A 72,089-nucleotide genomic window follows, 5' to 3' on the forward strand; every position below is an offset into this window, starting at 1 on the left:
TCGTATTGATGATCTATTTGACCAGCTTCAGGGGGCTTCTGTGTTTTTCAAGATTGATTTGTGGTCTGATTATCACCAGTTGAATATATGAGCCGAAGATATTCCTAAGATAGCCTTTCAGACTCGGTATGGGTACTATAAGTTTCTTGTCATGTCATTTAGGCTTACCAATGCCCCAACTTATTTCATGGACTTGATGAATGTCATTTTCAAGCCATATTTGGATTCCTTTATGATTTTGTTCATAGATGATATATTGGTCTACTCGAGGGTTAGGGAGGATAATGAGAAACACTTAAGGATTATTCTTGGTTTGTTGAAAGACAGGAAGTTGTATGCCAAGTTCTCCAAGTGTGAGTTTTGGCTTGAGTCTATATCTTTCTTAGGTCATGTGGTATCAAAGGATGGGATTATGGTTGATCCTAAGAAGATTGAGGCCATGAGAGATTGGGTTAAGCCCACTTCAGTGACACAGATTCATAGCTACGTGGGTCTGGCTAGTTACTACCGTCGGTTCGTGAAGGGATTTACATCTATTACTTTGCATTTGACCCGTTTGACTCAGAAAGAAGTACCCTTTTAGTGGAGCGACAAGTAAGAGGAGAGCTTTCAAAAGCTCAAGACTTTATTGGCTTTAACTCTGATTCTAGCATTGCCCTTGGAGGGCAAGGATTTTGTAGTATATTCTGATGCTTCTTGTTCTGGGTTAGGTGCCGTGTTGATGTAGGAAAAGAAAGTTATTGCTTATGCTTCGAGACAACTGAAGATTCATGATAGGAACTACCTTACTCACAATTTAGAGTTGGTCGTAGTGGTATTTGCTTTGAAGATTTAGAGACACTATCTCTATGGTGTTCATTGTGAGGTATTCACTGACCATCGCAGCCCTTAGCATGTGTTTACTAAAAGGGATCTCAATTCTAGGCAGCGGAGATGGATGGAGTTGCTTAAGGATTATGACATTACTATCTTATATCATCCGGGCAAGGCAAACGTGGTAGCGGATGCCTTGAGTAGGAAGTTAGTAAGTATGGGCAGTTTGGCTCGATTGATCGCTTCAGAGTGTCCTTTAGCCATGGAGGTTCAGACTCTGGCTAATAGTTTTATGAGGCTTGACATTTCAGATTAGAGTAGAGTGTTGGCTTGTGTTCAGGCGAGATCCTCGCTTCTGGATTAGATTAAAGCAAAGCAATTTGAGGATGCAAGGTTGTGCAAGATTCATGATTAGGTCTTGAGTGGTGAGGCCAAGGTGGCCATGATTGATAGTGAGGGAGTCTTGAGGATCAAGGGACGTTTTTTTGTTCCTCGTGTTGAGGATTTGATTAGGATGATTTTGGAGGAGTCCTATAGTTCTAGATACTCTATTCATCCTGGTGCTACCAAGAGGTATCATGATTTTAGACAGCACTACTGGTGGGGGGTCGTATGAAGAGAGATATTACCGATTTTGTTGCTAAGTGTTAGAATTGTCAGCAAGTAAATTGTGAACACCAACGAACTGGTGGTGTGCTTCAGAGGATGTCCATTCCTGAGTGGAAGTGGGAGAGGATTGCATGGATTTCGTTGTGGGTCTTCCGAAGACCCTAGGCAAGTTTGATTCAGTTTGGGTTATTGTTGATCGGTTGACTAAGTCTACTCATTTCATCCCCGTTCGGGTTACCTACACTGCAGAGAAGTTGGCCCAGATCTATATCCGCGAGGTTGTTCATTTGCATGAGGTCTCTATTTTCATCATCTTTGATAGAGGCCCTCATTTACCTCCCGTTTCTGAAGGATTTTACAGGCCGAGTTGGGTACTCGATTGGATCTCAGTATAGCTTTTCACCCTCAGATAGATAGTTAGTCTGAGCGGACTATTCAAGTCCTCAAGGATATGCTCTGAGCGTGTGTGATTGACTTTGGTGGTCATTGGGACCAGTTCTTGCCTTTGGTAGAGTTTTCCTACAACAACAGTTACCATTCGAGCATTGATATGGCTCCATTTAGGGATCTTTATGGGAGGAGATGCTAAACTCCTATTGGTTATTTTGATGCCTTTAAGGTGAGATAGTGGGGTATCGATCTTTTGAGAGAGTCATTGGATAAGGTTAGGGTGATTCAAGATAATATTTTAGTGGCTCAGAGTAGATAGAATGAGTATGCGGACCAAAAGATCTGAGATCTTGAGTTCATGGTTGGGGAGTAGGTTCTGTCGAAGGTCTCACCTATGAAGTGTGATGAGGTTTGGGAAGAAGGGCAAGCTCAGTCCTAGGTTCATTGGTCCATTTGAGATTTTTGACCGTGTGAGGGAGGTATCCTATGAGTTAGCTCTACCTCCAGGTTTGTCGGGTGTTCGCCCGTGTGATTTATGTGTCTATCCTGAAGAAATATCATTCCACATGGTTCTTACATCATTCGTTGGGATTCAGTCTTGCTTGATGAGAACTTGTATTATGAGGAACAACCTATTTCCATTTTAGATAGAGAGGTTCAGAAGTTGAGGTCAAAGGAAATAGCTTCAGTGAAGGTCCGGTGGAAGCATCGCCCAGTCGAGGAGGCTACTTGAGAGATGAGTCTGATATGCGTTGTAGATATCCCCAGCTTTTCACTCAGTCAGGTACCCTCCCTCTTGTTTCCTTCCTTGTCCGTTCGAGGAGGAACGATTGTTTAATTGGTATTTGATGTAACGACTTATTTTATGTGTCTTTTGACCATTTTACCCCTGTTAACCAATTCCTGAGGCTATAAAGCGGTTCTAGTGAAAACTGAAGGATTTTGAATCCTTAAATAAAAGTATTTGACCAATTGTTGACTTTTGGGTAAACGGAGCTTTTTCAGATTTATGTTGGGATTTCGAAAAAGGCTTGTGAAAATCTAGATTTTGTGCGTTCTGGTGTGACTGCCACAACAGACATAATGCCGCCATAGCGGGGTTTTGACTGCCATAGCGGTGGCACAGACTTTCTTGATTCCGCCATGGCGGGTGGTTTGACCGCCATAGTGAGGCTGCTATGGCACAGACTTGGCTGCCACGACGGGGGATGGCCTTCAATGAGTTTCGCTATAGCGGAAGGCCTGACCCCTACGGCGGGATCGCCATAGCGATCCTGGTGACAGCTGCAGCAGATCGACGGGACCAGAAACCCCTCTTTATATTCCTAAGTTCGAACCATTAGTCCAACACTTCTAAAACCTAATTCTAAGATCTTGGGGAGACGAATATTGAAGTGACTTGGTGGAATCATCTCTGAGGGTAAGTTCTAAACCTTTATCTTGCTTGTCTCCCTTCCTTCGTTGAGTATCCATGGTGGTTTAAGGTCCTAAAGTGTTGGGTTCTAAGGCTTAGACACCCAATCATGAAACCCTTAGCATAAGTTGGTTATTGTTGATTAACTTATTGTTTTTGTCACCTAGAAGTATAGATTAACACATTCTAGGATGAATTTGCTCTATAGTTCAAGAACCTATTTATGAGACCTAGGGTTTCACCCATTTTTTTTTTTTACTAATTTATGAAATTGAAGGGTTTAAAGTGATTAGAAACCCATGAATTTGAGGATTATGATTGTTGGGACTAAGGGTAAGGTAATTTCACCCTTAATTTCCGGTTTTACCCATATGATTTGTTAGGGGTATTTTGAGTATTCTTCCCCAAATCGATTCTTCTTCCAATTAGATGGTCTATTACTTGCTTAACGTTGCTATTGCTAGACTTTGAGCGTTCCGAGCCACATCGTAAAGGGAAAGCTCGGGTGGAGTAGCTTGCGTTCCAGTTGTGCATTCGAGGTTTGTTACAGCTTACTTGAGTTAGACTTTAATTAGTCGATTGTATATATAGTAGAATTGACGGGAGAAAACATGATTAGGCTTTCGGGAATGAAGTTTGTTGGATACAGTTACACCTTGGAAAATTCCCCGTTAGCGTACAGTGAATAGGCTAGCAAAAAGCACGATGTATGCGATGTTTCGATAAGTAAGAGATAGCGTTTGATGATCCTAATCGAGATTCAAAGACATTAGACGTAAAGAAAGAAGTTTGACAAAGGAAGAAAAAGATATGTTGTGCGTCGGGTAAGAATTAGGAGCAACGAATTAATGATGACGTAAAGACGTCTTAGAGAAGAGTGATAACGTCCCTTAGATTGGTATTGAGGTGCTAAACAGGTGCTAAGAAGGTTCCCTATGGATTGGAGATCAAACGAAGTGACAAGGAAAAGATCAGTGAAAAGATGGGTTATACGGTCGATTATACGGACCGTATAATGTTATACGGCCCGTATACCGTCGGATTGTCACAAAATGAAGTGGTTGAGGTGGTGATTTCACGGTCACTTATACGGACCGTATAAAATTATATGGCACGTATAATGTGCCGTCAAATTGACACAGAGGGGGATGGTCACTGGAGCAGTTTTACGGTCAATTATACGGACCGTATAAATTTATACGGACTGTATAATTGTCCGTATAATGACGTCGGGACAGATTTCACGTTTTAAATAAGAGACCCAATCACATTTATTTCATTTCATTTTTCTTCTCCATAACTTAAGAATTCTCTAGAACTTTCCAAACCCTCCATAAAAATGAATCCAAGTGAAATTGAAGATCAACTTCATCAAATCAACAAAACCAAGTGTGGGAAAAACATTAAAGTTCATCTAAGCCAAGAAATCTCATGGAAGGTGGAACTAGGGTTTTGTTCAAGTGAAGTATTTCAACTCAAGGCTTATTCCTACACATCTAAGGTAAGTTTTATGGTATTTATATGATGTTTAAAGTATTGAGAAGTTGAAACACTTGGATAGTAGAAGGATATAGAAAGTGGGTCATAAATATGGGGATAGTGCTGTTGTTGAGTAGTAGTTTGGAATGAATCATGAATATGGATATGTTGTGATTGTAAGTCGGTTATGAATGACATTTAGTGTCACGACCCAACTCTGTAGGCCGCGACTAGTGTCCGTGCTGGACACTCAAACGTACCCAATAACCCAAATTAGCAAACGACAGAATATTTTCAAATATAGAAGTCGCTTGGTGTTAATAATAACCATAAATGAACCGACACCGTACATGGAAGCCGATGAGGCTGTCACAGATCATATCATACCCAAACATATACAGAACCCACACAAGTATGTCTACACACCTCTACAGATCATAACAAAATCATAAGACGGGACAGGGCCCCGTCATACCCCTGAATCGCATACATATATATATAATATAGCGGCAGACTGTACCAATATACAGGCTCTGAACAAAAGAGCGCTCCCAATATAGCAGAATAGATGTCCTAGGCAGGCGATCAGCAAATCTGTCTTCTGTACCTGCGCGGCATGAAAACGCAGCCCCCGAAGAAAGGGGTCAGTACGAAATATGTACTGAGTATGTAAAGCACGGAACGTAGTAAACAAAGTCATAATCAAAGTAGAAGGTACAGAAAATGGACAAAATGTACAGATTAGCAAAATGCTGATCATAAAGTATAAATAGTATTTGTTGAAAACATATGTCGTACCTGGTCCCAATACGGAACAAGATCATAACCGAAACAGAACTTACAGAGAAGTGAGTGTGACATCCGAAGTATCAAATGCATATTTTCAAAACATGAGAAGTGTGTTCAGAAACATATACCATATCATGTCCGGCCCCTGCCAAGGGCTCGGCGAAACAGAACGTGGCCACCCCCCGACGCTGGTGCCACCATACATAAGGAACAGATTAGGGGATAACCCCGTAACATAACATATCATATCATATCAGATGGCCATATCAGATCATATCATATCATATCATATCAGAATGTGTGTACATGGCACAGCATACTCCAAAACCCATGTACATATATACCTGCCCCCTCACATCGAGGCACGGCGAACAATGCATTGGAATACGCTTGACAACATATCCTGGCCCGGGCTCAGTGTGGGAAACATTGGGGCATCCACGAATGGAGTAGTGAGAGACTAAATGCAACCAAAAAATATCACAGATTTCCAGAGACTCAATGAGGCATATCGAAATGACAAATCAAATCAATGAAGTCGGACATAATCATAGTAGGTGTATGTCGTATGTCATAATGAGTTACGGAAGAATAATCCTTCTGGGGTCATTCTCATATTCCAAAATAGTTTACCAGACTCGAGGAAATCATTAAAACAATTTTCCTTAGTAGTTAAAAGGATAGTTAAAACGTTTCATTTTATATTGTTCGAAAATAAGGCAATAGTACAATAAGAGAGCAAAGCGGGAATAGTGGAACTAAATGCAATACAAAATATCGTACCTTTACAGAGACTCAATATAGTACCCCGAATAAGCACCATTAGTAGTTGGAAAAGTAGATAAGACGTTTCCTTAAAAATTGCTTGACATCAAGTTACAAAGGACCATAAGGGTAAAATCGGAAATAGCGGGCCCACCTCGGGACAACCAAAGCGGCGGGCTCAAATTACGTGTATTAAGCTTATGGGGTCACCTACAGAGGTCCTAGGGCATTCCATAACTTCCTAAGTGATTTGGAGAAATTTTGCATAATTTTTCATTAAAGCATACTAAAAGGGTTCAATTCTATTGATCGAAAATGTGACAATTTCAGACGCGGATTCCGATGAGCAGAATATGCTCCGAGGCGTGAATCCGATCCTAGGACATCTAGGACATGCCAAAAGAAGAATCGGGGTGGCTTTACATACCTTTTACACACTTTACGCCTTTCCAAGTTCACTTCCCGTTTCGTCCAAAATCTGCAAATGGTCACATTTACCAAATGTTAACCATAAGGCTTTAGGCTTAAATCTAAAGTTAACACTTTTCTACAGAAATTTGGGCAGCATCTCCCCTATACATATAGCATCCCCGAGAATTCAACTCGGCCAAAACAATCAACAACAACCCAACAACAACAACAATCACTATAAAACACTCAATATGGCACAACTAGTTCCCTTTCCAACATAGTGCAATATCTTCCATTTCAACTTCAAATTTCCAAACCAAGCTCGATGGTTTCACATTCATCATTAATCTAGATCATCACAATATAATTTGGAAGCATTTCATATCATTTCCACAAAATATTCACAAGATATACAAAATATACAAACTTCTACATTCCATTACAATGCAAACTTATATCATTTTACCTTCATTTACATTGCAAGGATCACCACAACACAACTAACATATTAAACAAAATTAATTCATTCCCATTCCAATTTCAATATACCACTCGGCCAATACATATAATTCCAACTTCAACCGAATTCAATCAACTTTCATTTCCAATATGAATTTCACCATAACCACAACTAGAATACAACATAAAATTAACTCATCTTTGACTACACAACCACACATGTACACGGCTACATTCATACATATATATATTCATGCAACTTCCATATTTTCATGAATTTTAACCCTTTCTACTTCCCACAACATAAACCAAACCTTCATAATACATAAAAAGGAATTAAATCTTACCCTTTCTCTTCAACTTCTTCACTTGGCCAAAGTGCGGAAACAATGAAACGGATGACTTATCTTCCGAAACAATTATACTATGTTGTAGAGGACCCTTGAATTAGTGGAAATACTACAAGAAAATAATTTTGGAACAAAATTTAAAGCACCTAATTTCCATGGTCTTGGCCGAAATGGCCCCTTTCTCTTGCTCTTCATCTTTTGTCTTCTCCTTATCTAATTTTTCTTGAAGCTTCAAAAGGATAAAGACCCCTTTTTAATATAATTGTCACATGACTAATCACATGACAATTTCATATTGTGGGTTTGGGCCAAGGCTTGGCCGGCCTCCCTTCAAACTTGGGCCTAAATTTGTTTCTTTTCATTTTTTTTTTGGGCCAATTCGGTTGGTCCCGAGTTGGGCCTAGCCCACTGACCTTTCGACCTTAAAACATCCATATCTCCTTGTACCAACGTCACCTAGGAACCCACGACCTATGGTTGGAAAGCTAATTCAATTATCTATAACTTCTATCTCTTGGTATGTTTCCAAATTCCAAACTTATAATACCGTTTTTGCCCCTCCAAGTCAGGTCACCCGGAAACGTTTTCTTAAAAATATTCGTTTGGAGGGCTTCCACTTTGATTTGGCCCAAGGGTCCTTCATGAGTTGTGTTTAACTTTACATATGTGATTCATATAGCTTGTCACATGTTCCAAAAAAAAATCTTGATGTGTGGGCCCCACTTATGCTTTCAAATAATCCGACGTTCAAAAATACGGGATATAACATCCTCCCCCCTTTAGAACATTCGTCCTCGAATGTTAGATTAGTCTTATAGGGTCTGTAAGTACTTCGGGGGAGTTTCTTTTTATGGTCGGCTCTTATGATACACATTCATTATTGACTATAACCAAGTAAGGATATTTCTTCTTCATTTCCTCTTCAGTTTCCCTGGTCATCTCTTCCCTGTTATCGTTCTGCCATAGCACCTTAACGGAAGCTACATCTTTATTCCGCAATCTCCTTACCTGGAAATCCAGAATGGCTACAGGCTGCTCTTCGTACGATAGTTCCTCCGCCACCCGAATATTATTTGATGGAAATATTCTAGGAGGACCACCGACACATTCGCGGAGCATAGATACATGAAATGCCGGATGTACCGCTTCCAAATCAGATGGTAAATCTAACTCGTAGGCGACATTCCCAATCTTTCAAATAATCTGATAGGGTCCGATATATTGCGGAATGAGCTTACTCTTTTTGCCGAATCGCATTACGCCTCTCATAGGCGATACTTTCAAAAATACCCAATCCCCGACCTGGAACTCTAAGGGTCGACGCCGTTTGTCAGCATACGATCTCTGTCGACTCTGGGCTACTAATTGTCTTTCTCGGATGAGTTTCACCTTATCAACGGCCTGCTGGATCATATCGGGACCGATTAACTCTGTTTCGCCAATATCGAACCAGCCGATCGGTGACCTGCATTTTCTGCCATACAAAGCCTCGTATTAAGCTAGAATCGTAGCTGTCATTATAAGCAAACTTGATCAACGGTAGATGATCATCCCGGCTACCTCTGAATTCAATAATACAGGCCCGTAACATATCTTCTAGTGTCTGTATAGTGTACTCGGCCTGTCCGTCGCTCTGAAGATGGAATACTGTGCTCAGACTTACCTGAGCCCCTAATCCTTCCTGAAAACAAATCTCCAGAATTTAGTCATAAACTGAGTACCTCTGTCAGTGACAATAGATATAGGAACTCCGTGGAGTCTCACTATTCCTTTAATACATATAGTCTGGCATAATCCTCAGCTGAATAAGTGTTTCTGACGGGAAGAAAGTGGACTGATTTTTGTTAGCCTTTCCACAATAATCCATATGGAATCATACTTCCGTGGAGTGCGAGACAATCCTGTAATGGAATCCATATTAATTATCTCCCACTTCCAAATCAGAAATTCCATTCCCTGGAATAGTCCATCAGGCTTCTGGTGTTCAATTTTTAATCTGCTGGTAATTCGGGCACTGGGCAACTGCCTTGCGATGTCGGGCACACATAATCTACCTCGGTATAACAATACTCATCCGGTACAACTTTGAGCTGAATCTCTTCCTTATCAAAGGTCGTCTCCCTACCATACCAGAATAGACTCCTCAAACTGACGCTGTTTTACCTCTTCCATAATCGATGATTCTGCAGCTTCTCGGACAAAAATTTCAATATCTTCAGAATCGACCAAACGGACTCCAAGACTAGCTGACTGATGAGTTTTACAGACCAATTCTTTGTTTCTGACTGTACGCCGGTCAAGCCGTCCATAGATTCACGACTAAGTGCGTCTGCCACAACGTTAGCTTTTCTAGGGTGGCACAAATTATTAACATCATAATTTTTCAATAATTCGAACCATCTTCTCTGCCACGAATTCAACTCCTATGGCTTAGAATATACTGGAGGCTCTTATGGTCCGTATAAATATAAACGTGGACCCCATGTAAGTGATGCCGCCATATCTTTAAAACATGAATCTCTGTGGCTAATTCCAGATCATGAGCGGAATAATTTCCCTCGTGCGGTCTGAGCTGCCGGGGAAACATAGGCTATAATCCGACCATTCTCAGAGAACTACGTATTTCAGTCGATGTCGAAGGCCTAGGTCAATTCTTTATCGCTTCAATCTTCTATGTGCCAATTGTTTCTACTTATACTTACTTTACTTTACTTTCATTCACTCCCCCTCTTTGGGGTTATACTTATACCATATCCATATCTTTTCTTTCTAACTTACTGTCACGACCCAGCCCCGTGGGCCGCGACTGGCACCCTACCTGGGTACCCAGACCAAATCGCATATTCATTTTCGAACCCAAACTTATTTCAGAAATTTCACAAGTTATATCAGACATAATTTATATCGAAAATCTGTCTTAAGCGGTCATATCAAATCAAACTCAAACAAAGCGGCGGAATAGACATTGCCGGTCAAAATACAAATATATACAGAAGGGCCATTTGGGGCCATAATATCAAACGGACCGCTTTAAGACCCGAAAGCAAAATCAGACAACATACACATAGGACCCTCGCCCCACAAAGATGACTACAGGCCTCTACGAATTCAAAACATAACATATGGCGAGACAGGGCCCCGCCGTACCCAAACTGTCAAATATACAAAATATATACAGAGTAGAGGAGTCTGTACCAAAAGTGGACTCCGGACCAAGTAAGAGTACTCCGAAAAGCAAGAAGTGAAGCCTACTGCGGAGGATCACCGATGTCTGCACCTGCGGGCATAAAACGCAGCCCCCGAAGAGAGGGGGTCAGTACGAAATATGTACTGAGCATGTAAAACACGGAGTACGGAATTATGGATCAAAACCGAAAGCAAATCAAATGTCAAAGTGGGGTACAAACTGGTATGTCAAAATCTGTATCGAAATCATATACGTATATACTATGCAAATGAAATCATGCAAACGCTTAGGAACGTGGTCGCCACTCCGACGCTGACGCCACACACAGCATAACACCAGAAGGTTTCAAATCTCCGTACATCCCCAAACATAATCATAATCATCGGTGAGCGTATCGCATCCCGAGCCATATCACAGCATAACTCCAAACGGAACCGGGCCCTATGGCGAGGCCTCGGGAACCGTAACACAGCATACAGCCAAATTTATCATACAGCGCACGAATCAAAACTGGCTCGGGAACCGGTGAACGAAGTCATAATAAGGCACGAGCGGAGTCGTGAGCAAACAAATGCAAATCGTATTTCAAAATAGTGTTTCAAAACAAAGTAAACTCATAAATCATATCCTATTACAAAATAGTCGAATACTTAGTCGACATAAGGTTTCATTTTGCAAAACGATTCCAAAATGGTCTATATAGTTCAAGACATGGATTAGTGCATCGAATAGTCCAAACATACCCCGTGGAAGGATGTTCCAAAGATCAGAAGTGGTACGTTCAACTCTGTTCTCAAAGATGGCCCGAAGGGCAATTCGGGCATTTTGGGGGTAGCGGACCCACCTCGAGTCGAAGTGAGGTGGCGAACATATTTTTATGAGCAGTTATATGCCAAGGGTCATACATAATCATTTCTAGGTTACCCGACCACATTTCGATTGGTTTCGGACGAATAGTGGCATTCTAGCCAAAAGGGAGCCTTTAGGCTTCAATCGAATTGAATGAATAGTAACTTTTCTGTGGATCGGGTTCCGAGGAGCAGAAATGCTCCGGAAGGTCTCATATTCAACTAACACCCTAAGATATGCCAAATAAAGAATTGGGAAGCTTTACATACCTCACAGATGTCGTAAGCTCCTCCAAAAGTCCCGTCCCGTTTCGTCAAAAATCTGCAAATGGTCAAAGTTACCAAATGAGATCCTTAGGCTCAAAAATGCCTTTAACTCCATATTTGCCTACCGAAATTTCGGCAGCATTTCCCCTATAAATCTAACATCCCCGAGGCATAACTCGTCTCAAATTAACCAACCACAACAGCCCACACATCAACAACCAAACTAAACAACAATCAAACCATTCTAGCTTTAAAGTTCTACATGATTTCTAAAGTTGGCAACTTCCATTCAAACTTTCAAAATCCCAATTCTATATTCACATAATTGTATTCATTTACCCATCCGACACTAGTCAAACACATTCCAAATTCAATCTAAGCCATACACGAAATTGCATCAAAATCAATAAATTTCCATAGTTCTTCAAAATATCAAAATTTCACGACGAACATTCTAACTAACGTCGTTTCATTCCAAATTCACCCATATCATTAAAAAGTCATATCTAAAGTCTCTAGTACCCAAAATATACATTGATATACATAAAGATACCAAGGATATACACTTTCCGATAACATCCAAATTCGTTTTCCACCGCCAATTTAATTCAACAATCAACCAATTACGATCTAAGGGTCACAACAACACATTATGCCAACTTAAACAAGATCAATTCAAACCATTTCTTTCCTTCCATAACTCACGGCCAAACACACTACACACACACACCCACGACTTTCTATTTACGTTAAAATTACGGGATCTCCATCTACTTCCAATGCTTAACACATTCACATCAATTCTATAACATAAAAGAGTAAGAATTCTCACCTTTTCTTGAAACCCCGACTTGTCGAAAACGTCGTCCCCGTGCCAAACTAATTATACCACGTCGGAGAGCGTCTTGAGTACTTCACAAATATGTGGAAACCAAGATTTTTGAATCACCACACAAGCTTGGAATTTTTTTTTTCTCTCTTTCTCCTTAGTCACGGCCGAACCTCTCTATGGGGTGGTTCTTGAAATTTTGATCTCTTTTCTTGATAATCCTTAGTTATATCTCATATATATCCACTTAGGGGTCATGTGCATAGCACATGACCCTTTAAAAGTGGGCTTGGGCCACTTACTATGGCCGGCCCCCTTCTATCTTTTTGGGCTTCAATTGAGTTGTAATTTCTTTGGCCCAATTCTTGAAATGCCCCTTTTTGTAATTCCCGAAACTAATTTCCGAAATTCCAAATTTATCCTCGGCCTTCCCCGAGGTCTTAGCATTTAAAGATTTCACAACCAACATAGTCATATTCACAAAAATTAAATTAGGCCCTTCTAACACCCGAGTCATAATTATTTCTCGATTTCCAATTGTGCGAAAACACGGGGCCTAACATTCTCCCCCCCTTAAGAACATTCTTCCCCGAATGTTAAACAAATCTTATGAAGGCTCACAAGCATAACGGGAAAACCATTTTATATAAATAGCACACATGGTCCATCCGTTCATTGGTACAACAAATACAAAAGTCTAGATTACAGGAGGCGTAGGGAATAAATGGGGGAATCTCTTCTTCATCTCATCCTCCGCCTCCCAAGTCATCTCTTCCCGGTTGTTATTGCGCCACAGAACCTTGACCGAAGGCACCTCCTTAGTGCGCAATCTTCTCACCTGACGATCCAGAATAGATATCGGCTGCTCGTCATAAGATAGCCGCTCCGTCACCTGAAGATCGTCTACTGGGAATATCCTGGAAGGGTCACCAATACATTTCCGCAGCATAGACACATGAAACACCGGGTGCACGGACTCCAAATCGGATGGCAAGTCTAGCTCGTAGGCGACTGCGCCTATCCTCCGAACAATCTGGTAAGGCCCGATGTACCGCGGACTCAGCTTACCCTTCCTGCCAAATCTCATAACGCCCTTCATAGGCGACACCTTCAGGAATACCCAGTCGCCAACCTGGAACTCCAACGGTCGACGCCGTTTATCGGCATAAGCTTTCTGCCGACTCTGAGCAGCTAACAGTCGCTCCCGAATAAGCTTCACCTTATCTACAGCCTCCTGGATCACATCCGGCCCAATCAGCTTAGTCTCGCCCACGTCAAACCAGCCAATAGGAGATCTGCATCTCCTGCCATAAAGGGCCTCATACGGGGCCATCTGAATGCTGGAGTGATAACTGTTATTGTAGGCAAACTCTATAAGCGGCAAATGATCATCCAGCTGCCCCTGAAATCAATAGCGCAAGCCCGTAACATATCCTCGAGCGTCTGGATAGTGCGCTCGGCCTGCCCGTCGGTCTGAGGATGGAAAGCTGTACTGAGGGTCACCTGGGTCCCTAATCCCTCCTGAAATGACCTCCAGAAATTAGCTGTAAACTGAGCACCTCGGTCAGTAATAATAGATACAGGGACCCCGTGAAGTCTGACTATCTCTCTGATATATAATCTGGCATAGTCCTCAGCCGAATATGTAGTCCGGACCGGAAGGAAATGGGCTGATTTCGTCAGCCTGTCCACAATAACCCAAATAGAGTCGTACCTGCGTAGAGTACGCGGCAACCCAACAACGAAGTCCATATTAATCATCTCCCATTTCCAGGCTGGAATCTCCATCTCCTGTAACAAGCCACCGGGCTTCTGGTGCTCGATCTTGACTTGCTGGCAGTTTGGGCACTGACTAATAAACTCAGCAATGTCTTTCTTCATGCCGTCCCACCAATACAAACACCTGAGGTCCCGATACATCTTGGTGGAACCAGGATGGACGGAATACCGGGCACAATGTGCCTCGCCCATAATCTGCCGCCGTAAGCCCGCGACATCCGGTACACAGAACCTGCCGTTGTATAATAATACTCCTTCAGGCGAGATTTCGAACTGAGTCGTTGCTTTATTAAGGGCCACATCCCTGTACTGAATCAAAGTAGGATCCTCAAACTGGCGCTGCTTTACCTCCTGAATAATAGATGACTCAGCAACCGGGCGAACAGAAATCCCAGAATCTCCAGAATCGGCCAAACGAACTCCGAGGCTGGCCAGCTGATGAATATCACGAACCAAATCTCTCTTATCAGATGGGACGTCAGCCAGACTGCCAACGGACTTGCGGCTAAGCGCATCAGCTACCACGTTGGCTTTCCCTGGATGGTACAGGATATCAACGTCGTAATCCTTTAGTAGCTCCAGCCACCTCCGCTGCCGCAAGTTTAGCTCCTTCTGCTTAAAAATATACTGAAGGCTCTTATGATCCGTATAGATATCCACATGGACCCCATATAAATAATGCCGCCAAATCTTCAAAGCATGAATCACCGCGGCCAACTCAAGATCATGAGTGGGATAGTTCTTCTCGTGCGGTCTGAGCTGCCGGGAAGCATAGGCTATAACTCGACCGTGTTGCATCAATACACATCCGATCCCAATACCAGAGGCGTCACAATATACAACATACCCATCAGACCCCTCTGGAAGAGCCAAAACTGGCGCTGTAATCAATCTCTCCTTCAGCATCTGAAAGCTGCGCTCGCAGGCATCTGACCACTGGAATTTTGCTGCTTTCTGGGTAAGCCTCGTCAGTGGTGCTGCAATGGAAGAGAAGTCCTCCACAAACCTGCGGTAATACCCAGCCAATCCCAGAAAACTGCGCACCTCAGTCGGTGTAGTAGGCCTGGGCCAATTCTGCACAGCCTCAATCTTCTGCGTATCGACCCGAATACCGTCTGCGCCGACAATATGACCCAAGAATGCCACAGAAGTCAACCAGAACTCGCATTTAGAGAATTTAGCATATAACTTCTGCTGACGGAGAATACCAAGTACCGTCCGCAAGTGATCTGAATGCTCCTCGGCTGATCGCGAGTAAATCAGGATATCATCAATAAATACAATAACAAACATGTCCAGGAATGGCCGAAATACCCGGTTCATCAGATCCATAAATACTGCTGGAGCATTAGTCAGCCCGAAAGACATAACTCTGAACTCATAATGCCCGTACCGGGTCCTGAAAGCAGTCTTCGGGATATCAGACTCCCGTACTCGCACCTGGTGATAGCCTGAGCGCAGATCTATCTTGGAGAAGTGTCTAGCACCCTGCAGCTGATCAAACAAGTCATCAATCCGGGGAAGGGGATATTTATTCTTAATAGTCACCCTATTCAGCTGCCGGTAGTAAATACACATCCGCAACGACCCATCCTTCTTTCTGACAAACAATACCGGCGCTCCCCAGGGTGATGTGCTGGGCCTGATAAAACCCTTATCCAGCAAATCTTTCAGCTGCTCCTTCAACTCCTTCAACTCAGCTGGTGCCATCCTGTAGGGAGGAATAGATATAGGCTGCGTATCCGGCATCAACTCAATAGAAAAATCAATCTCCCGCTCCGGCGGAAGACCAGGAAGCTCGTCAGGAAAAACATCTGGAAACTCACTGACGACCGGGACAGACTGAAGGGTAGGTACCTCCGCGGCAGTATCATGCACACGAACCAAATGATAGATATAACCCTTCTGAATCATCTTCTTAGCCTTGAGGTATGAAATAAACTTACCCCTCGGCGATGCAGTAGATCCGAACCACTCTATGACTGGTTCCCCTGGAAACTGAAAACGGACTACCTTTTGCTGGCAGTCGACATTAGCATAACAGGAAGACAACCAGTCCATACCCATAATGACGTCAAACTCGAGCATGTCTAACTCTACCAAATCAGCCTTAGTGCTACGATCATAAATAGTCACAGAACAATCCCTATAGACCTGTCTCGCTATAATAAAATCCCCAACTGGCGTAGCTACCTCAAATGGCTCTATAGGCTCAGACACTATCCCAATCTTACTAGCAACGAGCGGGGAAATATATGATAAAGTAGAGCCAGGGTCAATCAATGCATATACAGATCTGGAGAAAACCAGTAATGTACCTGTGACGACATTTGGCGAAGCCTCCTGATCCTGGCGGCTGGCCAAAGCATATATGCGGTTCGAGGGACCGCTAGAACCTGAAGCGCCACCGCGGCCTCGACCGCACCCTGCCGGTGCTGGAATACCCCGCCCTCCAGGGCGTGCAACAGATGGAACAGAGGAAGAACCGGCGGCTGACCCTGTCTGCTGAGCTGCATTACCCGAACCACTGGCCAATGGGCAGTCTCTCATAAAGTGGCCCTGACCACCGCAAGAGAAGCAAGCTCCCGTCGCTCGGTAACACTCCCCGGGATGAGACTTCCCGCAATGTGGACAACGGGGTCTAGGTGGTCTGGCCTGACTGGGACCCCTGGATACCTGCGACCCTGCCGCTCTGGAGCTCTGACCGGCCCTAGACGACCCCGTACTGTTGAATCTCCGGCTACCTGACTGAGTACCCCGGCCGGAAGGAGGGAAATATCTATCAGACTGCTGCTGCTGCTGAGGCTGTCCGCCTCGAGAATCTCCTGAATAACCCGCGGATCTAGCCCTCTTGGGCGGCCTCCTGTCTCGATCTCTGCCGGCAGGATCAGATCTGCGACGGTCCTCCATACCCATCGCATAGGCCTGAAGCCGGGAAATATCCATGTCTGTCTGCAGTGACACGGCCATACAGCTGTCTACCAAATACCGGTCCAATCCCATAACATAGCGGTGCATCCGATCGGACATATCTGCTACCACGGCCGGTGCATATCGGGCCAGAGAATCAAACTCAAGGCTATACTCGCGAACAATCCGACCCCTCTGCTGCAGACGTAAAAACCGATCCGCTCGTGCCCGCCGTAACTCTGGTGGCAAAAAGTGGCGGGTGAATGCTGTCACAAACTGATCCCAAGTGGCTGGAGGGGCACCCTCTCCCCTAGACAGCTCCCAAGTCTCGTACCAATGGGTAGCCACATCTCGAAGCCTGTGCGACGCCAGCTCAACCGACTCGGTCTCAGAAGCCCTGACTAGGTCCAGTGAGCGTCGCATCCCCCGAATAAAGTCATGGGGGTCCTCGTCGGGCTTAGACCCGAAGAACTCTGGAGGCCCACATAGCAGAAACTCCCGAACTCGCAGGCTGTCCCGCCTGTCATCATCATCATCATCCCTCCGCCCGCGTCTGCGAGCCTGCCCTGCTACCAGCGTAGTCAGCAACTGCACAGCCTCTCTCAGGGTCCGATCCTCCGCCCCTGGCTGAGGAGCTGGAGTCTCAGGTGCGGGTACACGGACCTCTGGAGCTGCCGATGGTCCTGCTCCAGGCTGTACTAGTGGGGGTGTAGCAGACCCCTCAGACTGTGGCACATCCTCAGGCAAATCATAAACACGAGCCCGGGTAGCTCGCTGTGCCTGGCTAGTCTCCCCAATCCTCGCCTTGCCCTTCTGGGCTGCCGTTGCCTTCTTCGGAGGCATCCCTGCAAACGCGAAGGCGAGTCAGATCAAAATCATCCTAATAGCACAGCTCTATCGCACGATCTAAGATTTCAAAGAAAGTAACATCCTAAATGCCCTGTAGCCTCCTGCTTATAGACGTGGTGCACAACACATCGATAAACAAGACTCTACGAGACACGGCCTGTAGACATTCCGAGGACAAACCGCTCTGATACCACTTTTGTCACGACCCAGCCCCGTGGGCCGCGACTGGCACCCTACCTGGGTACCCAGACCAAATCGCATATTCATTTTCGAACCCAAACTTATTTCAGAAATTTCACAAGTTATATCAGACATAATTTATATCGAAAATCTGTCTTAAGCGGTCATATCAAATCAAACTCAAACAAAGCGGCGGAATAGACATCGCCGGTCAAAATACAAATATATACAGAAGGGCCATTTGGGGCCATAATATCAAACGGACCGCTTTAAGACCCGAAAGCAAAATCAGACAACATACACATAGGACCCTCGCCCCACAAAGATGACTACAGGCCTCTACGAATTCAAAACATAACATATGGCGAGACAGGGCCCCGCCGTACCCAAACTGTCAAATATACAAAATATATACAGAGTAGAGGAGTCTGTACCAAAAGTGGACTCCGGACCAAGTAAGAGTACTCCGAAAAGCAAGAAGTGAAGCCTACTGCGGAGGATCACCGATGTCTGCACCTGCGGGCATAAAACGCAGCCCCCGAAGAGAGGGGGTCAGTACGAAATATGTACTGAGCATGTAAAGCACGGAGTACGGAATTATGGATCAAAACCGAAAGCAAATCAAATGTCAAAGTGGGGTACAAACTGGTATGTCAAAATCTGTATCGAAATCATATACGTATATACTATGCAAATGAAATCATGCAAACGCTTAGGAACGTGGTCGCCACTCCGACGCTGACGCCACACACAACATAACACCAGAAGGTTTCAAATCTCCGTACATCCCCAAACATAATCATAATCATCGGTGAGCGTATCGCATCCCGAGCCATATCACAGCATAACTCCAAACGGAACCGGGCCCTATGGCGAGGCCTCGGGAACCGTAACACAGCATACAGCCGAATTTATCATACAGCGCACGAATCAAAACCGGCCCGGGAACCGGTGAACGAAGTCATAATAAGGCACGAGCGGAGTCGTGAGCAAACAAATGCAAATCGTATTTCAAAATAGTGTTTCAAAACAAAGTAAACTCATAAATCATATCCTATTACAAAATAGTCGAATACTTAGTCGACATAAGGTTTCATTTTGCAAAACGATTCCAAAATGGTCTATATAGATCAAGACATGGATTAGTGCATCGAATAGTCCAAACATACCCCGTGGAAGGATGTTCCAAAGATCAGAAGTGGTACGTTCAACTCTGTTCTCAAAGATGGCCCGAAGGGCAATTCGGGCATTTTGGGGGTAGCGGACCCACCTCGAGTCGAAGTGAGGTGGCGAACATATTTTTATGAGCAGTTATATGCCAAGGGTCATACATAATCATTTCTAGGTTACCCGACCACATTTCGATAGGTTTCGGACGAATAGTGGCATTCTAGCCAAAAGGGAGCCTTTAGGCTTCAATCGAATTGAATGAATAGTAACTTTTCTGTGGATCGGGTTCCGAGGAGCAGAAATGCTCCGGAAGGTCTCATATTCAACTAACACCCTAAGATATGCCAAATAAAGAATTGGGAAGCTTTACATACCTCACAGATGTCGTAAGCTCCTCCAAAAGTCCCGTCCCGTTTCGTCAAAAATCTGCAAATGGTCAAAGTTACCAAATGAGATCCTTAGGCTCAAAAATGCCTTTAACTCCATATTTGCCTACCGAAATTTCGGCAGCATTTCCCCTATAAATCTAACATCCCCGAGGCATAACTCGTCTCAAATTAACCAACCACAACAGCCCACACATCAACAACCAAACTAAACAACAATCAAACCATTCTAGCTTTAAAGTTCTACATGATTTCTAAAGTTGGCAACTTCCATTCAAACTTTCAAAATCCCAATTCTATATTCACATAATTGTATTCATTTACCCATCCGACACTAGTCAAACACATTCCAAATTCAATCTAAGCCATACACGAAATTGCATCAAAATCAATAAATTTCCATAGTTCTTCAAAATATCAAAATTTCACGACGAACATTCTAACTAACGTCGTTTCATTCCAAATTCACCCATATCATTAAAAAGTCATATCTAAAGTCTCTAGTACCCAAAATATACATTGATATACATAAAGATACCAAGGATATACACTTTCCGATAACATCCAAATTCGTTTTCCACCGCCAATTTAATTCAACAATCAACCAATTACGATCTAAGGGTCACAACAACACATTATGCCAACTTAAACAAGATCAATTCAAACCATTTCTTTCCTTCCATAACTCACGGCCAAACACACTACACACACACACCCACGACTTTCTATTTACGTTAAAATTACGGGATCTCCATCTACTTCCAATGCTTAACACATTCACATCAATTCTATAACATAAAAGAGTAAGAATTCTCACCTTTTCTTGAAACCCCGACTTGTCGAAAACGTCGTCCCCGTGCCAAACTAATTATACCACGTCGGAGAGCGTCTTGAGTACTTCACAAATATGTGGAAACCAAGATTTTTGAATCACCACACAAGCTTGGAATTTTTTTTTTCTCTCTTTCTCCTTAGTCACGGCCGAACCTCTCTATGGGGTGGTTCTTGAAATTTTGATCTCTTTTCTTGATAATCCTTAGTTATATCTCATATATATCCACTTAGGGGTCATGTGCATAGCACATGACCCTTTAAAAGTGGGCTTGGGCCACTTACTATGGCCGGCCCCCTTCTATCTTTTTGGGCTTCAATTGAGTTGTAATTTCTTTGGCCCAATTCTTGAAATGCCCCTTTTTGTAATTCCCGAAACTAATTTCCGAAATTCCAAATTTATCCTCGGCCTTCCCCGAGGTCTTAGCATTTAAAGATTTCACAACCAACATAGTCATATTCACAAAAATTAAATTAGGCCCTTCTAACACCCGAGTCATAATTATTTCTCGATTTCCAATTGTGCGAAAACACGGGGCCTAACACTTACAACTTGATTTTCTCTGTACGAGACCTTAACAGAATCACAATTATATAGTACACAATCTTATCCGATAGCTGGCACTCAAGTAATTTAATTAACGCAGCAGTTTATCCTTTAGTAACCACGTTCTTCCTCCATACCCATTCCTTATCTGTCGTTCTATTTTCTCGATAATCGAATTATTCGATATGCACATGATTCATCATTTCATGCCTTAAGTTTTCCTTTGCCCTGTACTATTCCATTTTTGTTTGCTTTCGCAATTGACTTCGTACTTTGCCCGTCGACTCTTTCAGAGGCTCCGCTTAATTACGTTTCTTACGGTTCATTATTTTTTTTGACATTTTGATCTCCTTACCTTCCACTCAATTATTCTCTTTTCTTTCCAAACATCGTTGTATTAGAATCTTCCAATCTCAACCAGTAGCAAAATCAATATCAGTCTACTTCGTAACATCTATACCATACCTTTCCCCTTTTCTCGTAAATTCTGTCCAGTCAATGTTTTCCCTATATTACAACACTGGCCATTAGGGTTCACCAATCAATCGACATAGTCATAAATGGGGGCCGTACACATACGTATATATATATCACTGCCATTTTCTTTTACAATACATCTTCAATCACTTGTTCAAATTTACTCTAGTTCCTGAGCTACGTTGCTTTTTCTTCCTTTTTGGCAATCTAATTCGTCTCAGCTCGTGTGACCCCTATAAAATTTCTAACCATTCCACATATCCTAATTCCCTTTAGGTTACCCCGAATTTCCTATTCGTCTCTTATACCTATGTTTGCAAAAATTTTTGCACATTTCCCAGGGGGTCACCCATCCCAGAATTGCTGTGGCCCTGGCACGCTTAACCTTACAACTTTAATGAATTTAGACACGTTAAGGCCGGTATAATTACACCAATTGCCCCGCACGTCTTTTGTCACGTAATTTAAGACAAGTCGGGGTCTTGATAGCTTTTCAGAACGTTCTCGTAGCGGGTCCCACCCCGACCTAGCGAGAATTCTTTTATTTTTCTGATTATATCGTCTTCAATACTTACCTCCATGTATATATATTATATATATATAAGTCGTGAGCGAACCACTCAATTCCCGACTGCTTGTCATACGTTTTGTATTCTTCCAATTAGAGGAAACTTGCTCGTCGGACATTTTTGCCCTTCGTCATATTTTGCCTTTCACATGGGCTATGCTAAAACAAAATGGGGTTAGAACATATTTCTGGTCCCTCCAAATAAATTGTGAATTCGCTACTCGTATATGCTTTCTCGAGATAAAATTTTCCATATGAGGATAACGCTTCTTACGAATGACATGAAGGGTATCTCTTAAACTTTTAACCCAACATAAGAGATTTACCCTATCAGTATCGACTTTCAAGACATATTAAGAATTTATATCTTATTTTCCTGTTTATATTTCTGGAAAAATTTGGGCAGAGGTTCCTCTGTATTTCTTACTATCCCAAAACCTGTACACAGGAAATACCAACCATGCCTCACAGGGCCAACACATATACATATATACATATCATATCATATCGCATCATAGCCACACGGGGCTAACAATTTCAAATAAAAGTATCAGAATTCCGAGGCTTACCTCACATGCCCAACTCGAACTGCACCTGCTACACTTTCCATGTTTGTTTCTCTTTTTAATGTTCGACTTTATGTTTTAATCGTACTTCAGGATACCTTACCCAGCATACATCTCTCATACCATTGCTTACCGGAGTACTGTGTATCTTCCAATATCAGCAGGCGCTGTCTTACGTCGATACCGTTCACCAGCTGCAATTAAGGGTTAGTAAAGAAAGGAATTCATTTCCTACAGCTGGCTCTATCGCACGATCTAAGAATCAAAGAAAGGTAACACCTAAATGTCCTGTAGCCTCCTGTTTATAGATGTGGTGCACAACACACCGATAAACAGGACTCTACTAGACACGGTCTGTAGACACTCCGAGTACGAACCGCTCTGATACCACTTTTGTCATGACCCAACTCTGTAGGCCGCGACTAGTGTCTGTGCTGGACACTCAAACGTACCCAATAACCCAAATTAGCAAACGACAGAATATTTTCAAATATAGAAGTCGCTTGGTGTTAATAATAACCATAAATGAACCGACACCGTACATGGAAGCCGATGAGGCTGTCACAGATCATATCATACCCAAACATATACAGAACCCACACAAGTATGTCTACAGACCTCTACAGATCATAACAAAATCATAAGACGGGACAGGGCCCCGTCATACCCCTGAATCGCATACATATATATAATATAGCGGCAGACTGTACCAATATACAGGCTCTGAACAAAAGAGCGCTCCCAATATAGCAGAATAGATGTCCTAGGCAGGCGATCAGCAAATCTGTCTTCTGTACCTGCGCGGCATGAAAACGCAGCCCCCGAAGAAAGGGGTCAGTACGAAATATGTACTGAGTATGTAAAGCACGGAACGTAGTAAACAAAGTCATAATCAAAGTAGAAGGTACAGAAAATGGACAAAATGTACAGATTAGCAAAATGCTGATCATAAAGTATAAATAGTATTTGTTGAAAACATATGTCGTACCTGTTCCCAATACGGAACAAGATCATAACCGAAACAGAACTTACAGAGAAGTGGGTGTGACATCCGAAGTATCAAATGCATATTTTCAAAACATGAGGAGTGTGTTCAGAAACATATACCATATCATGTCCGACCCCTGCCAAGGGCTCGGCGAAACAGAACGTGGCCACCCCCCGACGCTGGTGCCACCATACATAAGGAACAGAGTAGGGGATAACCCCGTAACATAACATATCATATCATATCAGATGGCCATATCAGATCATATCATATCAGAATGTGTGTACATGGCACATCATACTCCAAAACCCATGTACATATATACCTGCCCCCTCACATCGAGGCACGGCGAACAATGCATTGGAATACGCTTGACAACATATCCTGGCCCGGGCTCAGTGTGGGAAACATTGGGGCATCCACGAATGGAGTAGTGAGAGACTAAATGCAACCAAAACAAATCACAGATTTCCAGAGACTCAATGAGGCATATCGAAATGACAAATCAAATCAATGAAATCGGACATAATCATAATAGGTGTATGTCGTATGTCATAATGAGTTACGGAAGAATAATCCTTCTGGGGTCATTCTCATATTCCAAAATAGTTTACCAGACTCGAGGAAATCATTAAAACAATTTTCCTTAGTAGTTAAAAGGATAGTTAAAACGTTTCATTTTATATTGTTCGAAAATAAGGCAATAGTACAATAAGAGAGCAAAGCGGGAATAGTGGAACTAAATGCAATACAAAATATCGTACCTTTACAGAGACTCAATATAGTACCCCGAATAAGCATCATTAGTAGTTAGAAAAGTAGATAAGACGTTTCCTTAAAAATTGCTTGACATCAAGTTACAAAGGACCATAAGGGTAAAATCGAAAATAGCGGGCCCACCTCGGGACAACCAAAGCGGCGGGCTCAAATTACGTGTATTAAGATTATGGGGTCACCTACAGAGGTCCTAGGGCATTCCATAACTTCCTAAGTGATTTGGAGAAATTTTGCATAATGTTTCATTAAAGCATACTAAAAGGGTTCAATTCTATTGAACGAAAATGTGACAATTTCAGACGCGGATTCCGATGAGCAGAATATGCTCTGAGGCGTTAATCCGATCCTAGTACATCTACGACATGCCAAAAGAAGAATCGGGGTGGCTTTACATACCTTTTACGCACTTTACGCCTTTCCAAGTTCACTTCCCGTTTCGTCCAAAATCTGCAAATGGTCACATTTACCAAATGTTAACCATAAGGCTTTAGGCTTAAATCTAAAGTTAACACTTTTCTACAGAAATTTGGGCAGCATCTCCCCTATACATATAGCATCCCCGAGAATTCAACTCGGCCAAAACAATCAACAACAACCCAACAACAACAACAATCACTATAAAACACTCAATATGGCACAACTAGTTCCCTTTCCAACATAGTGCAATATCTTCCATTTCAACTTCAAATTTCCAAACCAAGCTCGATGGTTTCACATTCATCATTAATCTAGATCATCACAATATAATTTGGAAGCATTTCATATCATTTCCACAAAATATTCACAAGATATACAAAATATACAAACTTCTACATTCCATTACAATGCAAACTTATATCATTTTACCTTCATTTACATTGCAAGGATCACCACAACACAACTAACATATTAAACAAAATTAATTCATTCCCATTCCAATTTCAATATACCACTCGGCCAATACATATAATTCCAACTTCAACCGAATTCAATCAACTTTCATTTCCAATATGAATTTCACCATAATCACAACTAGAATACAACATAAAATTAACTCATCTTTGACTACACAACCACACATGTACACGACTACATTCATACATATATATATATATTCATGCAACTTCCATATTTTCATGAATTTTAACCCTTTCTACTTCCCACAACATAAACCAAACCTTCATAACACATAAAAAGGAATTAAATCTTACCCTTTCTCTTTAACTTCTTCACTTGGCCAAAGTGCGGAAACAATGAAACGGATGACTTATCTTCCGAAACAATTATACTATGTTGTAGAGGACCCTTGAATTAGTGGAAATACTACAAGAAAATAATTTTTGGAACAAAATTTAAAGCACCTAATTTCCATGGTCTTGGCCGAAATGGCCCCTTTCTCTTGCTCTTCATCTTTTGTCTTCTCCTTATCTAATTTTTCTTGAAGCTTCAAAAGGATAAAGACCCCTTTTTAATATAATTGTCACATGACTAATCACATGAAAACTTCATATTGTGGGTTTGGGCCAAGGCTTGGCCGGCCTCCCTTCAAACTTGGGCCTAAACTTTTTTCTTTTCATTTTTTTTTTGGGCCAATTCGGTTGGTCCCGAGTTGGGCCTAGCCCACTGACCGTTCGACCTTAAAACGTCCATATCTCCTTGTACCAATGTCGCCTACGAAATCACGACCTATGGTTGGAAAGCTAATTCAATTATCTATAACTGCTATCTCTTGGTATATTTCCAAATTCCAAACTTATAATACCGTTTTTGCCCCTCCAAGTCAGGTCACCCGGAAACGTTTTCTTAAAAATATTCGTTTGGAGGGCTTCCACTTTGATTTGGCCCAAGGGTCCTTCATGAGTTGTGTTTAACTTTACATATGTGATTCATATAGCTTGTCACATGTTCCAAAAAAAATCTTGATGTGTGGGCCCTACCTAAGCTTTCAAATAATCCGACGTTTAAAAATACGGGATATAACATTTAGAACATGGAATGAGTATGATATGTGAAAGAACGTAACAGTGAATTATGACCATGATTATGGGGAAATTGAAGGGAAATGGTGAATTGTGGTAAATGTAGATAAATGATGATTGTTGTTGCAATATTGTGAATGTTGTTATGAACGTTGGGAGTTGATATGGAAAATGGAGGAAGTCATATAAACAAAGGAAATGCTGCTCAATTTTCTCTAGCTTTAGTAAGCACGTTCTTATAATCGCTTAGGTAATGTTAATGTGAATTCTTTTGAAGGTAAAGACGTGATCATTAAAGGAGAATGAGCAAGCAATAGAGTAGTTAAACGACAAAGGTATGTGAGGCTAGTCCTTTCTTTCTATGGCATGAATCCGATGACATGATTTCTCTTTCTCCTCCATGAATTCTCTATATTCCGGAAAGTCAAGAGTCTATGATCATGAATAGCTAGATGAGATAAGAGATATGTTATGAGTTCAATAATGATGTTGTTTGTTCTACACACTTACCTTAGTTACTATTTCTTTCAAGGTGAGGCAGAATACTATTAAGTTAACGATGACAGTTATTGTATACACTCACCTTATGTACTATTTCCTTCAAGGTGAGGTAGAGTACTTATAGATGTCCATAATAGAATCGGGGGATCACGACCTTACGTCACCCCGATAAAGTATAGTTGTCCTTGAGTCTTTACGCATGTACTATGATGAGCACACTACGATGAGCATATTATGATGAGCATATTATGATGATGATATTGCACCGTACCTATATGGACGGGCAGACATACACACCACTATAGTGGGCAGCTTATACCCCGGACGCGGGAGGCCTGGACGCAGGTTATGCATTATCACACCGTACCTATATGCACGGGCAGCTTATACATTATTTCATACATGATATGATGGTGATTATGAGTAAGTCAGCATGTGTCATTTCTTCTATGATTAACAGTCAGATACAGGTGTTTCTTATTGATGCTCCTTTATTTCATTGGCGTATCATTATTGTTTATGCCTCTCATACTCAGTACAATGTTCGTACTGACGTCCGTTTTCTTTGGACGTTGTGTTCATGGCCACAGGTAGACAGGGAGGTGATCTTAATCCAGACTCATAGGGGCTAGCAGCTGATTCGCGAGCATTCCATTGTTCGGAGGTGCTTATGATTATTCTTTTGTGTACATGTATATTTTGGGCATGACGGGGTCTTGTCCCGTCGTTAAGTCTAGCACTCCCGTAGAGGCTTGTAGATACCCAGTGTGGGTTATATGGTCTCACAAGGGCACTACTATATATATATATATGTGTGTGTGTGTGTGTGTGTGTATATATGTGTATATATGTGTACATTATCATTTTGATAGCCGAAAGGCTTATGTATATCAAAGTATTTATGTTCCCAAATGAAATATGATTTGAGTATGAATTTGACAAAAGAGCGTCTAATGAGTATGACGAGTAGTAGAACGAGCGGTGCTCGGTGATTAGTCCGGGTGCCCGTCACGGCCCCTAGTCGGGTCGTGACAGAAGTGGTATCAGAGCAGTTCAGTCCTAGGAAGTGTCTATGAGCCGTGTCTAGTAGAGTCTTGTTTATGGTGTGTTGCGCGCCATGCTAATAAACAAGAGGCTATAGGGTATTTAGGAAAAATGACCATCTTTCATCTTAAGAGATCGTGCGATAGAGCTGTGTTATAAGATTTTCCCCTCTTAATAGTGTGTTATGATTTCAGAATGCCGCCAAAGGGAAAGGCTAAAGCCGCCCAGGAGGGCAAGACTACGATGAAAAAACGGGCAGAAAGAGAGCCGCCAATGAATGTAGATGAGGGTGAATCACATAATGAGGCTCTATCTAATGCTTCTTCTACTCCACCTATTACCGAGGAACAAAAAGGGGCTTTAGCTCCAGCTCCTATGCCTCTAGTTCCTCCACCGGCTACTTCGGGTCAACAAATGACCGAAGCTATTCACTTATTGAGACAGTTGGTTGCCGCCCAGGCACAACGGTAGAATGCGGGCCCAAGTGATCAGTTAGATAGTATTAGAGCCCGTGATTTTATGAGTCTAAATCCCCCGGATTTTTTCGGGTCAAAGCCAGATGAAGACCCGCAAGGTTTCATTGATGAGATGTTGAGGACATTGAAGATTATTCATGCCTCCGAGGCTGAATCTATGGAGTTGGTATCTTATAGACTCCGAGATGTGGCGGTATTATGGTACAATAATTGGTTAGCATCATGACATGAAAATGCGCCTCCTCCCGTATGGCAAGAATTTGTAGATGCTTTCATCCGTCACTATTTGCCACCCGAGGTCCGCCGAGCTAGGGCGGATAGATTTTTAAATCTAAGGCAAGGAAACATGAGTGCCCGGGAGTATAGTCTTCAATTTAATTCCTTGGCTAGGTATGCTCCAACCATGGTGGCTGAGATGGGAGATAGAGTGCATCGCTTTGTGAGTGGCTTAGGGCCACATTTATTTAAAGATTGCTTAACGGCTTCGTTGCAAGATGGGATAGATATCTCTCGAATACAAGCCCTTGCCCAGAATTTAGAAAGACAACAACCTTCGCAAAGGGGTGATCATGACATTGATGGAAGGCAAAGCAAGAGGGCCAGATCTATGGGGGTAGGTAGCGACTATAGAAGGGGATCGAGGCAGACTTATTCCCGACATTCTGGCCAGTCAGTGACTAGTGCACCTCCACGATTTACGGGTAGGAGATTTGATCGCTCCTTTCGCTCAGGACAGGGTCAGAGTTCGAGGGCCTCAGGTTCACAGTTTGGGGGAGATTATAGCCAGAGGAGACCTCCAGCACCGCAATGCAGCCAATACGGTAGATTACATTCCGGACAGTGTCGCCAGGGTTCGGATGCTTGCTATGCCTGTGGCCAGGTTAGGCACATGATGAGAGATTGCCCGTCGATGAGTGGTAGAGTGGGCATTCATCCCACAGGATCAGCGGTCGGTTCTTCTTCAGTGCGCCTAGTAGGGAAAACTTCTCAGATTCCAGCAGGCCGAGGTAGAGGCCGAGGGCTAGCATCTACTTCAGGTGCCACTCAGCCCCGCATTTATGCTTTAGCCGGACGACAGAATCTTGAATCCTCCCCAGATATAGTTACAGGTACATTGTCCGTGTTTTCTCATGATGTGTATGCATTGATAGATCCGGGTTCTACTTTCTCTTATATTACTCTGTATGTGGCTGGTTGTGTTGGGGTGAAACTCGAGCCAATTAAACCTTTTGAGGTATCTACTCCGGTTGGTGATCCCGTGATAGCCAGACAAGTGTAAGAAATTGTGTACTTGTGATATGGAATCGCCAGACCAAAGCTGATTTAATCGAGCTGGAAATATTAGATTTCGATGTGATTATGAGTATGGATTTGTTGGCTTCATGTTATCCTAATGTTGATTGCCGAATGAAAGTGGTTCGATTCTAATTTCCGGGAGAGCCCGTGCTTGAATGGAAGGGTAATACAGCATCTCCGAAAGGTAGGTTTATTTCCTACCTTAAGGCAAGGAAGATGATAGCCAAGGGCTATATTTATCATCTCGTCCGAGTTCATGACACCGAAGCAAAGTCACCCACTTTTCAATTCGTTCCGGTAGTGAATGAATTTTATGATGTATTTCCTGATGAGCGTCCAGGTCTTCCTCCACAAAGAGAAATTGACTTCGCCATTGATGTGTTGCCGGACACCAAGACTATTTCTATTCCTCCTTATCGAATGGCTCCGGCAGAATTGAAAGAGCTAAAGGCGCAGTTGAAAGATTTGCTTGAAAAGGGGTTTATTAGACCCAGTTCATCGCCGTGGGGAGCACCAGTCTTTTTCGTGAGAATGAAAGATGTTTCCCTACGAATGTGCATCGATTATAGGCAGTTGAACAAGGTGTCGATAAAGAACAAATATCCTCTCCCAAGGATTGATGATTTATTCGATCAATTGCAGGGTGCCAAGTGGTTTTCTAAAATAGACTTGAGGTCAGGGTATCATCAAGTGAGAGTTAGAGAAGAAGATATTCCCAAAATAGCCTTCAGATCGGGAATGCAAAAACCAATTTTTTACCCTATCATCCGGGTGGATTCCCAACTGCCAACAACCTGATTTAAGATCAAACATGTAAAAATATTTGGCTGTGGCAAGGTGAGAAAAAAGCATAAGCTTATTCGGGATGGGGAATTTGTCATCCAAAAGAAAGTGATTAAGAGGTTGGTAATTGATTACCAATCTCAAGTTACATCTCCATTGCTCGTATATTTTGTAGACATAGAACGCTTCACACGCCCACTTTGAATTTGGTGGCTCAATCTAACTGAACTCTACTAGCTCTTGAAATTCCTTTTTTGCAAGCAAAAGGTGTTCAGGATTCATACCTGAGTGGCTCGGCTTTGCGGGATTGCCACTCTCATTTTTCCTAAAAGGCAATTTAATAAAGAACAATTCATTTTTCCACAAAGGGTTATAGCATTTGGTCAAGAATTTAGTGTGAGATTCTGCGCAAGAATGTTGCATTATTTGCGACTCAATTTCCTTCACTTGATCTTCGTCACTGAGCTGGAAAAATTATGGGACAGTACAACAAGGCTTGAGTTGTTTTTTGAATGCTATCCCTTTGGCTCTGATCTAGAGTTTATCCTGCAATATTCTATAAATGTCAAAGCCAATAATTAAGTCCTTACCTAGAACATCTGAACCAATTAATTTGGTCCTGTGCTTATACTTTGTCTATTAGCCTCTTAAATGTCTTACACTGTAAGGATTTTATTTGTTGTATTTGTTTAAGTGTACAACTTGTACTATGTGTAGCATATAGGTGTAGTAAATGTACTAGTTTTCCACTCCTATAAATAGATGGGGCCTGGCTTTGATAGCACAGAGGGCGAGCGGGGTACCAGGACTCGCAGAGATGGTAAATGATCCAACAAAGATAGAACTAAAATACTATCAAAGGAAAAGTACCTTGGTAGAGAATTGAATTACGGTGCAAAAAGTACCTTCGTAGAGACTGAATTGCTCGCCCAAACTTACTTTGGTAGAGATCGAATTTCTTCGCACAAACGGTCTTCCTACAAAAGGGGTGATGTAGGCTCACAAAGGCATCCCTCACCACTAATTTTCATCGATAGCGAAACTCGGAAAACCCTTGCACTAAAAACACAATACAACAACCGAAATAATTACACTTACAATGCAGCAGAACTGCTAATGTATTTTGCACTCATAATGTAATGCAACTACTAAGATATGTTTCCTCTACTACAATAATTTTTCTCATCTACTAAAGTAATTTAGGACTCTACACTCAAATATAAAACCAGCCATATCCCCCACCATTTGAAGGAATAAGCTATAAGAGACTTAGCTGGAAGAAGACAACTTTTATTGCACAAAGTATTTTTACAAGAGTGTGAGCTAGATCTGAAATTGGATGTCCACCAATTTACTTCAGCAGTGAATTTCTCGAAATCTATAAAGAATTTGGAGATGATGTCTGATGAAAGTTGTAACCCTTTGAAAATAGTTTTTCGCAGTTCAAGTCGTTCGTGATTTCGACATCCGTGCAAGGACTTGTGACTATTTTAACACAGAGTGCTGTGCTGGTTTTTTTTGGACAACAGTTGATTTTTTTTTTTGAAAATGCCGATTTTTCCCCTATCTTCGTCCATATATTTTGACACTTTCTTCGGAAAATGAAAATATCATATCTCTCACAATTTAAGGCCATATTGGGTGATTCAAAAGGCTATGTTAGGTGTAATATCAGAAGGATCATGTTGAGCTTGTAAAAGGTTAGTTTTGTGAATAGCTTGCATCTTATTCGGGTCGGGACAACTACCACATTTTTCACTTTATTTTGGAATTTAGTCATTTTTTCCTCACAAGTTTGGGAGTTCGGATTGAGTCTATTTCAAAGGAATTTATCTCGTATTTGCTTGGAGGTGATAATACAAACCTTATTTCACTGTACTCCATTAAATTCTTGCATTATTTAGAGTCAATTTCATTGTTGGGTGTTGGAAATTGGGGTTTTGAACCCAAAAGTTGAGAAGTTGTAAATCATGGATTTGAGGATCAAAATGATGCTTTTTAATGGGCTTTTTGGATTTTTGCTAATTAAGCTATGGAGTAAACCAATTTTGAAATAAAATTTCTGTTTTGCCCTTGGGGGCTCGGGGTTACCTTTTTGGGTTTGTTCTTGGGTTCCAAATTAATGTATAGCAATATGGGTACCATTAGACTAGTTTAAATTCATAGAGTACTATTTTTACTATATTGAACCCGATTTTATAACAAAATTACAGTTTTGACCTCCAGGCCTCAGAATTGGCTTTTTGGGTGACTTTTTGGACCCGAATTATTATCTTAGCAATATGGGCATCTACGGACTTGTATACCAACGTAGATTAAGTATTTGAACTGTTTGAGATCGATCAGAGGATTTGAAAAATAGCAGTGTCGTGTGGTGATCGCTTGAGCTTCAGACTTCAAATCAGGCAAGTTGAGGCCTTTTGACCTTAATTAAAGCATTGTGGTTCGTTTAATTTGACTAATAAGAGGGTATAATGGGGTACTAAAAGGGGTCCTGATATTTGTGATGTGACGAGCACTTATATCGGGTACCGGTGTATATGATATGGTTATTTGGGTAATTTCAATTGTATAATCCGGTCTAATTGCCATGCTTTGGGCATTAGCTAATTTCGTAGATTTATTTGTGGATGTGATTCAGATATGGGGTCTCTTATTTATTGCTTCTATGCTTATAACTTGTCTTAGTTGTGATCGTATAATCTCATCACTCCTAAATACTCATTTAAAAATGGAAAAGAGCTAAGGATTGATTCTTTATTACTTAGCTTGATATGTTGTTGGTTGTGCATGTCATATTCATGCCTTATGTAGTATCTCATGTGATTTTGAGGATGCATTGTGATGTCCATGGGGAAATGGTTCCGGACGGAGTGATGATGGTATTTTGAGCCGGACTGGCTCAAGACAGGTAATTTGGGGATAAGAGCTGAGTATTGTACTTTGGAGCCTATGGGGCTGAATATTGTGATTTTATGCCAATTGTGGCTAGGAGCCCGACGTGATATGGGAGATCTGAAATTTCGGGTTGGTATATGTACCTTGCGAGTCCCCCATGAGTCACAATTCATTAATGTTTGAACGTGTGTGTACTGGGTGATGGAAAAGGCCTTGCATTGCATTGCATTTCCATATCATGAAATCTGATTGGTTCTTTGTTTTATGACTTACTTGAATTGTTGTTTGTTGCCTTTAAATGCTCATTTGGATACTTTACGGACTTGAGGATATAGAAGCTTTTACCTAGGCTTGTAACTTGAGATTATTGTATTCTTTATGATCATTATTATTGTGGACTAACAATGGTTAAGTGTGGAAGTATTACTCGATGACCAACCCTTGTCTCCGTTTTAGTTTAGGGTGGGTCGACGATGATGTTGAGTACACGTTGATTTTCTGTACCCACTCTACAATTGTAGCACATTTCTCTGGTGTGTAAAGTCTCTCGCTAGCACTAATGTGGATTGAGGATTCTTTGATCGTTGAGAAGCCTGTCTTGGAGGATTCGGGGTGAGCTGCTAGCTGATCAGTGGCACCAAATTCTTCTTATTCTTCTTCATTTACTTTTTCATGTCTCCTTGTTTCAGACAGTGTATTAGCTATTATCTCAGGCTTGTATCAGCTCTTAGTAGTTCTTGTACAAGTGACACTAGGTTTTGGTGGTTGTACCTATTCTGCATATTTATGATTACGAGACTTAGTTTATACTCTTAAATGGGATTATTTATTTCTTTCCACATAATATACTTGTTAAAATTGGCTTAAAAGGTTGTGGATGGTTCTCTTACCGGGTGGGGCTAGGTGGATTCCCAACTGCCAAAAACCTGATTTAAGATCAAACATGGAAAAATATTTGGCTGTGGCAAGGTGAGAAAAAAGCATAAGCTTATTCGGGATGGGGAATTTGTCATCCAAAAGAAAGTGATTAAGAGGTTGGTAATTGATTACCAATCTCAAGTTACATCTCCATTGCTCGTATATTTTGTAGACATAGAACGCTTCACACGCCCACTTTGAATTTGGTGGCTCAATCTAACTGAACTCTACTAGCTCTTGAAATTCCTTTTTGCAAGCAAAAGGTGTTCAGGATTCATACCTGAGTGGCTCGGCTTTGCGGGATTGCCACTCTCATTTTTCCTAAAAGGCAATTTAATAAAGAACAATTCATTTTTCCACAAAGGGTTATAGCATTTTGTCAAGAATTTAGTGTGAGATTCTGCGCAAGAATGTTGCATTATTTGCGACTCAATTTCCTTCACTTGATCTTCGTCACTGAGCTGGAAAATTTATGGGACAGCAAAATATGGCTTGAGTTGTTTTTTGACTGCTATCCCTTTGGCTCTAATCTAGTGTTTATCCTGTAATATTCTATAAATGTCAAAGCCAATAATTAAGTCCTTACCTAGAACATCTGAACCAATTAATTTGGTCCTGTGCTTATACTTTGTCTATTAGCCTCTTAAATGTCTTACACTGTAAGGATTTTATTTGTTGTATTTGTTTAAGTGTACAACTTGTACTATGTGTAGCATATAGGTGTAGTAAATGTACTAGTTTTCCACTCCTATAAATAGATGGGGCCTGGCTTTGATAGTACAGAGGGCGAGCGGGGTACCAGGACTCGCAGAGATGGTAAATGATCCAACAAAGATAGAACTAAAATACTATCAAAGGAAAAGTACCTTGGTAGAGAATTGAATTACGGTGCAAAAAGTACCTTCGTAGAGACTGAATTGCTCGCCCAAACTTACTTTGGTAGAGATCGAATTTCTTCGCACAAACGGTCTTCCTACAAAAGGGGTGATGTAGGCTCACAAAGGCATCCCTCACCACTAATTTTCATCGATAGCGAAACTCGGAAAACCATTGCACTAAAAACACAATACAACAACCGAAATAATTACACTTACAATGCAGCAGAACTGCTAATGTATTTTGCACTCATAATGTAATGCAACTACTAAGATATGTTTCCTCTACTACAATAAATTTTCTCATCTACTAATGTATTTTAGGACTCTACACTCAAATATAAAACCAGCCATATCCCCCACCATTTGAAGGAAGAAGCTATAAGAGACTTAGCTGGAAGAAGACAACTTTTATTGCACAAAGTATTTTTACAAGAGTGAGAGCTAGATCTGAAATTGGATGTCCACCAATTTACTTCAGCAGTGAATTTCTCGAAATCTATAAAGAATTTGGAGATGATGTCTGATGAAAGTTGTAACCCTTTGAAAATAGTTTTTCGCAGTTCAAGTCGTTCGTGATTTCGACATCCGTGCAAGGACTTGTGACTATTTTAACACAGAGTGCTGTGCTGGTTTTTTTTGGACAACAGTTGATTTTTTTTTTTTTGAAAATGCCGATTTTTCCCCTATCTTCGTCCATATATTTTGACACTTTCTTCAGAAAATGAAAATATCATATCTCTCTCAATTTAAGGCCATATTGGGTGATTCAAAAGGCTATGTTAGGTGTAATATCAGAAGGATCATGTTGAGCTTGTAAAAGGTTAGTTTTGTGAATAGCTTGCATCTTATTCGGGTCGGGACAACTACCACATTTTTCACTTTATTTTGGAATTTAGTCATTTTTTCCTCACAAGTTTGGGAGTTCGGATTGAGTCTATTTCAAAGGAATTTATCTCGTATTTGCTTGGAGGTGATAATACAAACCTTATTTCACTGAACTCCATTAAATTCTTGCATTATTTAGAGTCAATTTCATTGTTGGGTGTTGGAAATTGGGGTTTTGAACCCAAAAGTTGAGAAGTTGTAAATCATGGATTTGAGGATCAAAATGATGCTTTTTAATGGGATTTTTGGATTTTTGCTAATTAAGCTATGGAGTAAACCAATTTTGAAATAAAATTTCTGTTTTGCCCTTGGGGGCTCGGGGTTACCTTTTTGGGTTTGTTCTTGGGTTCCAAATTAATGTATAGCAATATGGGTACCATTAGACTAGTTTAAATTCATAGAGTACTATTTTTACTATATTGAACCCGATTTTATAACAAAATTACAGTTTTGACCTCCAGGCCTCAGAATTGGCTTTTTGGGTGACTTTTTGGACCCGAATTATTATCTTAGCAATATGGGCATCTACGGACTTGTATACCAACGTAGATTAAGTATTTGAACTGTTTGAGATCGATCAGAGGATTTGAAAAATAGCAGTGCCGTGTGGTGATCGCTTGAGCTTCAGACTTCAAATCAGACAGGTTGAGGCCTTTTCACCTTAATTAAAGCATTGTGGTTGGTTTAATTTGACTAATAAGAGGGTATAATGGGGTACTAAAAGGGGTCCTGATATTTGTGATGTGACGAGCACTTATATCGGGTACCGGTGTATATGATATGGTTATTTGGGTAATTTCAATTGTATAATCCGGTCTAATTGCCATGCTTTGGGCATTAGCTAATTTGGTAGATTTATTTGTGGATGTGATTCAGATATGAGGTCCCTTATTTATTGCTTCTATGCTTATAACTTGTCTTAGTTGTGATCGTATAATCTCATCACTCCTAAATACTCATTTAAAAATGGAAAAGAGCTAAGGATTGATTCTTTATTACTTAGCTTGATATGTTGTTGGTTGTGCATGTCATATTCATGCCTTATGTAGTATCTCATGTGATTTTGAGGATGCATTGTGATGTCCATGGGGAAATGGTTCCGGACGGAGTGATGATGGTATTTTGAGCCGGACTGGCTCAAGACAGGTAATTTGGGGATAAGGGCTGAGTATTGTAATTTGTTGCCTATGGGGCTGAATATTGTGATTTTATGCCAATTGTGGCTAGGAGCCCGACGTGATATGGGAGATCTGAAATTTCGGGTTGGTATATGTACCTTGCGAGTCCCCCATGAGTCACGATTCATTAATGTTTGAACGTGTGTGTACTGGGTGATGGAAAAGGCCTTGCATTGCATTGCATTTCCATATCATGAAATCTGATTGGTTCTTTGTTTTATGACTTACTTGAATTGTTGTTTGTTGCCTTTAAATGCTCATTTGGACACTTTACGGACTTGAGGATATAGAAGCTTTTACCTAGGCTTGTAACTTGAGATTATTGTATTCTTTATGATCATTATTATTGTGGACTAACAATGGTTAAGTGTGGAAGTATTACTCGATGACCAACCCTTGTCTCCGTTTTAGTTTAGGGTGGGTCGACGATGATGTTGAGTACACGTTGATTTTCTGTACCCACTCTACAATTGTAGCACATTTCTCTGGTGTGTAAAGTCTCTCGCTAGCACTAATGTGGATTGAGGATTCTTTGATCGTTGAGAAGCCTGTCTTGGAGGATTCGGGGTGAGCTGCTAGCTGATCAGTGGCACCAAATTCTTCTTATTCTTCTTCATTTACTTTTTCATGTCTCCTTGTTTCAGACAGTGTATTAGCTATTATCTCAGACTTGTATCAACTCTTAGTAGTTCTTGTACAAGTGACACTAGGTTTTGGTGGTTGTACCTATTCTGCATATTTATGATTACGAGACTTAGTTTATACTCTTAAATGGCATTATTTATTTCTTTCCACATAATATACTTGTTAAAATTGGCTTAAAAGGTTGTGGATGGTTCTCTTACCGGGTGGGGCTAGGTGGATTCCCAACTGCCAAAAACCTGATTTAAGATCAAACATGGAAAAATATTTGGCTGTGGCAAGGTGAGAAAAAAGCATAAGCTTATTCGGGATGGGGAATTTGTCATCCAAAAGAAAGTGATGAAGAGGTTGGTAATTGATTACCAATCTCAAGTTACATCTCCATTGCTCGTATATTTTGTAGACATAGAACGCTTCACACGCCCACTTTGAATTTGGTGGCTCAATCTAACTGAACTCTACTAGCTCTTGAAATTCCTTTTTTGCAAGCAAAAGGTGTTCAGGATTCATACCTGAGTGGCTCGGCTTTGCGGGATTGCCACTCTCATTTTTCCTAAAAGGCAATTTAATAAAGAACAATTCATTTTTCCACAAAGGGTTATAGCATTTGGTCAAGAATTTAGTGTGAGATTCTGCGCAAGAATGTTGCATTATTTGCGACTCAATTTCCTTCACTTGATCTTCGTCACTGAGCTGGAAAAATTATGGGATAGTACAACAAGGCTTGAGTTGTTTTTTGAATGCTATCCCTTTGGCTCTGATCTAGAGTTTATCCTGCAATATTCTATAAATGTCAAAGCCAATAATTAAATCCTTACCTAGAACATCTGAACCAATTAATTTGGTCCTGTGCTTATACTTTGTCTATTAGCCTCTTAAATGTCTTACACTGTAAGGATTTTATTTGTTGTATTTGTTTAAGTGTACAACTTGTACTATGTGTAGCATATAGGTGTAGTAAATGTACTAGTTTTCCACTCCTATAAATAGATGGGGCCTGGCTTTGATAGCACAGAGGGCGAGCGGGGTACCAGGACTCGCAGAGATGGTAAATGATCCAACAAAGATAGAACTAAAATACTATCAAAGGAAAAGTACCTTGGTAGAGAATTGAATTACGGTGCAAAAAGTACCTTCGTAGAGACTGAATTGCTCGCCCAAACTTACTTTGGTAGAGATCGAATTTCTTCGCACAAACGGTCTTCCTACAAAAGGGGTGATGTAGGCTCACAAAGGCATCCCTCACCACTAATTTTCATCGATAGCGAAACTCGGAAAACCCTTGCACTAAAAACACAATACAACAACCGAAATAATTACACTTACAATGCAGCAGAACTGCTAATGTATTTTGCACTCATAATGTAATGCAACTACTAAGATATGTTTCCTCTACTACAATAATTTTTCTCATCTACTAATGTATTTTAGGACTCTACACTCAAATATAAAACCAGCCATATCCCCCACCATTTGAAGGAAGAAGCTATAAGAGACTTAGCTGGAAGAAGACAACTTTTATTGCACAAAGTATTTTTACAAGAGTGAGAGCTAGATCTGAAATTGGATGTCCACCAATTTACTTCAGCAGTGAATTTCTCGAAATCTATAAAGAATTTGGAGATGATGTCTGATGAAAGTTGTAACCCTTTGAAAATAGTTTTTCGCAGTTCAAGTCGTTCGTGATTTCGACATCCGTGCAAGGACTTATGACTATTTTAACACAGAGTGCTGTGCTGGTTTTTTTTGGACAACAGTTGATTTTTTTTTTTGAAAATGCCGATTTTTCCCCTATCTTTGTCCATATATTTTGACACTTTCTTCAGAAAATGAAAATATCATATCTCTCACAATTTAAGGCCATATTGGGTGATTCAAAAGGCTATCTTAGGTGTAATATCAGAAGGATCATGTTGAGCTTGTAAAAGGTAAGTTTTGTGAATAGCTTGCATCTTATTCGGGTCGGGACAACTACCACATTTTTCACTTTATTTTGGAATTTAGTCATTTTTTCCTCACAAGTTTGGGAGTTCGGATTGAGTCTATTTCAAAGGAATTTATCTCGTATTTGCTTGGAGGTGATAATACAAACCTTATTTCACTGTACTCCATTAAATTCTTGCATTATTTAGAGTCAATTTCATTGTTGGGTGTTGGAAATTGGGGTTTTGAACCCAAAAGTTGAGAAGTTGTAAATCATGGATTTGAGGATCAAAATGATGCTTTTTAATGGGCTTTTTGGATTTTTGCTAATTAAGCTATGGAGTAAACCAATTTTGAAATAAAATTTCTGTTTTGCCCTTGGGGGCTCGGGGTTACCTTTTTGGGTTTGTTCTTGGGTTCCAAATTAATGTATAGCAATATGGGTACCATTAGACTAGTTTAAATTCATAGAGTACTATTTTTACTATATTGAACCCGATTTTATAACAAAATTACAGTTTTGACCTCCAGGCCTCAGAATTGGCTTTTTGGGTGACTTTTTGGACCCGAATTATTATCTTAGCAATATGGGCATCTACGGACTTGTATACCAACGTAGATTAAGTATTTGAACTGTTTGAGATCGATCAGAGGATTTGAAAAATAGCAGTGTCGTGTGGTGATCGCTTGAGCTTCAGACTTCAAATCAGGCAAGTTGAGGCCTTTTGACCTTAATTAAAGCATTGTGGTTCGTTTAATTTGACTAATAAGAGGGTATAATGGGGTACTAAAAGGGGTCCTGATATTTGTGATGTGACGAGCACTTATATCGGGTACCGGTGTATATGATATGGTTATTTGGGTAATTTCAATTGTATAATCCGGTCTAATTGCCATGCTTTGGGCATTAGCTAATTTCGTAGATTTATTTGTGGATGTGATTCAGATATGAGGTCTCTTATTTATTGCTTCTATGCTTATAACTTGTCTTAGTTGTGATCGTATAATCTCATCACTCCTAAATACTCATTTAAAAATGGAAAAGAGCTAAGGATTGATTCTTTATTACTTAGCTTGATATGTTGTTGGTTGTGCATGTCATATTCATGCCTTATGTAGTATCTCATGTGATTTTGAGGATGCATTGTGATGTCCATGGGGAAATGGTTCCGGACGGAGTGATGATGGTATTTTGAGCCGGACTGGCTCAAGACAGGTAATTTGGGGATAAGGGCTGAGTATTGTAATTTGGAGCCTATGGGGCTGAATATTGTGATTTTATGCCAATTGTGGCTAGGAGCCCGACGTGATATGGGAGATCTGAAATTTCGGGTTGGTATATGTACCTTGCGAGTCCCCCATGAGTCACGATTCATTAATGTTTGAATGTGTGTGTACTGGGTGATGGAAAAGGCCTTGCATTGCATTGCATTTCCATATCATGAAATCTGATTGGTTCTTTGTTTTATGACTTACTTGAATTGTTGTTTGTTGCCTTTAAATGCTCATTTGGATACTTTACGGACTTGAGGATATAGAAGCTTTTACCTAGGCTTGTAACTTGAGATTATTGTATTCTTTATGATCATTATTATTGTGGACTAACAATGGTTAAGTGTGGAAGTATTACTCGATGACCAACCCTTGTCTCCGTTTTAGTTTAGGGTGGGTCGACGATGATGTTGAGTACACGTTGATTTTCTGTACCCACTCTACAATTGTAGCACATTTCTCTGGTGTGTAAAGTCTCTCGCTAGCACTAATGTGGATTGAGGATTTTTTGATCGTTGAGAAGCCTGTCTTGGAGGATTCGGGGTGAGCTGCTAGTTGATCAGTGGCACCAAATTCTTCTTATTCTTCTTCATTTACTTTTTCATGTCTCCTTGTTTCAGACAGTGTATTAGCTATTATCTCAGACTTGTATCAGCTCTTAGTAGTTCTTGTACAAGTGACACTAGGTTTTGGTGGTTGTACCTATTCTGCATATTTATGATTACGAGACTTAGTTTATACTCTTAAATGGCATTATTTATTTCTTTCCGCATAATATACTTGTTAAAATTGGCTTAAAAGGTTTTGGATCGTTCTCTTACCGGGTGGGGCTAGGTGGATTCCCAACTGCCAAAAACCTGATTTAAGATCAAACATGGAAAAATATTTGGCTGTGGCAAGGTGAGAAAAAAGCATAAGCTTATTCGGGATGGGGAATTTGTCATCCAAAAGAAAGTGATTAAGAGGTTGGTAATTGATTACCAATCTCAAGTTACATCTCCATTGCTCGTATATTTTGTAGACATAGAACGCTTCACACGCCCACTTTGAATTTGGTGGCTCAATCTAACTGAACTCTACTAGCTCTTGAAATTCCTTTTTTGCAAGCAAAAGGTGTTCAGGATTCATACATGAGTGGCTCGGCTTTGCGGGATTGCCACTCTCATTTTTCCTAAAAGGCAATTTAATAAAGAACAATTCATTTTTCCACAAAGGGTTATAGCATTTTGTCAAGAATTTAGTGTGAGATTCTGCGCAAGAATGTTGCATTATTTGCGACTCAATTTCCTTCACTTGATCTTCGTCACTGAGCTGGAAAAATTATGGGACAGTACAACAAGGCTTGAGTTGTTTTTTGAATGCTATCCCTTTGGCTCTGATCTAGAGTTTATCCTGCAATATTCTATAAACGTCAAAGCCAATAATTAAGTCCTTACCTAGAACATCTGAACCAATTAATTTGGTCCTGTGCTTATACTTTGTCTATTAGCCTCTTAAATGTCTTACACTGTAAGGATTTTATTTGTTGTATTTGTTTAAGTGTACAACTTGTACTATGTGTAGCATATAGGTGTAGTAAATGTACTAGTTTTCCACTCCTATAAATAGATGGGGCCTGGCTTTGATAGCACAGAGGGCGAGCGGGGTACCAGGACTCGCAGAGATGGTAAATGATCCAACAAAGATAGAACTAAAATACTATCAAAGGAAAAGTACCTTGGTAGAGAATTGAATTACGGTGCAAAAAGTACCTTCGTAGAGACTGAATTGCTCGCCCAAACTTACTTTGGTAGAGATCGAATTTCTTCGCACAAACGGTCTTCCTACAAAAGGGGTGATGTAGGCTCACAAAGGCATCCCTCACCACTAATTTTCATCGATAGCGAAACTCGGAAAACCCTTGCACTAAAAACACAATACAACAACCGAAATAATTACACTTACAATGCAGCAGAACTGCTAATGTATTTTGCACTCATAATGTAATGCAACTACTAAGATATGTTTCCTCTATTACAATAATTTTTCTCATCTACTAAAGTATTTTAGGACTCTACACTCAAATATAAAACCAGCCATATCCCCCACCATTTGAAGGAAGAAGCTATAAGAGACTTAGCTGGAAGAAGACAACTTTTATTGCACAAAGTAATTTTACAAGAGTGAGAGCTAGATCTGAAATTGGATGTCCACCAATTTACTTCAGCAGTGAATTTCTCGAAATCTATAAAGAATTTGGAGATGATGTCTGATGAAAGTTGTAACCCTTTGAAAATAGTTTTCCGCAGTTCAAGTCGTTCGTGATTTCCACATCCGTGCAAGGACTTGTGACTATTTTAACACAGAGTGCTGTGCTGGTTTTTTTTGGACAACAGTTGATTTTTTTTTTTGAAAATGCCGATTTTTCCCCTATCTTCGTCCATATATTTTGACACTTTCTTTAGAAAATGAAAATATCATATCTCTCACAATTTAAGGCCATATTGGGTGATTCAAAAGGCTATCTTAGGTGTAATATCAGAAGGATCATGTTGAGCTTGTAAAAGGTTAGTTTTGTGAATATCTTGCATCTTATTCGGGTCGGGACAACTACCACATTTTTCACTTTATTTTGGAATTTAGTCATTTTTTCCTCACATGTTTGGGAGTTCGGATTGAGTTTATTTCAAAGGAATTTATCTCGTATTTGCTTGGAGGTGATAATACAAACCTTATTTCACGGTACTCCATTAAATTCTTGCATTATTTAGAGTCAATTTCATTGTTGGGTGTTGGAAATTGGGGTTTTGAACCCAAAAGTTGAGAAGTTGTAAATCATGGATTTGAGGATCAAAATGATGCTTTTTAATGGGCTTTCTGGATTTATGCTAATTAAGCTATGGAGTAAACCAATTTTGAAATAAAATTTCTGTTTTGCCCTTGGGGGCTCGGGGTTACCTTTTTGGGTTTGTTCTTGGGTTCCAAATTAATGTATAGCAATATGGGTACCATTAGACTAGTTTAAATTCATAGAGTACTATTCTTACTATATTGAACCCGATTTTATAACAAAATTACAGTTTTGACCTACAAGCCTCAAAATTTGCTTTTTGGGTGACTTTTTGGACCCGAATTATTATCTTAGTAATATGGGTATCTACGAAATTGTATACATACGTAGATTAAGTATTTGAACTGTTTGAGATCGATCAGAGGATTTGAAAAATAGAAGTGCCGTGTGGTGATCGCTTGAGCTTCAGACTTCAAATCAGGCAGGTTGAGGCCTTTTCACCTTAATTAAAGCATTGTGGTTGGTTTAATTTGACTAATAAGAGGGTATAATGGGGTACTAAAAGGGGTCCTGATATTTGTGATGTGACGAGCACTTATATCGGGTACCGGTGTATATGATATGGTTATTTGGGTAATTTCAATTGTATAATCCGGTCTAATTGCCATGTTTTGGGCATTAGCTAATATCGTAGATTTATTTGTGGATGTGATTCAGATATGAGGTCCCTTATTTATTGCTTCTATGCTTATAACTTGTCTTAGTTGTGATCGTATAATCTCATCACTCCTAAATACTCATTTAAAAATGGAAAAAAGCTAAGGATTGATTCTTTATTACTTAGCTTGATATGTTGTTGGTTGTGCATGTCATATTCATGCCTTATGTAGTATCTCATGTGATTTTGAGGATGCATTGTGATGTCCATGGGGAAATGGTTCCGGACGGAGTGATGATGGTATTTTGAGCCGGACTGGCTCAAGACAGGTAATTTGGGGATAAGGGCTGAGTGTTGTAATTTGTTGCCTATGGGGCTGAATATTGTGATTTTATGCCAATTGTGGCTAGGAGCCCGACGTGATATGGGAGATCTGAAATTTCGGGTTGGTATATGTACCTTGCGAGTCCCCCATGAGTCACGATTCATTAATGTTTGAACGTGTGTGTACTGGGTGATGGAAAAGGCCTTGCATTGCATTGCATTTCCATATCATGAAATCTGATTGGTTCTTTGTTTTATGACTTACTTGAATTGTTGTTTGTTGCCTTTAAATGCTCATTTAGATACTTTACGGACTTGAGGATATAGAAGCTTTTACCTAGGCTTGTAACTTGAGATTATTGTATTCTTTATGATCATTATTATTGTGGACTAACAATGGTTAAGTGTGGAAGTATTACTCGATGACCAACCCTTGTCTCCGTTTTAGTTTAGGGTGGGTCGACGATGATGTTGAGTACACGTTGATTTTCTGTACCCACTCTACAATTGTAGCACATTTCTCTGGTGTGTAAAGTCTCTCGCTAGCACTAATGTGGATTGAGGATTCTTTGATCGTTGAGAAGCCTGTCTTGGAGGATTCGGGGTGAGCTGCTAGCTGATCAGTGGCACCAAATTCTTCTTATTCTTCTTCATTTACTTTTTCATGTCTCCTTGTTTCAGACAGTGTATTAGCTATTATCTCAGACTTGTATCAGCTCTTAGTAGTTCTTGTACAAGTGACACTAGGTTTTGGTGGTTGTACCTATTCTGCATATTTATGATTACGAGACTTAGTTTATACTCTTAAATGGCATTATTTATTTCTTTCCACATAATATACTTGTTAAAATTGGCTTAAAAGGTTGTGGATGGTTCTCTTACCGGGTGGGGCTAGGTGGATTCCCAACTGCCAAAAACCTGATTTAAGATCAAACATGGAAAAACATTTGGCTGTGGCAAGGTGAGAAAAAAGCATAAGCTTATTCGGGATGGGGAATTTGTCATCCAAAAGAAAGTGATTAAGAGGTTGGTAATTGATTACCAATCTCAAGTTACATCTCCATTGCTCGTATATTTTGTAGACATAGAACGCTTCACACGCCCACTTTGAATTTGGTGGCTCAATCTAACTGAACTCTACTAGCTCTTGAAATTCCTTTTTTGCAAGCAAAAGGTGTTCAGGATTCATACCTGAGTGGCTCGGCTTTGCGGGATTGCCACTCTCATTTTTCCTAAAAGGCAATTTAATAAAGAACAATTCATTTTTCCACAAAGGGTTATAGCATTTGGTCAAGAATTTAGTGTGAGATTCTGCGCAAGAATGTTGCATTATTTGCGACTCAATTTCCTTCACTTGATCTTCGTCACTGAGCTGGAAAAATTATGGGACAGTACAACAAGGCTTGAGTTGTTTTTTGAATGCTATCCCTTTGGCTCTGATCTAGAGTTTATCCTGCAATATTCTATAAATGTCAAAGCCAATAATTAAGTCCTTACCTAGAACATCTGAACCAATTAATTTGGTCCTGTGCTTATACTTTGTCTATTAGCCTCTTAAATGTCTTACACTGTAAGGATTTTATTTGTTGTATTTGTTTAAGTGTACAACTTGTACTATGTGTAGCATATAGGTGTAGTAAATGTACTAGTTTTCCACTCCTATAAATAGATGGGGCCTGGCTTTGATAGCACAGAGGGCGAGCGGGGTACCAGGACTCGCAGAGATGGTAAATGATCCAACAAAGATAGAACTAAAATACTATCAAAGGAAAAGTACCTTGGTAGAGAATTGAATTACGGTGCAAAAAGTACCTTCGTAGAGACTGAATTGCTCGCCCAAACTTACTTTGGTAGAGATCGAATTTCTTCGCACAAACGGTCTTCCTACAAAAGGGGTGATGTAGGCTCACAAAGGCATCCCTCACCACTAATTTTCATCGATAGCGAAACTCGGAAAACCCTTGCACTAAAAACACAATACAACAACCGAAATAATTACACTTACAATGCAGCAGAACTGCTAATGTATTTTGCACTCATAATGTAATGCAACTACTAAGATATGTTTCCTCTATTACAATAATTTTTCTCATCTACTAAAGTATTTTAGGACTCTACACTCAAATATAAAACCAGCCATATCCCCCACCATTTGAAGGAAGAAGCTATAAGAGACTTAGCTGGAAGAAGACAACTTTTATTGCACAAAGTAATTTTACAAGAGTGAGAGCTAGATCTGAAATTGGATGTCCACCAATTTACTTCAGCAGTGAATTTCTCGAAATCTATAAAGAATTTGGAGATGATGTCTGATGAAAGTTGTAACCCTTTGAAAATAGTTTTCCGCAGTTCAAGTCGTTCGTGATTTCGACATCCGTGCAAGGACTTGTGACTATTTTAACACAGAGTGCTGTGCTGGTTTTTTTTGGACAACAGTTGATTTTTTTTTTTGAAAATGCCGATTTTTCCCCTATCTTCGTCCATATATTTTGACACTTTCTTCAGAAAATGAAAATATCATATCTCTCACAATTTAAGGCCATATTGGGTGATTCAAAAGGCTATCTTAGGTGTAATATCAGAAGGATCATGTTGAGCTTGTAAAAGGTTAGTTTTGTGAATATCTTGCATCTTATTCGGGTCGGGACAACTACCACATTTTTCACTTTATTTTGGAATTTAGTCATTTTTTCCTCACATGTTTGGGAGTTCGGATTGAGTTTATTTCAAAGGAATTTATCTCGTATTTGCTTGGAGGTGATAATACAAACCTTATTTCACGGTACTCCATTAAATTCTTGCATTATTTAGAGTCAATTTCATTGTTGGGTGTTGGAAATTGGGGTTTTGAACCCAAAAGTTGAGAAGTTGTAAATCATGGATTTGAGGATCAAAATGATGCTTTTTAATGGGCTTTCTGGATTTATGCTAATTAAGCTATGGAGTAAACCAATTTTGAAATAAAATTTCTGTTTTGCCCTTGGGGGCTCGGGGTTACCTTTTTGGGTTTGTTCTTGGGTTCCAAATTAATGTATAGCAATATGGGTACCATTAGACTAGTTTAAATTCATAGAGTACTATTTTTACTATATTGAACCCGATTTTATAACAAAATTACAGTTTTGACCTCCAAGCCTCAAAATTTGCTTTTTGGGTGACTTTTTGGACCCGAATTATTATCTTAGTAATATGGGTATCTACGAAATTGTATACATACGTAGATTAAGTATTTGAACTGTTTGAGATCGATCAGAGGATTTGAAAAATAGCAGCGCCGTGTGGTGATCGCTTGAGCTTCAGACTTCAAATCAGGCAGGTTGAGGCCTTTTCACCTTAATTAAAGCATTGTGGTTGGTTTAATTTGACTAATAAGAGGGTATAATGGGGTACTAAAAAGGGTCCTGATATTTGTGATGTGACGAGCACTTATATCGGGTACCGGTGTATATGATATGGTTATTTGGGTAATTTCATTTGTATAATCCGGTCTAATTGCCATGTTTTGGGCATTAGCTAATATCGTAGATTTATTTGTGGATGTGATTCAGATATGAGGTCCCTTATTTATTGCTTCTATGCTTATAACTTGTCTTAGTTGTGATCGTATAATCTCATCACTCCTAAATACTCATTTAAAAATGGAAAAGAGCTAAGGATTGATTCTTTATTACTTAGCTTGATATGTTGTTGGTTGTGCATGTCATATTCATGCCTTATGTAGTATCTCATGTGATTTTGAGGATGCATTGTGATGTCCATGGGGAAATGGTTCCGGACGGAGTGATGATGGTATTTTGAGCCGGACTGGCTCAAGACAGGTAATTTGGGGATAAGGGCTCAGTGTTGTAATTTGTTGCCTATGGGGCTGAATATTGTGATTTTATGCCAATTGTGGCTAGGAGCCCGACGTGATATGGGAGATCTGAAATTTCGGGTTGGTATATGTACCTTGCGAGTCCCCCATGAGTCACGATTCATTAATGTTTGAACGTGTGTGTACTGGGTGATGGAAAAGGCCTTGCATTGCATTGCATTTCCATATCATGAAATCTGATTGGTTCTTTGTTTTATGACTTACTTGAATTGTTGTTTGTTGCCTTTAAATGCTCATTTGGATACTTTACGGACTTGAGGATATAGAAGCTTTTACCTAGGCTTGTAACTTGAGATTATTGTATTCTTTATGATCATTATTATTGTGGACTAACAATGGTTAAGTGTGGAAGTATTACTCGATGACCAACCCTTGTCTCCGTTTTAGTTTAGGGTGGGTCGACGATGATGTTGAGTACACGTTGATTTTCTGTACCCACTCTACAATTGTAGCACATTTCTCTGGTGTGTAAAGTCTCTCGCTAGCACTAATGTGGATTGAGGATTCTTTGATCGTTGAGAAGCCTGTCTTGGAGGATTCGGGGTGAGCTGCTAGCTGATCAGTGGCACCAAATTCTTCTTATTCTTCTTCATTTACTTTTTCATGTCTCCTTGTTTCAGACAGTGTATTAGCTATTATCTCAGACTTGTATCAGCTCTTAGTAGTTCTTGTACAAGTGACACTAGGTTTTGGTGGTTGTACCTATTCTGCATATTTATGATTACGAGACTTAGTTTATACTCTTAAATGGCATTATTTATTTCTTTCCACATAATATACTTGTTAAAATTGGCTTAAAAGGTTGTGGATGGTTCTCTTACCGGGTGGGGCTAGGTGGATTCCCAACTGCCAAAAACCTGATTTAAGATCAAACATGGAAAAATATTTGGCTGTGGCAAGGTGAGAAAAAAGCATAAGCTTATTCGGGATGGGGAATTTGTCATCCAAAAGAAAGTGATTAAGAGGTTGGTAATTGATTACCAATCTCAAGTTACATCTCCATTGCTCGTATATTTTGTAGACATAGAACGCTTCACACGCCCACTTTGAATTTGGTGGCTCAAACTAACTGAACTCTACTAGCTCTTGAAATTCCTTTTTTGCAAGCAAAAGGTGTTCAGGATTCATACCTGAGTGGCTCGGCTTTGCGGGATTGCCACTCTCATTTTTCCTAAAAGGCAATTTAATAAAGAACAATTCATTTTTCCACAAAGGGTTATAGCATTTGGTCAAGAATTTAGTGTGAGATTCTGCGCAAGAATGTTGCATTATTTGCGACTCAATTTCCTTCACTTGATCTTCGTCACTGAGCTGGAAAAATTATGGGACAGTACAACAAGGCTTGAGTTGTTTTTTGAATGCTATCCCTTTGGCTCTGATCTAGAGTTTATCCTGCAATATTCTATAAATGTCAAAGCCAATAATTAAGTCCTTACCTAGAACATCTGAACCAATTAATTTGGTCCTGTGCTTATACTTTGTCTATTAGCCTCTTAAATGTCTTACACTGTAAGGATTTTATTTGTTGTATTTGTTTAAGTGTACAACTTGTACTATGTGTAGCATATAGGTGTAGTAAATGTACTAGTTTTCCACTCCTATAAATAGATGGGGCCTGGCTTTGATAGCACAGAGGGCGAGCGGGGTACCAGGACTCGCAGAGATGGTAAATGATCCAACAAAGATAGAACTAAAATACTATCAAAGGAAAAGTACCTTGGTAGAGAATTGAATTACGGTGCAAAAAGTACCTTCGTAGAGACTGAATTGCTCGCCCAAACTTACTTTGGTAGAGATCGAATTTCTTCGCACAAACGGTCTTCCTACAAAAGGGGTGATGTAGGCTCACAAAGGCATCCCTCACCACTAATTTTCATCGATAGCGAAACTCGGAAAACCCTTGCACTAAAAACACAATACAACAACCGAAATAATTACACTTACAATGCAGCAGAACTGCTAATGTATTTTGCACTCATAATGTAATGCAACTACTAAGATATGTTTCCTCTATTACAATAATTTTTCTCATCTACTAAAGTATTTTAGGACTCTACACTCAAATATAAAACCAGCCATATCCCCCACCATTTGAAGGAAGAAGCTATAAGAGACTTAGCTGGAAGAAGACAACTTTTATTGCACAAAGTAATTTTACAAGAGTGAGAGCTAGATCTGAAATTGGATGTCCACCAATTTACTTCAGCAGTGAATTTCTCGAAATCTATAAAGAATTTGGAGATGATGTCTGATGAAAGTTGTAACCCTTTGAAAATAGTTTTCCGCAGTTCAAGTCGTTCGTGATTTCAACATCCGTGCAAGGACTTGTGACTATTTTAACACAGAGTGCTGTGCTGGTTTTTTTTGGACAACAGTTGATTTTTTTTTTTGAAAATGCCGATTTTTCCCCTATCTTCGTCCATATATTTTGACACTTTCTTCAGAAAATGAAAATATCATATCTCTCACAATTTAAGGCCATATTGGGTGATTCAAAAGGCTATCTTAGGTGTAATATCAGAAGGATCATGTTGAGCTTGTAAAAGGTTAGTTTTGTGAATATCTTGCATCTTATTCGGGTCGGGACAACTACCACATTTTTCACTTTATTTTGGAATTTAGTCATTTTTTCCTCACATGTTTGGGAGTTCGGATTGAGTTTATTTCAAAGGAATTTATCTCGTATTTGCTTGGAGGTGATAATACAAACCTTATTTCACGGTACTCCATTAAATTCTTGCATTATTTAGAGTCAATTTCATTGTTGGGTGTTGGAAATTGGGGTTTTGAACCCAAAAGTTGAGAAGTTGTAAATCATGGATTTGAGGATCAAAATGATGCTTTTTAATGGGCTTTCTGGATTTATGCTAATTAAGCTATGGAGTAAACCAATTTTGAAATAAAATTTCTGTTTTGCCCTTGGGGGCTCGGGGTTACCTTTTTGGGTTTGTTCTTGGGTTCCAAATTAATGTATAGCAATATGGGTACCATTAGACTAGTTTAAATTCATAGAGTACTATTTTTACTATATTGAACCCGATTTTATAACAAAATTACAGTTTTGACCTCCAGGCCTCAGAATTGGCTTTTTGGGTGACTTTTTGGACCCGAATTATTATCTTAGCAATATGGGCATCTACGGACTTGCATACCTACGTAGATTAAGTATTTGAACTGTTTGAGATCGATCAGAGGATTTGAAAAATAGCAGTGTCGTGTGGTGATCGCTTGAGCTTCAGACTTCAAATCAGGCAAGTTGAGGCCTTTTGACCTTAATTAAAGCATTGTGGTTGGTTTAATTTGACTAATAAGAGGGTATAATGGGGTACTAAAAGGGGTCCTGATATTTGTGATGTGACGAGCACTTATATCGGGTACCGGTGTATATGATATGGTTATTTGGGTAATTTCAATTGTATAATCCGGTCTAATTGCCATGCTTTGGGCATTAGCTAATTTCGTAGATTTATTTGTGGATGTGATTCAGATATGAGGTCCCTTATTTATTGCTTCTATGCTTATAACTTGTCTTAGTTGTGATCGTATAATCTCATCACTCATTTGGATACTTTACGGACTTGAGGATATAGAAGCTTTTACCTAGGCTTGTAACTTGAGATTATTGTATTCTTTATGATCATTATTATTGTGGACTAACAATGGTTAACTGTGGAAGTATTACTCGATGACCAACCCTTGTCTCCGTTTTAGTTTAGGGTGGGTCGACGATCATGTTGAGTACACGTTGATTTTCTGTACCCACTCTACAATTGTAGCACATTTCTTTGGTGTGTAAAGTCTCTCGCTAGCACTAATGTGGATTGGGGATTCTTTGATCGTTGAGAAGCCTGTCTTGGAGGATTCGAGGTGAGCTGCTAGCTGATCAGTGGCACCAAATTCTTCTTATTCTTCTTCATTTACTTTTTCATGTCTCCTTGTTTCAGACAGTGTATTAGCTATTATCTCAGACTTGTATCAGCTCTTAGTAGTTCTTGTACAAGTGACACTAGGTTTTGGTGGTTGTACCTATTCTGCATATTTATGATTACGAGACTTAGTTTATACTCTTAAATGGCATTATTTATTTCTTTCCACATAATATACTTGTTAAAATTGGCTTAAAAGGTTGTGGATGGTTCTCTTACCGGGTGGGGCTAGGTGGATTCCCAACTGCCAAAAACCTGATTTAAGATCAAACATGGAAAAATATTTGGCTGTGGCAAGGTGAGAAAAAAGCATAAGCTTATTCGGGATGGGGAATTTGTCATCCAAAAGAAAGTGATTAAGAGGTTGGTAATTGATTACCAATCTCAAGTTACATCTCCATTGCTCGTATATTTTGTAGACATAGAACGCTTCACACGCCCACTTTGAATTTGGTGGCTCAATCTAACTGAACTCTAATAGCTCTTGAAATTCCTTTTTTGCAAGCAAAAGGTGTTCAGGATTCATACCTGAGTGGCTCGGCTTTGCGGGATTGCCACTCTCATTTTTCCTAAAAGGCAATTTAATAAAGAACAATTCATTTTTCCACAAAGGGTTATAGCATTTGGTCAAGAATTTAGTGTGAGATTCTGCGCAAGAATGTTGCATTATTTGCGACTCAATTTCCTTCACTTGATCTTCGTCACTGAGCTGGAAAAATTATGGGACAGCGCAATAAGGCTTGAGTTGTTTTTTGAATGCTATCCCTTTGGCTCTGATCTAGAGTTTATCCTGCAATATTCTATAAATGTCAAAGCCAATAATTAAGTCCTTACCTAGAACATCTGAACCAATTAATTTGGTCCTGTGCTTATACTTTGTCTATTAGCCTCTTAAATGTCTTACACAGTAAGGATTTTATTTGTTGTATTTGTTTAAGTGTACAACTTGTACTATGTGTAGCATATAGGTGTAGTAAATGTACTAGTTTTCCACTCCTATAAATAGATGGGGCCTGGCTTTGATAGCATAGAGGGCGAGCGGGGTACCAGGACTCGCAGAGATGGTAAATGATCCAACAAAGATAGAACTAAAATACTATCAAAGGAAAAGTACCTTGGTAGAGAATTGAATTACGGTGCAAAAAGTACCTTCGTAGAGACTGAATTGCTCGCCCAAACTTACTTTGGTAGAGATCGAATTTCTTCGCACAAACGGTCTTCCTACAAAAGGGGTGATGTAGGCTCACAAAGGCATCCCTCACCACTAATTTTCATCGATAGCGAAACTCGGAAAACCCTTGCACTAAAAACACAATACAACAACCGAAATAATTACACTTACAATGCAGCAGAACTGCTAATGTATTTTGCACTCATAATGTAATGCAACTACTAAGATATGTTTCCTCTACTACAATAATCTTCTCATCTACTAAAGTATTTTAGGACTCTACACTCAAATATAAAACCAGCCATATCCCCCACCATTTTAAGGAAGAAGCTATAAGAGACTTAGCTGGAAGAAGACAACTTTTATTGCACAAAGTATTTTTACAAGAGTGAGAGCTAGATCTGAAATTGGATGTCCACCAATTTACTTCAGCAGTGAATTTCTCGAAATCTATAAAGAATTTGGAGATGATGTCTAATGAAAGTTGTAACCCTTTGAAAATAGTTTTTCGCAGTTCAAGTCGTTCGTGATTTCGACATCCGTGCAAGGACTTGTGACTATTTTAACACAGAGTGCTGTGCTGGTTTTTTTTGGACAACAGTTGATTTTTTTTTTTTTTGAAAATGCCGATTTTTCCCCTATCTTCGTCCATATATTTTGACACTTTCTTCAGAAAATAAAAATACCATATCTCTCACAATTTAAGGCCAAATTGGGTGATTCAAAAGGCTATCTTAGGTGTAATATCAGAAGGATCATGTTGAGCTTGTAAAAGGTTAGTTTTGTGATTACCTTGCATCTTATTCGGGTCGGGACAACTACTACATTTTCACTTTATTTTGGAATTTAGTCATTTTTTCCTCACAAGTTTGGGAGTTCGGATTGAGTCTATTTCAAAGGAATTTATCTCGTATTAGCTTGGAGGTGATAATACAAACCTTATTTCACGGTACTCCATTAAATTCTTGCATTATTTAGAGTCAATTTCATTGTTGGGTGTTGGAAATTGGGGTTTTGAACCCAAAAGTTGAGAAGTTGTAAATCATGGATTTGAGGATCAAAATGATGCTTTTTAATGGGCTTTTTGGATTTTTGCTAATTAAGCTATGGAGTAAACCAATTTTGAAATAAAATTTCTGTTTTGCCCTTGGGGGCTCAGGGTTACCTTTTTGGGTTTGTTCTTGGGTTCCAAATTAATGTATAGCAATATGGGTACCATTTGACTAGTTTAAATTCATAGAGTACTATTTTTACTATATTGAACCCGATTTTATAACAAAATTACAGTTTTGACCTCCAGGCCTCAGAATTGGCTTTTTGGGTGACTTTTTGGACCCGAATTATTATCTTAGCAATATGGGCATCTACGGACTTGTATACCTACGTAGATTAAGTATTTGAACTCTTTGAGATCGATCAGAGGATTTGAAAAATAGCAGTGTCGTGTGGTGATCGCTTGAGCTTCAGACTTCAAATCAGGCAAGTTGAGGCCTTTTGACCTTAATTAAAGCATTGTGGTTGGTTTAATTTGACTAATAAGAGGGTATAATGGGGTACTAAAAGGGGTCCTGATATTTGTGATGTGACGAGCACTTATATCGGGTACCGGTGTATATGATATGGTTATTTGGGTAATTTCAATTGTATAATCCGGTCTAATTGCCATGCTTTGGGCATTAGCTAATTTCGTAGATTTATTTGTGGATGTGATTCAGATATGAGGTCCCTTATTTATTGCTTCTATGCATATAACTTGTCTTAGTTGTGATCGTATAATCTCATCACTCCTAAATAGTCATTTAAAAATGGAAACGAGCTAAGGATTGATTCTTTATTACTTAGCTTGATATGTTGTTGGTTGTGCATGTCATATTCATGCCTTATGTAGTATCTCATGTGATTTTGAGGATGCATTGTGATGTCCATGGGTAAATGGTTCCGGACGGAGTGATGATGGTATTTTGAGCCGGACTGGCTCAAGACAGGTAATTTGGGGATAAGGGCTGAGTATTGTAATTTGGAGCCTATGGGGCTGAATATTGTGATTTTATGCCAATTGTGGCTAGGAGCCCTACGTGATATGGGAGATCTGAAATTTCGGGTTGGTATATGTACCTTGCGAGTCCCCCATGAGTCACAATTCATTAATGTTTGAACGTGTGTGTACTGGGTGATGGAAAAGGCCTTGCATTGCATTGCATTTCAATATCATGAAATCTGATTGGTTCTTTGTTTTATGACTTACTTGAATTGTTGTTTGTTGCCTTTAAATGCTCATTTGGATACTTTACGGACTTGAGGATATAGAAGCTTTTACCTAGGCTTGTAACTTGAGATTATTGTATTCTTTATGATCATTATTATTGTGGACTAACAATGGTTAAGTGTGGAAGTATTACTCGATGACCAACCCTTGTCTCCGTTTTAGTTTAGGGTGGGTCGACGATGATGTTGAGTACACGTTGATTTTCTGTACCCACTCTACAATTGTAGCACATTTCTTTGGTGTGTAAAGTCTCTCGCTAGCACTAATGTGGATTGAGGATTCTTTGATCGTTGAGAATCCTGTCTTGGAGGATTCGAGGTGAGCTGCTAGCTGATCAGTGGCACCAAATTCTTCTTATTCTTCTTCATTTACTTTTTCATGTCTCCTTGTTTCAGACAGTGTATTAGCTATTATCTCAGACTTGTATCAGCTCTTAGTAGTTCTTGTACAAGTGACACTAGGTTTTGGTGGTTGTACCTATTCTGCATATTTATGATTACGAGACTTAGTTTATACTCTTAAATGGCATTATTTATTTCTTTCCACATAATATACTTGTTAAAATTGGCTTAAAAGGTTGTGGATGGTTCTCTTACCGGGTGGGGCTAGGTGGATTCCCAACTGCCAAAAACCTGATTTAAGATCAAACATGGAAAAATATTTGGCTGTGGCAAGGTGAGAAAAAAACATAAGCTTATTCGGGATGGGGAATTTGTCATCCAAAAGAAAGTGATTAAGAGGTTGGTAATTGATTACCAATCTCAAGTTACATCTCCATTGCTCGTATATTTTGTAGACATAGAACGCTTCACACGCCCACTTTGAATTTGGTGGCTCAATCTAACTGAACTCTACTAGCTCTTGAAATTCCTTTTTGCAAGCAAAAGGTGTTCAGGATTCATACCTGAGTGGCTCGGCTTTGCGGGATTGCCACTCTCATTTTTCCTAAAAGGAAATTTAATAAAGAACAATTCATTTTTCCACAAAGGGTTATAGCATTTGGTCAAGAATTTAGTGTGAGATTCTGCGCAAGAATGTTGCATTATTTGCGACTCAATTTCCTTCACTTGATCTTCGTCACTGAGCTGGAAAAATTATGGGACAGCGCAATAAGGCTTGAGTTGTTTTTTGAATGCTATCCCTTTGGCTCTGATCTAGAGTTTATCCTGCAATATTCTATAAATGTCAAAGCCAATAATTAAGTCCTTACCTAGAACATCTGAACCAATTAATTTGGTCCTGTGCTTATACTTTGTCTATTAGCCTCTTAAATGTCTTACACAGTAAGGATTTTATTTGTTGTATTTGTTTAAGTGTACAACTTGTACTATGTGTAGCATATAGGTGTAGTAAATGTACTAGTTTTCCACTCCTATAAATAGATGGGGCCTGGCTTTGATAGCACAGAGGGCGAGCGGGGTACCAGGACTCGCAGAGATGGTAAATGATCCAACAAAGATAGAACTAAAATACTCTCAAAGGAAAAGTACCTTGGTAGAGAATTGAATTTCGGTGCAAAAAGTACCTTCGTAGAGACTGAATTGCTCGCCCAAACTTACTTTGGTAGAGATCGAATTTCTTCGCACAAACGGTCTTCCTACAAAAGGGGTGATGTAGGCTCACAAAGGCATCCCTCACCACTAATTTTCATCGATAGCGAAACTCGGAAAACCCTTGCACTAAAACCACAATTCAACAACCGAAATAATTACACTTACAATGCAGCAGAACTGCTAATGTATTTTGCACTCATAATGTAATGCAACTACTAAGATATGTTTCCTCTACTACAATAATTTTTCTCATCTACTAAAGTATTTTAGGACTCTACACTCAAATATAAAACCAGCCATATCCCCCACCATTTGAAGGAAGAAGCTATAAGAGACTTAGCTGGAAGAAGACAACTTTTATTGCACAAAGTAATTTTACAAGAGTGAGAGCTAGATCTGAAATTGGATGTCCACCAATTTACTTCAGCAGTGAAATTCTCGAAATCTATAAAGAGTTTGGAGATGATGTCTGATGAAAGTTGTAACCCTTTGAACATAGTTTTCCGCAGTTCAAGTCGTTCGTGATTTCGACATCCGTGCAAGGACTTGTGACTATTTTAACACAGAGTGCTGTGCTGGTTTTTTTTGGACAACAGTTGATTTCTTTTTTTTGAAAATGCCGATTTTCCCCCTATCTTCGTCCATATATTTTGACACTTTCTTCAGAAAATGAAAATATCATATCTCTCACAATTTAAGGCCAAATTGGGTGATTCAAAAGGCTATCTTAGGTGTAATATCAGAAGGATCATGTTGAGCTTGTAAAAGGTTAGTTTTGTGATTACCTTGCATCTTATTCGGGTCGGGACAACTACTACATTTTTCACTTTATTTTGGAATTTAGTCATTTTTTCCTCACAAGTTTGGGAGTTCGGATTGAGTCTATTTCAAAGGAATTTATCTCGTATTTGCTTGGAGGTGATAATACAAACCTTGTTTCACGGTACTCCATTAAATTCTTGCATTATTTAGAGTCAATTTCATTGTTGGGTGTTGGAAATTGGGGTTTTGAACCCAAAAGTTGAGAAGTTGTAAATCATGGATTTGAGGATCAAAATGATGCTTTTTAATGGGCTTTCTGGATTTATGCTAATTAAGCTATGGAGTAAACCAATTTTGAAATAAAATTTCTGTTTTGCCCTTGGGGGCTCGGGGTTACCTTTTTGGGTTTGTTCTTTGGTTCCAAATTAATGTATAGCAATATGGGTACCATTAGACTAGTTTAAATTCATAGAGTACTATTTTTACTATATTGAACCCGATTTTATAACAAAATTACAGTTTTGACCTCCAGGCCTCAGAATTGGCTTTTTGGGTGACTTTTTGGACCCGAATTATTATCTTAGCAATATGGGTATCTACGGACTTGTATACCTACGTAGATTAAGTATTTGAACTGTTTGAGATCGATCAGAGGATTTGAAAAATAGCAGTGCCGTGTGGTGATCGCTTGAGCTTCAGACTTCAAATCGGGCAAGTTGAGGCCTTTTGACCTTAATTAAGGCATTGTGGTTGGTTTAATTTGACTAATAAGAGGGTATAATGGGGTACTAAAAGGGGTCCTGATATTTGTGATGTGACGAGCACTTAGATCGGGTACCGAATTGGACAAGTTCTTATTTGTGATGTGACGAGCACCAAGACCTATTCCAGAAACATCAGCTGTATCAAGGTTTTCATCATTGACAGAGTCACGAATTGGACAAGTTCTTGAACCTCTTGGACCGGGTGGTACATTTTCACAATCCTTTTCAGTCTCACCTATTTTTAATGGGTCAGATAGTGCTTGGGTATCGATTGGATTTAGGGTTGATAGAGTGTCGATGGATGAGATGATTTGTGGTAAGAATGTTGCGAGAGGATTGGTAGTAGTGGGGATTGGTTGAGGTGATGTGATAGTTATGAGAGTGGAAGCTGAAGGGTCTAGACAGATTTGAGTAGTGGTATGAGATTCTTTGGAAATTGTAGAGGCTGACGCATCTTGGTCCATTTTGAGTTTAGAGATAGAGTCTGGTGAATTTGCAAGGGAATTATATAAGTAATTTGTGATAACTGAGGGAAGACTAAGAAGGGAGTGAGCTACTTTTAAATTAAGTAGAGGAGGGAGAGAGAGAATCGGGTGAGTGGATGTGGTTGAATTTCTTGTTTCAAGGAGTTTTAGTCCGTGCGTAAGTCTTGGGAAGAGATTGACATGATGGTTGTATGTTTTCAAAACAGAGTCATCAATTCAAAAGGCTCCTTTTAATGCCTAATGATAGTTATACGCCCTTACTCTATTTTCTCTTAAAACAGCATACAAAGTACGAATTTTGTTTTTGATCTGGATGAGTGTGGCAGCTATTTCAAGTTGTCTTAATGACCTAAATGTTCATTTAAACATATGGATAGATGTACATACCTGTCATTTGATGAACCATTCACAGTCTCATTATCAAGCTAGTCATGTGCCATCAAATAACCATTAGAAGTTATGAGATAATGATCGGTCATGGTATAAGACATATAGACAATTGTACAAGACTGAGTAGAATATTATTTAACTAATGCATTAACTTATTTTGAAACAACCATTATAGTCATTGATAGATACATATGCAATCTCAGTCATTCCAAGGTTGGCCCCTTTCTATAGAATACTTTCTAAGCTCTATTCATTTGCTTCTCTCCTAAGGTTGAGTTTTAAACACGTGTTTCCCCTATCAATATGCAGTCCTCCTCCCTTTCTAACTTTTCTCCTTCTAAGTTTAAGAGTGAACTGAATTATTATCTTAGTTCCTGTTGTATGATTTTGAGCAAGCATTTTCACATGCTAGAATTGCTTGCTTTCTTTCACTCTTTCCTGTAAAGACAATCTGAGCTTAGTATTAGGAGCCCAACCTAGCTTGTGTCCCTTTTCTTTAGCTATTCCATCCCTCTTTTTGGAGTTTCGATTTGTGAATTTTAGTTTCCTTACCTTGTATCTTGTGTTTGTTGGCCACTTGACTTTGCCATTGATCAATGATTCCATATATAGTACCCAAATCATCTTCTACAAGTTCTGGCTTTGTTCTTTTCAGAATGAGTCCAATATTTATTGTTAGCTTTAGAGCTTCACCTTGGAAAGCCAAGATGTGTGAGCCAAGTTGAGCTACGTGTTCCTTCAGGGAGCAATATTCCTTTTCAGTTTTGTTTTTTCTAATGTTGACATTTATGGGCCCATTCTTTAAGCTGGCAAAGATACTAAGCAACTCAACATTTTTGGCACTCATGTCCTGACATTCATTACTCAAATTTACTTCCAGGATCATGAGGATTTTCTTAGGGATGCCATCTAGTTTTTAAGGTCAAGAATACCTTCCTAGGTTTCTTCCTCGATGTTAGAGTGTGGTCAACTTCCTTCACAGAACCATCATTGGAGCTTGAACTCCATGCAGCTACCATAGCCTTTTTCGATCCAGGTCCCTATGGTAGGCGATTCTTAATAATAGAATTAGATTTTCCACAGACAAAATACCCTTTGTGCTGATCATCGTGTGCAAAATTTTCTTCCCCAATATTCTCCATCTTGTAATTCTTGTCAATCCTATAAGCGCATTATCCGTGTCAAAAATCAATTTTTCTGACTTTTGGATATGAGAAACTTCCTTAATTTCACATGTTTGCATATTGAAAAATAAATCCTCCATTTGCATTGTGCTTACACACTACCCTAATTTCTATGTCACGACCTAACCGGAAGGCCATGACGAATACCCGGAGCTAACCTACCGAGCACCTCTTAGCATACTTCTTATAATCATATCTAGGTGGACCACATGGCCAACTCATAATTATCATAATCTGTAAGGGTATGAATCGACAAAACAATAGCTCATCTATATGATCATCGTCAACTATGCCCATGTATATATATAAGCCGACAAGGCTACCAAAAATCATATACAAAAATATGAACCGGTAAGGTTATGGAGAATCTATCTATATATATATATATATATATATATATATATATATCTGTCTACGAGCCTCTACAAGGAGTGCATAACATCATAAAGAAGGGACAGGACCCCGCCGTGCCCAAATATGTACACAAAACATAATACACTAGACTGCAGCTTCGAAGCAATTGGAGCACTCCTGAGAAATCGTTGATGAAGCACCTAAGGATCTGATCCGTCTCCTTGCCTACCTACGTTCATGAACGCAGCGTCCACAAGAAAAAGGACGTCAGTGTGAATAATGTACTGAGTATATAAGGCATGAATAACAACATAATAATGATATGGAAATTAACATGAGGTAAGAGAGATAACCTTTACATCTGGATGCCTCTTAAGGCGGATGCCATGCATGCTTAGCGTTTTAAAAAAAACAGTTTATATATATATATATATATATATATATATATATATATATATAACGTGCAGCCCGATCCATATATCATATCACCCCGCGTCGGGGCTAACGTCATAACGTACCCACTGCAGTGGTGTGAACATCTACGTGTCGTACCCGGCCGACTATAGCGAGGCTCAGCATGAGAAAATAGCTATATATATATATATATATATATATATATATATATATATATATATATATATATATATATATATATATATATATAAAGCATGCATAAGAGCCCAATTAAACGTTACAACTCTATCAGAGTGATGTAAGGTCGGTAAACCTCTGCTTTCTATTATGGAATCATCATCGTTGCTATATCTCACCTTGAAAGAAAAACCATCATAAGGTGAGATCAACAACAATGAATAAAATCAATAATCATGGAACAAGCCCAATAATATCAGGAGAACATCAAGAACTATAAGCTTTGGTATTGTCACGACCCGACCAGGGGCCGTGACGAGTACCCGATACTTGTACCGAGCACCCCTTAGCTATCCTGTATAAGCAGTGCCATATATTTTTTTTTTCTAAACATTAACATTTGCAGTAAACTTTCTAATATCGCGTTACACCAGAACGCGGACCATTCGGAATAAAATACATTAAACTGTACATAGCTGACTGTGTATATCTGTCTACGAGCCTCTAGACATAGTACATTTATACAGAGAAAGGGCCGAGTACTGTCGCGCCCGAAAATACATACACAAAATAGTACCGGTGAAATAAGGCTCCGGAACAACTGGAGCGCTGTCGAATGCTGCTGATAGGGCACTAGGAATCTGGTCCGTATACCTGCTGACCTGCGCGGCATGAAACGCAGCGTCCACAAAAAGGGACGTCAGTACGAATAATGTACCGAGTATGTAAGGCATGGAAAACAGTTCAAGCAGTAACATAAAGTACGATCAATAATAATATCACAGAGTCATAGCGCGTATAACGAGGCAAGAACGTAACCTGTAAGTAGGGAGGCCCCTTTTCGGGCCGGCTGTCATGTAGACTTGCCTTTCCATCCTTGAAACGTTTCTTTTCATAGGCATAGGACTCAACATTTTCATCTTACTTATTCTCGTGTACAGAAATAAAACAGTACGTTTCAGTAACGGTATCTTTTGCTTACATTTACAGACGCCGAATACAATCGGCTCCCCCAATCCCCTCCCCAACGATAACCCAACATATTACATCACACATGTATCACACATTATATATATATATATACAGACGCCGCGTACGGCTCATCCCATATCCCGCGTCCGGGCATCCCGCGTCCAGGATGGAATCCAGCTGAATCAGGTGGTGATATAGCAGTGGCCCTTCCCTTTTTCCCCATATACACATACATATACGCTTACTCCTCTTTTATGCATATACATGTCTCATATACAATTTCTTTATCTAATATACATACATATCCATACACGTTTACTCGCTTTATATACATATATCCTATAAGCACACAAGAGAGCCAAGGAAAATCATGTATCCATCGGAGTGACGTAAGGTCGGTAACCTCCGATTACAGTACGAAATGCTAGTGATAGCTTTGTCTCACCTAGAAGGAACAAGTATTTTAAAGTGAGATTATTAACAGAGAATAGTGTTACAGTAACCAAAAATGAAATCGCAGGAATTTTAGGTGACAGTCATAGGTTTTGGAATCTTAGAAAATAAGATTATAACTAGAAGGTATAAATACGATTTAGAAAATTAGTTTATCAATTTAATGTTTACATAAGGTACTTGGCTTAGTCATAGGGTCGTTCCGGTCGTATTTATCATAGCTACATTCTCTTGCCCGACATTGTCATTATCATTATCATCATAGGGGCACTCCCGTTGGGGTAGTCATAGCACTTATTACTTGGTGACGGAATCGGGATCAAAGGCCCCCTTTAGATTCACTTCAAGTACGTTAACCAAGACTATAGGAAAATCCGAGAGTATCGGGCCCACCTCGGGCCGGACGAGGTAGCGTATACAATTTACCCATATTACGTGTCATAGAGTTACTTGTATGAGTCTTAGGGTAATCGGGTCCCACTTAGGCAAGTTATAGGGGTCTAGGAGGTCTTTTTATCATTTTGCACACTTTCTACTTCAATTCAATTGAACGAAAAGTTGAAAACTTTAGGTACGGATTCCGGGGAACCGGGTTGTCCCCGAGGCTCGTGCCCTACTCATTATATCTAAGACATGCCATAGAAAGAAGGGCGAAGCCTTACATACCTCTTTCCGCTCCTTTAGCTACTCCAAATTCACATCACAATCTCGTCGAAATCTGCGAATTGGTCATTTTTACCAAAACTTTCATTAGTACATTTTGAGTTAGAATCTTAAGGAAGCACTTTGCTACCGAAATTTCGGCAGCATTTCCTCTGTAAATATACCATCCTCAACATTCAATTTCGTCAAATTCTCATCAAACACAACCCGGGAATTCAAACCCGGCCAAACGGTTAACATAATTCGACAATTACACTAGCGCTTCACATATTCCAATCAAGGCACATAATATCGATTTGCTACCTCCCTCAAAACTTTACAACTTCAATGAATACAATATCAACCTCATAATATACATTCCGATAACACCATACTAACGTTATTGTCATTCATACATACAAAGAGACATCCCGTTCCATTCACATAGCTCCTAAACAAGTCCCTAATTACAACAACTTCACTAGAGTCATTATGCATTCATTAACAACACAGAACCCGCAACATAACCACAACCAATACGCTACATGAAATTGACTCATTCCCTTCCATACCCTACCACAAGCTCACGGCCACACCTTACACACACATGCACGGTCATACACACACTTACAACACACGGCCAACATGCATGTATACCACAATTTTTCCAAATTCATTCAACTTTCATTTTCCACATCTCAATATAGTATTCACAACAACAACAACCAACTACTAGGCAAAATAATTGAAACATAACCCCTACAACTATATACATGCACACGGCTATATATTATATTCCTCTACTTCATGGATTTCATCTATTTAAGCATACTACAACACATATAAACCATATAGAACCCATAAACAAGATTGAAACTCACCTTTCTTCCTCAACTTCTTCACTTGTCTACTCTTGGCAACTTGTATGATTTTGAACTTTCCTTGCTCCAACAACAACTCCACTTTGTTGTGTACCCTCTAATTAGTTGAATACAATTTTTGGAGGAATTTTACAATTTTTTTTCTTGTAATTTTCCTTATGGCCGAATGCCTTGGGGTTTTTGCCCTTCCTTTCTATTGTTCTTCTTTTCTTGAAAGTTCTAGAGAGTAAGGTGATAAAGATGACTTATTCATCTTATTTATTTCACAATATATTCAATTTTTGGGCCTAGCCCATCAATATGGACGGTTGGGCTTATGATTTTCCCTTAAAAAAATGTCAAGCCCACTTTGTCTTTTGGCTAATTCTTGCAATTCTTGAAAACAATTTTTCCGACTTCCAATTTGCCCTACGTCTTCCTTCGTATTTCCACGAGTCATGTCGCGAATTCCCCTTTATGCTCTTAACCATTCTCATTGTCTTCACTTCTAAATTTTTCATAACCAACTCATGTGCCAAGAAATCATAAAATGGGGCCTTGCTTGTCGTCTTCCCGCGATTGTCTTGAATTATCCAATTGTATAAAATGCGGGATATAACAGGTATATTTGGAAATGGATTCATCATCATCATTATTATCATCATCATAGGGAACATTTATCAACAATACCATAAGAACCTTGAGAATCATGCCTTTATAAAGAAAGGGTTAGCCTTAACATACCTTTACGTCTCCTTAATTACTTAACGTTCTCCTCCCAAGCCCGAAAATCTACATTCATGAGGATTCATACTAAGGTTAAATCTTGAAAACACTCTTAAGTTCAAACTAGTGTAATTAACGAGCTAGCGGAATTTGGGCAGCACTTCCCCTATTTTATTAACTTCCACCAAACTCCAACACAACTCCCAAATAACAATAATAACATCAACTATATCATAATTAAGGAATTACATCCAAATTAATCTTAAATCCATCCAAAATTGCCTTTCAAGTTCACCTCACAGTCATCAACTCAATTCAAAACTTTATGACTTCTCCACTTTAATTCTTTTCCTTTCCAAGAGTTACTAAACCTTTAAAATAACTCAACCATATAAATAAGATGGAAAACATAAATTTTAATAGAAGAACTTCACCTCACTCAACTTCTCCCAAGATCAAGTTCATCATAACATGGAAGAGAAACAACAACCATCATCTTGCATGAATTATCTTGAGGTTTTGGTGTTTGATCTTCTCTTTTAATGGCGTGGAAGGTTTTTGGAATGTTAAAGAACCTTCAAGAGCCCTGTAATATTATGGAGAGAAAAGTATGTAAGGTGGGTGTGAGAAATGGGATCTTTTGGAACTAAAAAAGGGGTTTTAAATCGTCCCACTGACTTGAGTTTGCGGTTGAGATGGAGCCTAGCATACTTAGTATGCGAGCACTTCTCACTCAACATAGTAAGGATGGTGTTGAGGCAGTGTGCGCCTCAAAATGGGTGATTTTACGGACAATATACTGCACAACATACTAAGTATGCGGCCGCGTATTGCCCAAATTTCCTGATTTCATGAAAATGCGTTCTTTTTTATTCGTTTGACCTCCAATCCTTATGGAACCGTCTTGACACTTATATAAAACTTCATTTTCCATATAAGTAGCCCTATAACTCCCCCTCGAGGTAATTCTAAGCAATGTATAATTCAATTAACACAAAATCTTCCCAAAACACAACTCAAGTTTCCAATTCCTCAATGAACTTACTTCCGCCGATTCATTTAACTCCGAAACCTTAAGGTACACACTTAAAATTATTAAATATCATCCTTAACCTTGTAATGGATTCATGTACACTTTAGGCTTGTTTTAGTTTACTCATAATTCAAACAACACGAAATTTCCAAAGTGTAACATTTTTCCCCCCTTAAGAACATTCGTCCTCGAATGTTAGACCCTTAGGGATTCTACAGAAATTTTGCTAGAGTTTCCCCTGTAAATATGCCACTACCATCCTGTCACAACAACCCAAAATATAAAATCCCTCATAGGGATACAACAACAACAACAATAATAATGGCCCCACGCGACAAAGAAAGCATTACGCACCTGAAGACAATGGTGGCTCTGTCTGAACCTCCTCTGGGAGTGGAAACAAATGTGGATACCCAGATCTCATATCTTTCTCGGCTTCCCAAGTAATTTATTCCCTATTATTATTTCTCCATAGAACTTTAACTGAAGCTACATCTTGAGTTCTTAGTCTCCGAACTTGTCTATCTAGGATTGCAATGGGAACTTCTTCATAGTATAATTGCTCGGTGACCTGGACATCATCTACAGGTATATTTTGGAAGGATGAACTGACTCTAAGTCCGAAGGTAGATCTAACTCATAAGATACCTGGGCTACTTTGCGTACAATCTTGTAAGGCCCAATATACCGAGGACTAAGCTTACCCTTTTTACCAAATCTCATCACACCTTTCATAGGTGAGACCTTTAAGAATACCCAATCATTAACATGGAATTTTAAGTCTCGTGGGCGATTATCTGCATAAGACTTTTGTCGACTTTGGGCTATCAATAATCGATCTTGGATAAGCTTAACTTTCTCCATTGCTTGCTGGATCAAATCTGGCCCTACTAACTTTGTCTCCCCTACTTCGAACCATCCAATTAGTGATCTAGACTTTCACCCATATAGAGCTTCATACGGGGCTATTTGAATACTGGAATGATAACTATTGTTATAAGAAAACTCAATGCGCGGAAAATGATCATCCCAACTACCTCCAAAATCTAACACACATGCCCATAGCATATCTTCGAGAGTCTGAATGGTACGATCAGCTTGTCCATCAGTCTGGGTATGAAATGTTGTACTAAGACTCACTTGAGTCCCCAAACCATTTTGCAAAAGACTTTAAAAAATTAGCTGTAAACTTTGCGCCTCTATCTGAGATAATGGATACTGGAACACCATGGAGTCGTACTATCTCTTTAATATAAAGCTTTGCATAATCTTCAGCTGAGTATGTAGTTCTGACAGGCAGGAAATGAGCTGAATTTGTGAGTCTATCCATAATTACCCATACGGAATCATACTCACGCAGCGTACGAGGAAAGCCTGTAATGAAATACACATTAATGACTGTTACACCTCGGAAAATTTCCAATCTCGTACAATGTATAGACTAACGAAGAATACGAGTATACGATGTTTTAATCAGAAGGGAACGACGTTTGACGACCCTAAGCAAGATTTCAAAGGCAATGGGAATAAGAGGTAGGTTATGAGCCCAACGACTATTTATAGGTTCTGGAAATGTGAAAAAGTTGCAGATTTGCACTTTAGTCTCATTGATGAAATACGACCCGTAAAGTGGTATACGGCCCGTAAACTGCCATGTCGTATTTCAACATTCCAAAACTTGAACTTTCTGCCAAAGACTTGAATGGTTAAAGACGACTTGAAATACGGACCGTAAATTGAAATACAGCCCATAAAATGAGTCGTAAACCACCATGACCTCAGCCTGACTTTCTGGTTCTATTATGCATAAATACGCCTACAAAATATGGGCCGTAAACTGGAATACGGACAGTAAACTGGGTTTACGACCACTGTGCACATCAACTACTGTTCATTTTGGATCAGATTTTAAGTCATTAAAAAGGAGACGCAAGCTCATTAATTCATTTCATTTCCACGATACTTATCTCTAGAAGCCTCTAGAATATTCTCCACTCTTCATCTACAAGAAAACAAAGGAAATAAAGATCAATATTAAGAATCCAAGTGAATCAAGTGTATGAAACTCATCAATGTTCATCGAAGTTAAGAAATTTCAAGAGAAGCAAACTAGGGTTTTGGTGCAAGAAGAGTAATACCACTCAAGGCTTGTTCCTACAACATCTAAGGTAAGTTTTATGGAATTTGCGTGTTATTTAGGGTATGAAAGAGTTGAAACACTTGGATTATAGAAGGATGTAAGAAATGGGTCATGAAAGTGTGAATAGTAGCAATGTTGAGTAAAGGTTTGAATTGAGCCATGATCATTGATAATTTGTGATTATAAAAATGTTATTAATGACATTTAGAACATGGAATAAGTATCCTATGTGAGAAAAATGCAACAATGAACCATTGCCGTGATTATGGAGAAATGGAAGACAAATTTTGAATACGGATATTGTAAACGAATGATGAGTGTTGTCTATCATATTGAGAATGTTGTTATGAACGCTTGAGAGTTGCATAAACGAAAGGAAATGTTGTCCAATTTTTCTCTAGCGTTAATAAGCTGTTTTTATGATCGCTAGCTAATGTCGATACAAATTCTCTTGAAGGAAGAACGTACGCACTAAAGGAGAACAAGCAAGCGATAGGTTAGTAAACGACAAAGGTATGTGAGGCTAGTCCTTTCTTTCTAATGGCATGAATCCCATATCATGACTCTTCTTTCCTATTCATGAATTCCTACATTCCGAAAGCCAAAAGTCTATGCCCACGAATAGCGGTATGAGATAAGAGATAGGTTATAAGTCCTATAGTGATGATGATGAGTTAAAGTATAGAGATTCTAAAATGTAAGATATGATAATCCTATAATGTTAATGATGCTATTTATCGCTTACACTCACCTTATATGCTATTTCCTTCAAGGTGAGGCAGAATGTCAATGTATGTTCTATAATGGAATCGGGGGATCACGACCTTACGTCACCCCAATAAAGTATGGTCGTTCTTGAGCCTTGTGCATGCATTATGATAAGTACATTATAATGAGTATATTATGATAATGAGCATATGATGATGATGATACACCGTACCTATATGGTCGGGCAGATACACACACCACTATAGTGGGCAGCTTATACCCGGACGCGGGAGGCCTCGACGCAGGCTAATGTTATGATTATCACACCATCCGATATGGATGAGTAGCTTATACAGTATCACACCGTACCTATATGGACGGGCAGTTTATATTTATACATTATGCATATATGATATGATGGTGAGTATGAGTAAGACAGTATGACTTATTTCCTTTATACTTGACAGTCAGACACAGATGTTCCATATTGATATCTCCTTTATATCATTGACTTATTTCATTGTTTATGCCTCTCATAATCAGAACAATATTCGTACTGGCGTCCATTTTTTTTGGACGCTATGTTCATGCCCACAGGTAGACAGGGAGTTGATCCTGATCCAGACTCATAGGAGCTAGCGACTGATTTGAGAGCACTCCATTATCCGGAGGTGCTTATGATCATTCTTTTGTGTACATGTATATTTTGGGCATGACGGGGTCTTGTCCCGTCCGTATGTTTAGCACTCCAGTAGAGGCTCGTAGATACGCAGTGTGGGTTAGATAGTCTCACGAGATTGCTACTATGTGTATATATATATATATATATATATATATATATATATTATTTTGATAGCCGAGAGGCATATGTATATGAAAGTATTTATGTTTTCAAATAGAAGATGATTTTCTCATGATTTGATTATGAAATTGATAAAAGAGCATTAAATGAGTAAGGTTAGAAGAAGAACTAGCGGTGTTGGGTGGTTAGCTCCGGGTACCCGTCGCGGCCCATATCTGGGTCCTGACAAAAGTGGTATCAGAGCAGTTCAGTCCTAGGAAGTGTCTATGAGTCGTGTCTAGTAGAGTCTTGTATATGGTGTGTTTTGCGCCACATCAATAAACAAGAGGCTACAGGGCATTTAGGAAAAATGATCATCTTTCTTCTTATGAGATCGTGCGATAGAGCCGTGTATAAGATTTTATCCTCCCTAATAGTGTGTTGTGATTTCAGAATGTCGCCAAAAGGAAAAGCTACAGCTGCCCAAAAGGCCAAGACTACGACAAAGAGGCGGGTAGAAAGAGAGCCGCCAATGAATGTGGAAGAGGGCGAGTGACAAAATGAGGCCCCATCGATTACTTCCTCCACCCCGCCTAATGTAGAAGAACAAGGAGGAGATTCAGCTCCAATTCCTCCACCGGCTGCTTCGGGTCAACAAATGACCGAAGCTATTCTGCTATTGACACAATTGGTTGCCGCACAGGCACAGCAGTGAAATGTGAGTTCGAGTGATCGGGAAGCAAGTACCAGAGCCCATGATTTTATGAGTCTAAATCCTCCGGAGTTTTTCAGGTCAAAACCGGATGAATACCCGCAAGGTTTCATTGATTAAATGTTGAGGACATTGAGGATTGTCCATGCCTTTGAAACTGAATCCGTGGAGTTGGCATCTTATAGACTCCGGGATGTGGCAATCTTATGGTATAATAATTGGGTATTGTCAAGAGGAGAGAATGCGCCTCCTCCGGTTTGGCAAGAATTCGTAGATGCTTTCATTCGTCATTACTTGCCACTTGAGGTCCGCCGAGATAGAGCGGATAGATTTCTTAATTTGAAGCAAGGAAGTATGAGTGCCGGGGAGTATAGCCTACAATTTAATTCATTGGCTAGATATGCCCCGTCTATGGTGGCCGACATGGGAGATCGGGTACATAGATTTGTGAGTGGCTTGGGACCACATTTATTTAAAGACTGTTTGACGGCTTCGTTGCAAGACGGGATAGATATTTCCCAAATACAAGCCCATGCTCAGAATCTAAAGGGACGACAACAACCACAAAGAAGTGATCGCGATATTGATAGAAGGCAAAGTAAGAGAGCTAGATCTATGGGGGTAGGCAGTGATTATAGAGGGGGATCAAGGCAGACTTACTCCAGACATTCCGGCCAGTCAGTGACCAGTGCACCTCCTC

This window comes from Lycium barbarum, chromosome 12 (genome assembly GCF_019175385.1).
Source record: "Lycium barbarum isolate Lr01 chromosome 12, ASM1917538v2, whole genome shotgun sequence".
Taxonomy (NCBI): domain Eukaryota; kingdom Viridiplantae; phylum Streptophyta; class Magnoliopsida; order Solanales; family Solanaceae; genus Lycium; species Lycium barbarum.